This window comes from Gasterosteus aculeatus, chromosome 13, assembly GCF_964276395.1.
Source record: "Gasterosteus aculeatus chromosome 13, fGasAcu3.hap1.1, whole genome shotgun sequence".
In the NCBI taxonomy this organism is placed as follows: Eukaryota; Metazoa; Chordata; class Actinopteri; order Perciformes; family Gasterosteidae; genus Gasterosteus; species Gasterosteus aculeatus.
Genome location: NC_135701.1, coordinates 11,273,625 through 11,343,532, shown reverse-complemented (window position 1 = coordinate 11,343,532; position 69,908 = coordinate 11,273,625). Strand labels below are relative to the sequence as shown.

General features: G+C 44.9%; 5 protein-coding genes and 1 long non-coding RNA gene across 8 annotated transcripts in view; 3 read left to right on the top strand and 3 right to left on the bottom strand.

Annotated features, from left to right (window-relative positions):
- setbp1 (SET binding protein 1) overlaps positions 1–5,094 on the top strand; it is a 30,838-nt gene extending 25,744 nt beyond the window's left edge. The window contains exon 7 of the mRNA XM_040196630.2: positions 321–5,094. Within this exon, the coding sequence (XP_040052564.2) occupies positions 321–829 (509 nt within the window). The 3' untranslated portion in view covers positions 830–5,094. The remainder of the gene's footprint in view (positions 1–320) is intronic.
- Positions 5,095–18,043: 12,949 nt separating this feature from the next.
- Positions 18,044–21,976, top strand: slc14a2 (solute carrier family 14 member 2). Its single transcript, XM_040196789.2, has 10 exons — positions 18,044–18,189; positions 18,495–18,554; positions 18,673–18,841; positions 19,225–19,414; positions 19,599–19,727; positions 19,855–20,047; positions 20,214–20,361; positions 20,624–20,758; positions 20,848–20,897; positions 20,970–21,976. The coding sequence occupies exons 1-10, from the start codon at positions 18,166–18,168 to the stop codon at positions 21,357–21,359; spliced, it is 1,488 nt and encodes a 495-aa protein (XP_040052723.2). The 5' UTR covers positions 18,044–18,165; the 3' UTR covers positions 21,360–21,976.
- A 3,736-nt stretch (positions 21,977–25,712) lies between these two features.
- lnpep (leucyl/cystinyl aminopeptidase) lies at positions 25,713–38,515 on the bottom strand. 2 transcript variants are annotated; one of them, XM_040194952.2, is made up of 22 exons: positions 38,001–38,515; positions 35,439–35,533; positions 34,600–34,802; positions 34,224–34,335; positions 33,830–34,087; positions 33,532–33,722; positions 33,199–33,337; positions 32,609–32,743; positions 32,409–32,529; positions 32,175–32,326; positions 31,979–32,092; positions 31,754–31,885; positions 31,450–31,584; positions 30,236–30,396; positions 30,073–30,161; positions 29,800–29,986; positions 29,537–29,693; positions 29,125–29,309; positions 28,823–28,984; positions 28,113–28,253; positions 27,925–28,006; positions 25,713–27,838 (listed from the first exon to the last, which is right to left on the bottom strand). In XM_040194952.2, the coding sequence occupies exons 1-22, from the start codon at positions 38,026–38,028 to the stop codon at positions 27,707–27,709; spliced, it is 3,111 nt and encodes a 1,036-aa protein (XP_040050886.2). In that variant the 5' UTR covers positions 38,029–38,515; the 3' UTR covers positions 25,713–27,706. The 2 variants fall into 2 exon arrangements, with proteins under 2 accessions (XP_040050886.2, XP_077942859.1); XM_078086733.1 differs by lacking the exon at positions 38,001–38,515 and adding an exon at positions 37,271–37,972.
- A 968-nt stretch (positions 38,516–39,483) lies between these two features.
- erap2 (endoplasmic reticulum aminopeptidase 2) lies at positions 39,484–46,658 on the bottom strand. Its single transcript, XM_040194953.2, has 21 exons — positions 46,518–46,658; positions 45,720–46,049; positions 45,443–45,629; positions 45,180–45,349; positions 44,963–45,101; positions 44,745–44,879; positions 44,541–44,661; positions 44,291–44,445; positions 44,095–44,208; positions 43,859–43,990; positions 43,567–43,698; positions 43,191–43,259; positions 42,894–43,069; positions 42,658–42,737; positions 42,371–42,554; positions 42,081–42,237; positions 41,807–41,991; positions 41,535–41,696; positions 41,205–41,345; positions 40,209–40,290; positions 39,484–39,880 (listed from the first exon to the last, which is right to left on the bottom strand). The coding sequence occupies exons 2-21, from the start codon at positions 45,887–45,889 to the stop codon at positions 39,734–39,736; spliced, it is 2,838 nt and encodes a 945-aa protein (XP_040050887.2). The 5' UTR covers positions 45,890–46,049; positions 46,518–46,658; the 3' UTR covers positions 39,484–39,733.
- On the top strand, positions 46,312–48,890 carry LOC144386289 (uncharacterized). Of its 2 annotated transcripts, none has more exons than XR_013451982.1 (7): positions 46,312–46,463; positions 46,585–46,684; positions 46,910–47,000; positions 47,580–47,891; positions 47,981–48,028; positions 48,111–48,216; positions 48,325–48,890. It is a non-coding gene; the product is annotated as an uncharacterized LOC144386289 (long non-coding RNA). The 2 variants fall into 2 exon arrangements; XR_013451981.1 differs by having other exon boundaries at positions 46,313–46,447.
- A 66-nt stretch (positions 48,891–48,956) lies between these two features.
- Positions 48,957–56,928, bottom strand: rgmb (repulsive guidance molecule BMP co-receptor b). The gene is made up of 3 exons (XM_040194954.2): positions 56,377–56,928; positions 52,217–52,776; positions 48,957–50,953 (listed from the first exon to the last, which is right to left on the bottom strand). Exons 1-3 carry the CDS (start codon positions 56,492–56,494, stop codon positions 50,261–50,263), a joined length of 1,371 nt encoding a protein of 456 aa, XP_040050888.2. The 5' UTR covers positions 56,495–56,928; the 3' UTR covers positions 48,957–50,260.
- Between the last annotated feature and the right edge of the window lie 12,980 nt (positions 56,929–69,908).

Genomic DNA, 69,908 nt, shown 5'->3' with positions numbered 1-69,908 from the left:
CCCTCCTCTCCCCTCTCCTCTCTGCTCTGTAGTAGACAATTACAGGATAGGATCTGCTCTCCTGGCTCAGCTGGGCTTTCAAAGGCTTACATGAATATGTCAAAATTAGCAGGAAGCTCTTGAAGCAACAAAAAAAAAAAAGACGGATTCTCTCGATGAGCTAAATTGGCACAATGTCTTTCCTGGCCTTTCCAAGGCTGCCCATTTGTACTGAGATGTGAACATAATAACGCCTTTTCTCTTTGCAGCCTTTAGTGTCTTTTTTTTTTTACCATGTGATCACCTCACTCATTCTCTCCTCTTTCTCTCATCTCTCCCAGATGTTCCCAGTAAGCGGAGGTACAAGCGGCACGAGGTGGAACAGATCCACAAGGACGTGAGGAGGATGCATTCTTTGAACTTTGAGCATGTGCAGAAGATCCTCCGTGCCAAGCGCCTGCAGCGACAAGCCAAAACAGGAAACAATGTCGTTAAAAGACGGCCCGGGCGCCCCCGAAAAAAGCCTATCGAAGAATCCCAGCCGACTAATAGGAGTGTGGATATTCGGCCTGATTGTCGGGGTTTGGACGTGTCGGCCGGTAGGAGAGGTGATGGGAGGACTCCGGGGATGCCCGTCCTGCAGAGGTGTGATGACCCGTCAGGCAGGCAGAGCCTCAGGTCAAGCCTGACCCCCGAGCCGCTGGAGTTCTCAAATCACGATTCCATCTCGGCAACGATTGAGACTGTGGTGCACCAAGCGCGATCTGTGCCTCCACTGGCCTCCACGGGGGGCAAACGCAGAGGCAGGGGCCACACCAGGGACGAGTTATGGGCTCCCTCCGGTCAATAAACCGGGCAGGAGAGAGCCACCCTGTAACCCGTAACAGAGAGCCGTTGTTGCAGTCGGTCCCGTTTCAGATGCAGTGCTCCTTTCATTCTGGGACTCCGTGGTGCACTTTGACTTTCTCCTTCTTTGTGAGGACTGCAGAGGGTCACAGGAGGAGGAGACACTTACGGTACCATCCCTCTGCTTGCTAAGCCCAACAAGAGATGAGGCTTTCAAGGATTCATTGGACCTTCCTTTGCAATGGCACTATATGGTACTGTTTGATACTAAACCTGATGCTATAAAAGTGTGTGGTACTTATGATAGTGTAGGATATTATGTGATTCTTTATGTATCTGATACAGTGATGTTTATGGTACTTTATGATACTGTATCTGAATGTGGCTTTCGCCATATATTTACCAGCAAGGGGAGGGAGAGTGGTTAATATTAAACCGTGCAGCTCTGCTTATTTTTGCCTTTCTGTGGACGCTTTTCAAAGACGCGGGATAAGACAGCAGTAATTAACCCAGCGTACCCCATTACTTATCCCTGTTTATTGCTCACACCCTTGTCTGTACCTTCCTGGTTTGTCTCTGAGGAGTCACTGATATTCGCTGGCACGCTCCCCGCCCATCACTGTCCTCAATTCTTTTAGCTCTCCCTGGGTGCCTGCCGTTAAACTTCATCTCCCTTTATCCTCTTATCTGGTCCCAAATCATGATTTTCATTTCCCATCGCTTCTCCTCCCCCGACCCACTCCTGTGTCTCACCGATCACATTCCTGCTCCGGCCTGCCCTGAATAGTGACGTAGAGGCAATATGGTGGATGAGACTGTCCCAGACTGTACATAGAAAGAAAGAAAGTCCACTGTTGCCTGCCTTGTACAATGAGAAACCAGCGCATAGACATGTATACATGACATACAGTATATCAAATAGAATTGTTGTACCATAGACAATGAGAGTTGTGTGTATTATTTCATAACCAAAAACAGACATGGGTGAGACTCAAGACAAGTTTGTTTTCAGACAGAAGGAACCACATGTATTCATTCATTCACTCGATTATGTGTTTATATCCAGGGGGGCATCGCATACAGGAAAAATATCAGGTGTGTTGTTGGTAAACCTTAAAATTGGTTTATTGCACTATGAGAACATATACACTCGCATCAATCAAATGCAGCACTTACATGCTTGTTCTAGCCTTATGTTTTGGCCTTCAATGGTGTGGATATCCATTCCAGAGAGCACGCATTGTTTTAATCAATTTTTATATGCAGGCTGCGCAGCCAAAAGCGTCAAACCGAAGCCTGAATTGTCTGAATTGTGATCCGATAGTTCAACCCGAAGAGGGCTCATAGTCAGTGTTTCGAAAAGCGAATCCCAGTCTTTCTACCTGATTTGATTGAACGTCATTTCAATACATCTCCTTGGAAATTTTTGAAAGTAAATCCAGTGTTTAGATTTAGAAACCAAAGTTACAGTATTCATAGTGAGGATGTATTATTTAAAAGAATCTGAATTCTCTGAGTTTGACAAACTCTCCACCACGTTGGCACCAATGTAAAGTGAACTCTAGAATGTAGCCATCTTGAATCTTTGTGTCAATATGTCAAGCCTTTGCTAAACTCTATCTACAGTATCTGTGGCTTTAGGTAGTGGTTGGTATTTTCTCAAATAAGTATTTCAAAATATAAGCAATGGATCAGTGTTTCTTGATAGTTTTGTTTCAAAGAGATCTGGTTTTCTTTGGATTGGGTCGGATTCTCAGTTGCAGCAGTTCAACTTGTGCCTTATGTTTCTTTCTCTCACCAGTTACATTCGACCGTAGTAATATCAAGTGGCAACGAGTGCCCCACGAAATCGGCCCAAAACATCCACGATTGTGCATATTGACGTGTCTTAGTCATCAGAACCTTGACACTGCGTGTGTCCATTCCAGGCTTCAGCATCCTCTGTCACCAGCTTCCTCCTAGTAATGTGAGTGAATATGAGAAGGGTGGGATGGATCTATACAATATGATATTACTGTATTAAATACACACCTAGTGCTGGCCTACTTTCAGAAAGGTCCCCTATATCTATCCAGAAATATTAATTGTACTAAATCTCCCAGATACATTTTAGGATCATTTACTCTGCTCTGTATGTAACCTGTTTTTTGAAACCATAAAACTGGTTATGCACTTGGCAAAGGAGGAAGAGGGGAGGTTGTCATGGAGACCGCGTTCTCCAACATTGTTGCTCGCTATGCATCAGGCCATGCCTGGCAATGACCTTAAAAGGGATATCTGTTCTGGGCCCGCCCTTCATCAAAGAGAAATAAGTGGTCTTATTTACTGAATAAAATTAATTCATATAACAAGAATTATGAATAATACCAGTAATAATTTGTAATACGTTGTTGCAGAAAGTGACTATCATTTCATGAAAACTATAGTTACTGCAGCTCTATGCAGTACAGCCTTAACCAGATGTAAAACTATAGTATCGAAAGTATTTGTTGTAAATAGTGTTAGTAGGTCCATCCTGCATGGATACCGGTTGGGCTCAACTATGCTGGGACCGTCTCCTAAAACCACAATCGACACTCTCTCTCTGTATCAAGACTGCTCAAGACACAAGAAGAAGAAAGAAATGGTTACCTGATGTTCCTATTTGACAAATTCTGCTGTACATCGATAGTCATCGTTTCAGTCCGTTAAATTACACAGAATGCTAAAAAAGAAATAGATCACCTTATCACACCTTCAAATGTCCTAAGAGGATGAAAGCCTCACTGTGGTGCACTCTACCAAAAATAGGAACCCCCCACTGAAATGCAACTATTTTGCCTGCAGCCAGTTGGGTGAGTGGAGTAGCATGAAGAGTACAAGCATGAAGGCTGCGTGTGGGGAGAGTTGTCAGAGAAAATAGTCAAAAATACACTCGTCGTAAAGTCAGTGTGCTTAACCTCGCTCTGCTCGATGACTTCTGGTGGGTCTGCAGTCTGTTGTGGTGAAGATGAGGTGTGGATGTGTGGTCCGCGAGGTGTAGAGACTACGCGCTAGGCAGCTTACTCCTTTCTGTGGTCAGTCCGCGGTTTCTCATGTAAGAGCTAAAGACCCCAGGTGTTGTCTGTCCTGTCTGTATCTTCTACCAGCCAATGCTCCGGTGCCTTCTAACACTGACAAGTATTGTCCTAATCCAGAGCTTTCACTCTACACGGAGAGCGAGGGGGGTGCGTGGCTGTGAAAAGGGTTCAAGCTCACTGTTGTTAAGGACTCAGCAGCCAGGACCAGTCGGATCTGGACCCGTGGCGGCAGAAGGCCTCTAAGCCGTGATGTGAGGATCTTTTACCGTGTTTTGTTTTGGTCCCAGCATCAAGGGCAGCGCGGCAGCGCTTGACCTTAAATCAGTGGGTGCGGTTGTATTTACCGAAGCCCACAGTCAGCAGTTCACATCAACAACTAGAATGTGATATATTGGCACCTAAATTTTGATCACTCCCTATTCCCTTTGTAGCACGCTGTGCTGAGTGTCCTACACGTGGAGTGAGGGGTCACGTGAGGCAGAAGCTCATAAATGTACATGTAGTCATCCACACAGCATACGTTACAGTTCAAAGCTACAGTTTTGTTTAAAGCTGAAAAGAAAACCAATAAATGTACTTCTTTAGAGCACAACATGAACTCTTCTAACTGTTTGGGCATATTTTAGTTTGTAAACATAGTGTATTTGAACCTTTTTCTAGAGTGGGTTTCTTTTATTTGCATGCTCAACCTGATTGTATGCATAAATATTTTAGACAAGCCGAAAGTTGAATTTCAATTGAATTTGGAGCAAGTCTTGTACATTGTTTGATATGTTTCTTTTGTAATGGATTTTTTAATTCATGAAGCAATTTTGTACATTGTATGAATATTAAAAACTGCAAATATTTGACATATAGAGTAAATACTAGATGCGCATGTATATGCATATATCCTTCACAGTATGTATGTGTAAATGTACACATATATTTTGTATTTGCATTTGCTGGCATACAGATATATGTCTTAAGCACATATATACATGCAATATATGTGTATATCCATGTCCGCTGGCATGCTTTTGGTCATGTTTATCTTCCATGATCTTGTAGGTTCATTTTTTGTTTTGTTTTTATTTCTCTTTCCGCAGAAAGAAAAGCTCATTCTTTTGCTACCCTTCTATTGGCAGGCAGCGTTGAGCACTTATTAAGAAGAACTACAGTTGTTCATGTTATCCATTGTGTGAAATAATAAATGACTTTATTGACAGCTGATGGTGGCACATGTTTTCTTCTTTATTTCTTGGTTTGGATATAACATTCTGATCCCCGTAAAACTGCTGTGTCACACGCCAAGATAAGGCTGATAAGTTATTATGTGACAAGAGCCAGTTGAGACTTGTGTGCGTCTGGGTCTTTGTGTGTGTGTGAGTGTGTGCGTGCAACATGCATGTCGACGCGTGTGGGAGCGAGATGACAGAAGGGTTTTGCTGCATTGTTGGTGTTGACTGTCAGATGGTCTTAGTGAATGAGTACTAACATGCACTGTGTTTGCTTTTGCAGTTAGAGCGGGCACCCTCTCATTAGATTATGCTACAGTCACACACACACACGCACATACCTACACGCTCGTAACTCTCGTGCTTGTTCATTAGCCAAGCCTACATCTCTAAATCCTCCTTGCACTAGCCCATCAGTGTCTGCTCTATGTGGGCTGGGCTGCATGCAGCTCGGTTATTGGATGGAGCTGAGTGGGAAGTGCCCCACTATTGGCTGCTGCCAACTAGTAAAATTCTTCTGTTACCATGGTTGCAGGGTGAGCTGCCCAAATGTGCCTGAGTGTATCTTGTGGTGCTGATGGAACCGTTGGCACTCACGGTGCTATGCTGAAAAAAAATCCCCCTTCTGATGGAAGTCAGGGCTGCACCCAAATCACTCTCTGAGGATGCTTGTAGATGAGCCCCGCATGGCCCCACTTCACATTCAGCACAAGAGAGAGGATGAGATATATCGCCTGTGATCACGATGAAACACGTGCCGCATGAAGGGTGGACTACTCAGCCGCAGGTACACTTACAAGGGGAGAAACAGGATCATCAATTTGAGGTGAAAAATGTCGATTCACACCCGGTTTAGTGCCAAATGATCTTACTTCAGCTGCTTGTATCCGGCAAACACAAGAGGGATGTGAAAGATTGCATGGAATATAAAGCTTTATAAAAAAGAACACTCTACATTTTCATGGAGAAAAAAGGTAGAATATATTCCACGAATAGGTTGAGAATCTAAACCATTCCAGCTATTAGCCAAAAGCCTCGTTGTTTCTTGGTTTTCAGCTTCATATATCCTAACAATATGATTACAAATCAAATCTGTGATATCTTTGCAAGGCAGAACGAGTATAATCAGCATCATTAAAACATGCACAATATACGTAGGACATATTTGCAGAACTGGATCATTTCTCAGATATGATAGAAACTGTAATATAAAAGTAGTGGTGGAGGTTTATACTCGGAATGCAGCAGAAGGACAGAACTTGTAAATTAAGGTGCTCAGCTGTAGCCTCTTGCTTTACCTGCTTTTGAAGGAAAATGTTCAGAAAATGAGGGAGTATCTTCCTCCCACTGCTCTGTGGAGCAGTCGCCTCTGGAATGTAGGATTTAGGGTGTTGAGCAAGTCACAGTGTGTGCGTTTAAAAAATATGCACGGTTCAATCTGGAAACAAAAGTTAATAAATCAAGTTCTTTGCACCTCCTTTACGTTACATAGTGTGTCCATAACTCCTGAGCACACATAACTATTCACATGAAAACTTAACTAGACAACCCCAAATGTAATGCAAACACGTATACAACACGTCAACATCATCATTTTCCTGACACTGTCCCCGTGTTTCTCTCACATTAGTGCTTATGAGCTGCTTGTACAGGAGTTGTCAGCTGACAGACATTTAACAACAGCGCGTCGCCGCCGGCCTCGAGTACGGCCTCCTCCTGAGGGAGCTTTGAAGTGCATCATTGATGATGTGGGTGGCCCTTCGGTTATTATACTCTCAAATTGTGTACTCGTCCTCCAAAGTCCCGCACACTTCATCAACCGTAAATCATCGGCAAGAGGACCGCGGATCCTGTCATGCTAAGAGCCAACTGAAGTTGCTGTAAACTCCCGTAGTTGTCTTTGACTTTCGGCAATTCCTCTCCATCAAGGTGTGGAGTACACAAACACTATGAAGTCTACTAAAGTGTCTGTGCAGCACTTATGTGCCATCTGTGGCAAGTGTTCTTTTCCTTTTGTTGTTGCTTTTCAGTGTAAAAACCATCATCGAGTGCGACGGGCGTAAAATGTCATCCGTCACCTTTTATCAAAATGAATAATGTAGTTCTCTCCTCGTTGTGACTGCTTGATTCCTGAATGCTGCAAAACGCAGAATACGGGACGAGGACTCTCAGAAGGGACGCGGTGCCGCCGGAGACGATAGCCGAGTGATTGGAGCAAATACCAAAAGCTCATTTACCAAATGTCGTTCTCCTACTCCTTCTCCATCCTCCCTGTCTCTTTTTTTTGCAATCACCGTAAATCAAAAAAACTGCCAAAGACATTGAGACAGAAGTCCTACACTTTCCAGAGATAGTCCTCCAGGACGACCAGGACCTGCCACGTAACTGCCCGATCCGTCTCTGTAGCTGTTTCCAGAGCACGACTATCGCTTGTGTTTATGAAGATGGATAGCGATGGCAACTTTGATCTCCATCCTCTCTCTTTCTCCACTGCTCAGCGATGGGAGACACCATCTTGTGGTGAAACGTATCAGCGCAGCTCTGATCCCTCAAAACCCTCAAGCCACATCCACAGAACACAGAGCGCCGTCACTGACTCGAGTCGAGGCACTCAGGGCGGCAGCCTGGCTACGCGGATGCAGTTTTCCTGTCTGAGATGGTGCAGGACGGCCTTTGAAGGATTTGTATGATAACGGTCTGAACTATGACCTCGAGCAGTCGAACCAACACACTCCGCTGCTTTATTCATCGATCCACTTGAGAGATCAGCGCAGGATTTACTGTGGCTTAAAGTTGGCCACGTCTGCGCGTGCCGCATAGATGAACAGGAAAAAGAAAAACCACCAGTGATATGACAGAATGTGTTCTGCATGAGGCTGGCCACTGTTGCCACGGTGACAGCGTGACTCACGGCAGTTTGATTTGGATTTAGAGCGGTGCCCTGCTTTGTGTTTGAGGATGTGTGAAAATGTACCTTATTTCTGTGTGCTGGTGGGACGAGACAGGAACGAAACAAAAGGGAGAACCTGCACAGCGGTGGGGACTGATTGTTCTCTTCTCTCATGTCTCCTTGGTCACAGTTATAGCTTTTGTTAGTAGATTGGCTCTGCCTTAGTCTTATTAATGATGCCAACACTTAGGTAATGTGCCTTTTTGATGAGAGTAAGTCCCTTAATCTCTCTACTCGGGCTCCATCTCACACACACACCTCCCCCTCAATCCTCCTAATAAGATGTCTCTCTGTCTGCTGTAATTTGGCAGAAGGGTCTATTATATGATGCAGTCATATTTTATTAATGGGCCCCCGTAGCGAACAAGCACACCCCTTAGTGGATGAGATTATGTGACGCACGGGGAGCGCGTCTCTGTGTTGAAAAGGATTTCAACTCCTCGGTTAGTTTTCATCTGCACTGTTTGTCTGCTGTGTAGTTGGTTTCGGGCTGGATGGCAGAACCAGGTGTTCCTGCTGAAGTTGGCACTGCTCCTCCACACATCATTGCACCACCATCAGCTCAGTGATAGCATGGAACAGCGTAGCTTCGAAAGGCTGAGAAACAGCAAAAACAAAAGGCAACGTTCAATTAAACGTTTTGTGGAAATATTCTCCCCGTCTCTCTCTTCCCCACCGTTAAAATAATTCATCCCATATGTTTGAGCAGTGGCGTGCATTTCAATCTCTGCAGTGAAGAGCAAAACAAAATAGGGGGGGATGAATGTGACAACTCAAATGAATATAATTCAGTAATAATAGGTACTTGTCGATCAATTTTATTTCAAAAAAGCAAATGTGAACCTCATGTTGGAGCTAAAGGAAGTTATTGGTATTCTTCAATGAGGATTGAACCAGATCGGGAACAAAGTGGCCGCAGCTCAACATGTGGCAATCCTTAAGGCCTTTTAAATGTATGAATATACATTTTCTTTGTGCAGGACATTGTGGACATGAACTTGATTGCAACAGTGATTTACCATGTTAGCAAATAATTCATAATTATTGGTGGATTTTTCTTTAATGCCAGGGATCTTTTATATTTTATGGCCCTGAAAATCAATGCTGGTAGAACAATAATCTCTCTCTCTCTCTCTCTCTCTCTCTCTCTCTCTCTCTCTCTCTCTCTCTCTCTCTCTCTCTCTCTCTCTCTCCGACATCCTATTATGACCCTTTGTTACAGTAAACTAATAATTATTCAGTAATATTATACCATTGTAACACAGTTGAATGTCATATAACTAATGTGGTGGGGAGCTGACGGTGAATTTAAACGTCCTGCTAACGAGCCGAGGCAAACGGTGAGACAGTCAGGACCACTTCTCCTTGGGTCTGGTCTTGTTGGAACAGATGAAAGCATTTAGTTCTACATCAGACTGTTTTGTGTCGTCTTTCTTTTATGCCTGCGCCTTGGCTGAATCCGCCACAACAAGCTGATTTCATCTCATTGTTGGATTCAGCCAGGAACTGAACAGCATCAATAGGCTGTTCATGCCTGTTTATCTGATGTAATCCAAAAGAACCCTCACATTTCTGAACATACGCGCCTGCATGTACAAAGATACGCCTTAATGTGTGCGTCTGGCATGTGTGTGTGTGTCTACTCAATGAAGAAGAGTGAAGCTTTGAGCTGTCAGGTAAACACAAAGTTTTGACACAGCGTGACAGTCGGGGGAAGCATGCTGAGAACAAACGAGCGATTAGAGTCAACAGACTGACGCTGAGTGACGGCTCATTAGACGCATGTGCACCAGGTTTGGTTTTATGCCAACATATAGAAAATAACCTCAGGCACTCGTTAGATAACAACACCTGGGCTGATACTTTAGTGTGTCAACAGAAGTGTCTACGTGGGAGCTCAGAACCCCTGAGGCAGTTTGTGAAGTGAAATATATCTTGTGAAAAAAAAGTCATTGCATGACTGTAATGTCATTTGCGAGAACCATCGACTGTTTACACAACTCAGGCTCGCACCGAGAATGAATTGGGTGAAAAGGCCAGAAAAGCAAAGAAAATGATTTAAACTCTACTGCTGGCGGAGTCAAATATTTGGTCGCGCAAAGGCCGTTCTCACGTCTCTTCAAGAGGTCGGCGGCCGTGGAGAACAGTAGGTGAAGTCGGACCTCTGCTGCCCCGCCGCGTGGAGCCAATTGGTGCTTTCTTTCTCTCTTGTCATATTCCGTTCCAATACTCCACATTACGTAACCACACCATTATTTTTCCATCTCCTGACCCTCTCTCTGTCTGACTGGCAGAGCGGGGGGAAGACAGATGAAAACAAGGCGGCGGTAATGATTCCCTCCTCTCTTTTCTTCTGTTCTTGGCCTCACAAAACTCTCTCTGTCGTCTCCTGCCACACCACAAGTTGGTTCACTTTTGCCTCTCGATGTGGCGCGCTAGCTTTCCATTAGTTAATTCCCCGTTTCTTTTTTTAAGAATACGCTTGCACAGTGTGTGTGCGCGTGTGCGCGCACTGTATGTATGACTGCGTGCGTCTGCGTATGCACATGTGCGTGTGTCCCGAGTCCCAGAACAGTATTATTGTAAACATATCAGAGTGGTTCAGGTTGTTGGCCGGCTGCCCTGCTTTCATTTCGAACAGAGCTGCCAACATCTGGACTGTGTCAACACTCGCAGACAGTGTTTGCGTGTGTGTGTGTGTGTGTGTGTGCGTGTGCGTGTGTTGGGGTCCCTGCCTCGGCCACAGAGCTGTCAGCCATCGGATGGGGAACAGATTTGCTCAGATTAATCAAAGGTGCAGCGTTCATGAAAGGAGCCCTTTTCCTCCGTGCCTCCAGGCGGCCATTTTAAGAGCCGGGGAGAGCAGCCTGGCGTCCCCCAGGACGAGCTGCAGTCACACGCAGGCCGTGCACGTTTGCACATGCACCAGGTCCGGGATGGGATCGCGGTGCAAATAGTCTCGTTCTAACAAATCACTCGAAGGTGCAAACAATCTTTCACTTGTTTGTGGTTTGTTCGTTGCTTCGCACTCCGTGAGGTGGAGTAACAGCTCTGACTTCCCTTTGTGTTGCTGTGACAAAAATCTGAATATGTGGCCACCCTGAGGGAAAATCCCCCAAATCCAGTGGAGACAAATCCAGTATGTGTCATTCGTACGGTGGGAAACGTGCAGCAACCTCATCCGTTACTTTATTTAAACCCTGATTAGGATGTGGAGTCGCTACAGACGGAGGACTCACAAAACCTTCAGAGACCCACAAGCAAGACTGCAAGGGAAGCAAAAGACAGAACGTACCTCGTTAATTTATGTCAACTGACAACAGATAAACTGTGTGTGTGTGTGTGGGGGGGGGGGGGGGGGGGGGGGGCTAAAGACAATAAAATAAATCAACTTAACTAATAGTTGTTTTAACATGTGTCCAATCATACCTCTTAAAGTAGTTTCAACTGTTATTTGTGCACAGCCAAGGCTAGATTTTCCATTCTTTTGTGGTGGAGTAACTACATCTTAAAACACACACAGACACACACACACAACTTTATAGCCTTGTGTTCTTTGAAAACATGAAACTAATTTTCATCCCTGACACCGGTTTCTGTGTTTAAGCATTAATGCACGTGGACGTGTGTGTGTGTGTGTGTGTGTGCCTACATGCTCCATGCATAGGCACATGTACACTTACATGGACATGATTGTGTGTGTGGAGAGAAGTGGGTGAAAAAAAATCTCCCCTTCAGATGAAGTTAAAATCTCTGTCGAGCCTTCTGTGAGTCCAGCGGCAGTCTGGGACTGTTGGCTCTGGCAGGACATCTGATCCGTCCTCACTGGACTGAAGACATTTGGGTGTAGTGAGCGCTGATGTTATTGCTGAGCTCCGGGTACTGCCGGCCTCAGATGTGTTTGGGTTGGCTGACTAAGGGATGAGGCCTGTTTGCCTACGGAGGCCATAGACTGCAGGGGGTCCGCCTAATCTGCCGCACAACCCGACGGCTTAATTAGCGTTTCACCGCCGCTCTCACATGCATGTACACACAGTCTACACACTGTCTACACACTGGGCCAGAGCTTGTTAGTCTAATAAAGAGCCATTAGAAGGTTAAATGTATCATTAAATATTAGTAATTTGCTAGCATGCATAATAAGACTCTCGTGTGTTATTCTAATGACGGCTCATATTCAAGTCGAAAGACCGCAGTCAACTCCGGCAACGCTAATTCACCAGGCCAGCGCCTTGGATTTGTCCCCCGTCTCCCGCTGAGCGCATTAATTCAGAGAGAAACGGATACGGCCATTTCGACGTCAGTATCCGAGGGTTTATATGTCATTACACGACAGTGTCTTTGTGTTGCGGGGGGGCGTTCTGCACACTGTAAATTGTTTGAGATGATTTTGAAGAGCAGCGATCCAAAGGGGTTCAAAAAGGAAGAGCCTGGAGGAGGATAAGCCGTGTGAAGAGGGGCCTCGATAAGCTTAAATGGATTTGGAAGCTCTGGTGGCGGCTTGGACTAAAGGCTGCATTGAAATGACAGAGATAATAATTTTACTTCTCTGGTTTCTGAAGCTCCCCCCCCCCGTCCTAATGCCCCCACCATCTGCTCCAGAGCGCCGCGCTGGACGTTTATCAATGCGAGAGAGGGAGAGGGAGTGAGAAAAATTTGGCTCGCCATGAAGATCCACATTCACTGGCTCCCTCCAGCTCTCATCGAGGTCCATCTGATCTTCACTTGGACTCTAATAACGTTATTCTCTTGGTCACGGCCACATTAAAGCAGATGAGCGTGAGACGTGGCGGAGGGAAAATCACGTCTCAAAAAGGAATTAAATAGTCAAGCTGCCAATGTTTTGACTTAGTGGATGAAGCCTCCAGGCAACTCGGGTTGGGAAGAGCTGTGAGAACGTCAAACAGCAGACAGCTTTACTGAGTCAAAACCACGATTAGCCGCCTGAAAGCCTCGTTGTAGGAGTTACAGCATCGCTGAGCAGCCCGTGACTAACAGAGGGAGAAAAGAGTAAAGTCTTCAGTTTCAATTAGAGAGAAATCCTTCAGAGATTCACTTTAGAGCAGAAAATGAGTTCTTAAATAGGACGACAAATATACCCGACTGTCTCAGTCGAGACAAATATTTCAGTGAAACTCACCCACATCACAGAGTATCTTTCTAATGTGATGAATAATGAATCAACTAGGTCACTTTTGTCAAGTTAAAGAAGACGTGTAGAAATCGCTAGTCTTGAATTGGTGTTGTTCCCCCCCGTACTGGAAATGCTGGAATCATGCATATTATTGGAAGTATTCATACCAATAATATGTATTTATGTAATATTATTTTTGTTTTCACTTGATACATTTGGATGTCTGAGTCTTAATCCAATATAGTCCTAACTTCTTATTGCGTGCATGTGTTTTTCCGAGCAGACTTTCTGTGATTTAAGGAGTATTTCCACTATCATAATTCCTTTTGATTGATTATTTGTTGACAGTATTTGTACTTCCACCCAGCCTTGACTTATTTATTAACCACATTTCCACCAGTTAATGTCTGTAATAGCTTTCTGGATCGTGGTTTTGCCGTAATGTGCACTCTTTATGAGCGTGTGTCTCTGTGTGAGTGTGAGTGTGTGAGCTATTTATTTTGACTGACATTCTGTCGCTTCCCTCGAAGGGAAACTTGATCATTTATCATCTTTCAAACAGCTTCATTATGCACCCAACATTCCTACACACACACACACACACACACACACACACACATATATCACCAACAGACTGTGCAGTATATGACAAACGTTTGACATCTCCAGCTGAGCTTCAGCTCCGCTTTACATAAGAGAATCTTTGTTAATCATGAATGTAAAGTTGATTAACAGCAGTAGACTACAGCTTTCTGCTTATGCTAAACTGTTTTAATTGCAGATGTGGGATGTTAAATACATGGGTGATGTACTTGTCCTTTTTTGTTCCCCGTCTTCTGCACCGTGATAGCTGATGTAATGTCTCAAGCTGCAGAGGTTTAGCTGGAACAAAAAGCGTTTATGCTCTGATGCCCAGTAAAGTAAGTAGAGACTAACACACATTTGTATTTGCTTTACGTTTTTATTCCAATCCCAAAATGGATTTTTTACGTTTGTGCAACCGACTATGTATCACTCACTAACACATTTTGTCAGAAAATACCGAGATCTTCTGTTAATGTTGCACTAGCGACCTGATGTGTGCATGTCTGCGTGTCATGCAGAGTTGGTCCCTGGCTGGGTGCCATACAGCTGGAAGCCATCACAGAACCAATTACTTTCTGTCTCTTGCTCTCCTTTGCTCTCCCGCTTTCTTCCCTTCTCCCGCTTTTGGTCTCTTTATCTTTCTTTTCAACTTCCATTTTCTCTGACGGTTTGATTTGAATTCTGCAGGCCCGTCTCTTTCAGAACCCGAGGGTTGTCGTTACCGTTAACCTTCTTTCTCACATCTCCCTGCCACCAACTGGTGTGTAGCTCATCACCACCAAACACACTTCCACTCTGCTAATCATCTCCCATGAGGCGTCTGTGCGACTTCTCATGCCCGTTGATTCGCATGTGAAAGGTTTGTACGCCTGCGTTTCCCCCCAAAACGGCGTACGGACCACTTTACAGTAACATGTCGCGAGCGAGAGCCGCTATAAACACTGATTACAGATTGTGTGCTGAATGAACTTGTCACTGGAGAGAGGGAGAAAGAGGGAGAAAGAGGGAGAAAGAGGGAGAGGGAGTTAACAGTGTAAACAAATGAGGAGTGTAATGAGGATAAAGCACCTCTGTGAACAAGTGAGCTTTTGTCTTCACTCATACCTGCTCTCTCGCTTCCTGTCTCACACGCACACACACACACACACACACACACACACACACACACGCACACACACACGCACACACGCACACATACACACACACACACAGTCTCACACGTGCACAGATCTTTGATTATGTGTAGAGTAGATGGTAAAAGATTGAAGAGTCTCAAAGGTCTGCTGAGTGAAACCACCAACTCCAGGTATATCCAGGTAAATATTAATGTTAGCAGAAAATATCAACACATACTGAATGTCAGAATACAAGCTCATCTGCATTCATCCATGTTCAGCAGATCATTTTAAACCATCGGCAGAGGATGCAAAGCATCATCTCTGTTATCATCTCTAGCCCACCGTGCACATTGACCACACTGTGTCCTGTATAAGCGTGTTACAGATGTTCCTGGCATGCCTGCTGGATAAAAAAGATACCCAAACCTATTGCCAGTCCATTCAAATTCCCCAAAAATATTTTTGGAAATGTGCCAGATGATAATAATATTTAAAGTCTGTGTTTTTAGCCTCTTTCTCTGCATTTAGCTCGTCGCCTGGAAGCAACGCGTTTGTGATGAAAGTGGCAGCGTGGTAGCAGACAACTAAGAACAACCGCCATGCAAAGAATTTCTCAATGCGCTAAAGGAGGCCACTCATTCTGAAAAAGGGGCAAATAGCTACAACGCACTCACACAAACACACAGACGGGGATGTGGTCGGGCGTCACGCCAGATGCTCCGAGAGAAGGAAACTCACATTCTTGTGATGGAGAGTCATCGAGTATCAGGTTCCATAGACTCTGGCAGAGACCGGAGAGCCCCCTTCCCAACCCAGCACCCCATCACACACACACACACAGACGCACACACATGGAAACAAACACATAGGGGCTCACTTTGACGCCGTCTTTTTTGTGTGTGCATAAGGATCAGTTAGTTGCTTGAAAACACAGAATTGCTGCTTTTTTCTGTTCTCTACAGATCCCTCTAACTGTCTGATCCTCCATGCAGTTTGAATGAATCACTTCACAAGCGCCGGTGTACAATCACGGAGAGAACCGCGTCAGTCCGTGGTGAAGAAGTTCCTTGCAGACAAATGGATCCAGAGGAATCCTTTGGTTTGATCCAGTGCGAAGTCCACAGGTCAAGTGATCATGAGACACAGTGGATGTGCCATTTCTTATTTCTCCACCAGATGTCCCTGTCAACCTACTCGCCTACACTGATGCTCAAGTACATATTCAACAAATCAGTGCACAGATTTCCCCGAATCCTCTGTGTGTGACTTGAAGCCGACACAACTCCCATGTAAAGCTACTTGAAACATATCGCTCTGTCGCGGAAGCAACATAAGTCAAAAAAATGCAGTCCTATTTGTTAGGTTTCAAGTTTTGAGATATTTATGGTCAAACCGAATGCACAACGATTGCAGAGAAGCAGTCATCTGCAATGGAGATCTTAACTGTCCTTAACAAGGCTGATGATATGGTCTATTTATGAGGTTGTGGTCCTGGCACCAGAGGATTTGGCATGTCGGCACTACCAATGTTATGTGCTCAGATGGTCTTCCACTCATGCTTATTTCTTGTTGAGAGGCTCACACCACTCCGGTATGTCGCGTGACTCAGCAGGAGAAGGTTCAAATGTTTGTTCAATCAATAACTGCTTCAGGTAACTAGACAGACCGGTTGAATATCTGCGGATGAAGAACGTTCAGGAACATTCTGTCACGTAACAGCTGATAAAGGTACCAGAAACAAAGATTGGGATTTACAGCAACATTTTTAAAATGCCAAAATGATTCTTATGTCACCATCAAATTTTTGTGTCTCACAACCTTGGAGGACAAAAAAACAGCTTCCGCTGTCTCTCCAACCGCGGGGCCCGACCCCCTGGTAGGTCGCACTGCCGTTACAGGGGGGCACGTGGAGGAATTCAGAACTATTTTGTTTCAATACCTTTTTCAAGAACTATTGAGACGTTTCCAGTTTACGAAAGTACACAGGCTGCTGTTGCCTCAGATCCAAGCATGAATCCAAGTTGAGCGTGAATGGAGGAGCCGTGTCAAGCCTGCAAACATGTTCATGAAAATATTTGTAGTTGAAAGGCTCGCCGCAGCCACTTATACTGATGTGTGATATGTTTCATCAGTATGAGATGGTTCACACCTGCACTCATTTTTGTTTTGCACAGGTTGCACATTTGTTTTAAAAATATATGCAGTGTTAAACTCCTCATTTATTGATTTGTTTTTCACAAATAGCACTTATGAAAAGATGTTGAGCGCAAAACAGGTTAATTATAGCTGCGATAAACAATTTACTGCTAAATCTCTGTTATTTTTTGCAGATGATCTATATTTGCATTATTCTAACAAGATGGTTGTATATTTGATTTGTTTTTGTCTGATGAACCAATCTGGTTTACCTGAAAGTGATTGCTATGTTGTTTTTTTTAATTATTTCAAAAAGCGTAGATGGAGGAGTCAGAAAATGTTATTTCAATAAAAATTCAACATTATTGGGGGGTGGACATTTTTCTTCCTCCAAAGTGAGTTTGAGCTCTAAAAGTTGGTTTCTTGTTTTCTATTTCAAGATTTGACAAAAGAAGAAAAATGTAAATCTCTTTCAGGCTACTCCTCTTCCTTCTTTGGCGACGAAGAGATGTCTGCGACGGCAATCAGTGCTGCTTATCAGCTTGTTTAACTATACTGTAATTTGGCTAACGACTAAATAAATGCCCAAGGAACAAACATACAAATGAACAAACATTTTCCCTCGCATTATGCATCTATGAGTGTGTCCTCGTGCAGCAAAGCGATCATCGCGTGATGATGATCGCTTTGTACAACAGAATAAATATTTAGTAGTTAGAAGTTCTACCAAAGTTCTACCAAAGATACCATTCAAAAATATTTGTAATTTTTCAGGATTTGGGGTTTTGAGTTTTTAGTAAGGCCTTAATACACTTTTTCAGTCAAGCCCCCCCTTTGGTGATGAAGACACAGCATTGAAGCTGATATTTGCGCTTTACACCAGTAACAAATCCGCCGTGGCACATTCGTGCAATAATTTATCTCTAATCTCTCTCTCTCTGTCTCTCCCTCTCTCTCTCTCTCTCTCCTTACCCCCGGCACACCTACCTACCTAGGCGGGGCACCCTGCAGTTTGGGAGTCCGTGCTTTATGAGATGTTGATGGATGAGAGGTTGTGATATCTCTGTTGCTATAAAAGCTGTCAGCGGGAACCTCCCCGGCGCCGCTTGACAGAAGCTGGTCCGTCTCTACTCTGGGATTCATGCCTGGAACGCACAGCGCAAAGGTAGGACCACCAGCAGGGCTTTAACCTGTTACTAAATGTCTACCTATTTATTTGTATGAACTAACATTTAAAGGTAATCAAATTATGGTTGATATATTATTCCCTCTTTTAAGAGCAATAACATTTGATGTAGTGTTGATCAAAAATAAATGAACTCAAACCCTTGACTAGAGTTAGTAAATAAAGCATAATGATAACCAGAATTTATAATGGTCATTAAATATTTCTTTCTTTTTGAAATACTATGCATTTGTGATGGAGACGTAATGTGCTGCAAAGTGAGAACCTTTCTGCTCTCCTCTCAGGATATTCACGAGGATATCAACTGTCCTGCTGCCTGCTCCTCTCGCGCTGCCAAATTCACTGTAAGTCAATGCTCACAGTTCATGCACATACGTTCTGCGTGTATTTCACATGCTGCAAAGGGTTTTGGAATGAGAGATTCTCCGATGGATGTATAACCAAGAAAAATGATATCTGCAGGAGCTCCAGCCCCTGATGGCAAACATCGAGCCGCCGCGTGAGCATGACAACTCCCCGGTGGACCCCGAGCAGCCGGGGCCAAGAAACCAGCAGGGGGCCGGGGCCCGCTTCCTCAAAGGAGTCTCTTACTTCTCTGGAGACATGAAGGTGTTTGGAAAATGGATGGAAAGTAAGTTTCCTCTGGCAACACAAAGACTGAAACATTCCTACACATGACGTCTCTCAGCGGCACTTCTTCTAGCATTCTTTGATCGTCAGCAAGGATAAGCTTCTTTGTTACGTAACTGGAACTGAGACAATACTTGAAGTAAAGTTAAACGATACAATCTATGATTTATGTGTGTTGCTGTCACTTCTAATTACATCATTAACTTTAACAAGGCCGTAAAGTTTTAGATGTTCAACATGTTCCCTGGGAAGACAAGGGTGATGTGACCTTGAACAACGTACGAACGAATGTACCCGCTGTTATTATTTATCAGCTACGACTTGCACAACATTCAACGCGGAAGCCTCAACGCCGTCTATCTGCTCCTTCTTTCTGTCATCCAGAGCAGTTTTTCCTGCTGCAGCTGCTGGACTGGGTTCTGCGTGGAGCTGCTCAGGTGATGTTCGTCAACAACCCTCTAAGCGGCCTCATCATTTTTGCTGGTCTCATCCTGCAAAACTACTGGTGGGCTCTCAACGGCTTTGTGGGCACACTCTTTGCCACCATTTCTGCCCTCATTCTGCAACAGAACAGGTTTGAACAAACTGATACTGCACATGTTAATAAATTAAATCTTAGTTAGACGTTACTGTGTATGAAGAATTCAATTACATTGAATACAAACAAAAGTGGATGAAATGAGAATGTGCGACGATTTCACACAGTTCTGCGTGGCAAAATGTTTTGAATTAATCAATCCAATTCACTTTTCTATCAGGGGTGCAATAGCCTCGGGGCTGTATGGTTACAACGGCATCCTGGTGGGTCTGCTGATGGCGGTGTTCTCCAACAAAGGAGACTGGTACTGGTGGCTCCTGCTCCCAAACATCTTCTTGTCCATGATGTGGTGAGCAACTAGTGGAGTTTAAAATGATGCAGTGTAGGGATTTAATAAGAAATGTACATGGCACGTGGTAGTATGACCATTTAATAACTATACTTCAATAACGTGTTTGGTGTCCCTGTGTTTTCAGTCCGATTGTGTCCAGCGCGCTGGCATCCATCAACAGTCGATGGGATCTGCCAGTGTTCACGCTGCCCTTCAACATCCTGGTGTGTCTCCACATAGTTGCCACCGGACACTACAACCACCACTTCCCCCAAGTCCTCATTCAGCCGCGCTCAGAGCTGCCCAACATCACCTGGGCTGAGATCGACGTGTCCAAGGTCAGCGATGAGGCCACGGTGTGATCATAACAGCTCTCGCTTTAAAACACGTTGCCTGCGACGTGTCTGATCAACATTTTCCGTGGGAGCTGCTGTGGTTATTATACACAAGATGAGTGAACTGTGCTGTGGATTTACAATAAACTTCCTGTGTTCACCTCTCAAGCTGTTCATGTCGGTGCCTGTGGGAGTCGGCCAGGTCTACGGCTGTGACAACCCGTGGACCGGAGGAATCTTCATTATCTCACTGTTCATCTCCTCCCCTATCACCTGCGCTCATGCAGTGCTGGGATCTGCCGTGGGCATGGTGTCAGGTGAGAGGGCAACGCCTCAGCAGGCGAATGAAAACGTGTTTCTGTCCCTAAGCTTAGAGAGCTTGCATCTACAAGACAACTTATTTTGCTTCCTTGCGTACTTTCAGAATAAATTCAAGCCACAATCGATATGTTCCAACCACAAGATGAAATCCCCGCAAATTCCGTGCAAAATGACGAGGAGGGTCATCATTTCTTAAGACAATCCAAGCTGAAACCTAACTCGGCATTTATTTGATGGCTGTGATTCAATATTTTGCAGGTTTGGCTCTGGCGGCCCCTTTTGAAGACATTTACTTCGGCCTCTGGGGATACAACTGTGTGTTGGCCTGCATTGCCATCGGAGGAATGTTCTACGCGCTCACCTGGCAGGTGCATCTCCTTGCCATCGCGTGTGGTTAGTACACATTAAAACACTGTCCATAAAAGGACGACAACATGACAAGTGCGATATTGTCATCTGACAGCATCTCTCTCCTTCTCCAGCTTTCTTCTGCGCGTACCTCGGCTCAGCCATTGCTAATGTTATGTCAACGGTAAGCGTCTTCTCACTTAATGAGCAGTAGTTTCTCCTGCAACGGCGCGTAACGCTTGTTTGTCATCTCCAGTTTGGCCTGCCATCCTGCACTTGGCCTTTCTGTCTCTCCGCCCTCACCTTCCTCCTCTTAACCACGGGAATCAGCGCGGTCTTCAAGCTGCCGCTGGCCAAAGTCACCTACCCCGAGAAAAATCTGCGCTACTTCTGGAAGCTGAAGAAGCAGGAGAAAATACAAACGGCCGACAAGGAGAGGATAGAAAGTGAGGAGGAGCAGAAACGCATCAAAGAAGAGGTGGTGATGAACGAGAAAGAGCAACTGAGGCTAGAACTTGAGAGGTTGGAAGAGAGGAGAGGCGAAGGTGAGGCGTCGGACGATAAAGATGAAGAGGTGGAACAGCAGGGTACTGAAGATGTCAGACACGACGATCTAACCGAGGTCGCTGTTGCTGATCTTGTTTAATGCCGCATTTCTGCAGTAGGAGAGATGAAAAAAATATCACAAAATACCACACCACCAATTCATTCATTTCTAAATTGTGGTACAGGAGGCAAAATGTGTCAATAAATATTTATAGCAAATACGATAAGTATGCTTTCAAAAATGGAGACAAAACCAACCGAACACTTCACCCAGAGAAGAAGTGTTTGTCAGGACAATCTGAATCTGAGTTCATTTAATGTGCATATAAATGAACTTGCTGCTGTTTGAACAAGTCCTGCAACAACTGCTGGACACAAAGCGCAGCTTGGTGCTTGCAGTTTATATGGAAACTTGTAGGTTTCAAAGAGCCTAATTACCTCACTAAATGTAAAGACGGTCCTTGAAGGAGACAGTACCTTTATGTTGCAGCCTGATGTGTATTAACATGACACAACCTTCAGGACATTGTTAGGACATTAAATGTCCGCCACACAGATACACATGTGTGTTTTTGTTCATTTGTCATTTTCATGCTATACATAACATGTCATTAGCATATAATAATTGTAATGTTATATTAATATTATTTTAACATTATTCTGTGTTATTGTATTTTTTATCATCATGTCAATAAAGCAACTCTGAAATTAAATGGATTGGATACAGTAATAGAACTTTTATTATTTGAGAGCTGAGTAATGTCTGCGGAAATATTATTTGGTGGGCATAATATAATATAATAACGTGTGAAATTGGCCACAGACACATCAGTACATGTCTCTCACTACACTTTCACTGTGGAATTGCACAACCTACATTTTAATTAGACAATAAATGAAGTTACCAAAGGTCCAGCTGAATGAATGGTATCCTTTCGTGGAATCAAAGTAAACCTGTCCTTGGACGGCGCCACAAGAGAACACGCATCCACAGCAACATTTCATTGATGCGAGTCAGACCGTGGTGTCGCCGCATGATGTAATCCAGAATTTACCCAGGGCCCATCGTGCAGCAGATTTAATCTTTGTTAACCAACAATCGGCCAAAATATAAGGTCTACGAAGAAGAATTGATAACAACAATTAATCCGTCATCACATAAGAAATGGGCAAATGTGTTTTCAGGTATTTTTGCCCCTTTTACAATAAATAATTAGTCTTCACTTGTGGCTTCTTTTGCCTGTTTTGAAAGCTACAACTGGTCAAAAAACATGAAAGTGCATTTGAAAATGTAAATACTTTCCTGCGCACAGGCCGTTCTGTGGCTTGAAGAAATATTTTACAGCAAGAAGTCATCTTTTTGTTTCCGCTGTAACGAAACGGATGATCGGCATGGCTCTTGATGTGGTTGACGTGCACAGGTGTCACATTGACCTCGGTCTTGTGGTTATACCTTCGACAGCTACTCTTCCTGTTGTGCCTGTTTCTCTCTCTTAATTTACTCCAGTGGGTGTGATTAACTGAAAGAGGCATGGGAGATACCACATGTATGTGATCAAGAGATGATCAGATAAGCAGACACGGCACAACTGTCCAGAAGCTTCCAGGATTTTTACACAGAATTTAAACATAAAACTGCAGTCTTCGCTAATTGAGAAGCTAAATTAAGTATCAATAACTTACGAAAGGTGAGTACAGAAGTATAAAACACAAATTTTTTACTTACAAATAAAACAAAATATCTGAAGAAAATGCATTAATATGATTTACTGATAATGAATTTGTTTCAGTCTTTAAAACAAAATTATTTTAAAAGTGGGATAACAACTTCCTCACAGTTTACTTTTTTTTAAAACTAACCCCAGCAGCTTTATCATGTAACAAATCATTCAAAATGCTTCAATGACCTGAAGTGACGGCTGCGTTAGATCTACTGAAAAAGTATTTTTGCCCGTTCAATTAATATGAGTCTGTATTACACCACTGTGCGTATTGACCATTCAGATCTAATGTTAATGTGATAAGGCTCAATAGACACACGTTGAATAATGTCAAAAAATTACTATTACTGTTAAAAATATATACTCATTTTCCACTAAAGCTAAACGTCTTGGCAGTATTATAACTCAAAGGAGCAGGTTCTGGAGCTGTCGCCATCATCATGAGACACGCATTTCATCATCATACATGTGAAATAGTACCAACCTCATGAGGACTAGAAATAATACTCATCTTTTTAGAAAAAATTTAAAGGGAACTGCAACAAAGTCGTCCATAAAGTTGTCGATAAGTTTAGGAGCCACAGCGGATGTTTTGCATGGACCAGAGAGGGGCAAGTTAGAGGGACCTCTAGTGGAGCAGCCATGCTGCGTTTTGACAGAGGAGTGGTTGCGTAATGTGGACCATGTTGCTATCCTAACATCTCAGTAACATGCAAGTTATCACAACATCTGAGACTCAGCCAGCCTGTCTGTGGAAAGGCCTTGTTTTCTAAGTGGTAAGATTAGAACTGAAGGGTCAGAGAGATTAAAACGTCATATTTTAAATGCAGAATCATCTCATGATGAGAAATCATACAGTGAAAGGAGAATGGCCTGGAAGCAACTTTCAAGTAGCGCAAACAGACAAATTCACATCTTTAACAAAAGAAATGAACGTAAATCCATTATCCCAACAGACATCGTCAGCTGATCCTGATGAAAATGCAAAACTCTGCATTCATCTTAGAAATCACAGAGGTCATGTTTCAATCCACATTGCTGCTTAATACCGTTAACATGTCATAATTACCATTTGACAGCAACGGTGAAAATAAATAGAGACAGAGACTGAAGAGTGGAGGTGTGGAGCATTGTGTCGTTCTTCTCCCCCGGTCACAGTTCTTTGTCACTGGCGTACCAATAGATCACACCGATCAATGTGAGGCCCACAGAGCTGCAGCTGCGAATGCAGGCGTCTGTGACCGTGCACAGCGCCACTGATCACCCTCGATGCAGCGCTGCATCTTTACACTTGCTCTTCTAATAAGGTGTCGTGACTGAACGAGCTCAACAGTGAGTTGTCCATTGTTTGATGAACTAGGTGTGTGACACCAATTAACTTTCTAACCATTTAGTTTCACGACTTTAACCTCCTACATACCTGCCGACTGGATTCCTAGAAGAGTGCGCGCGTCGCTCAGAGATTGAGTTAGCCGCATTCTTTACAAAGTTACAAAGCATTCTTTACTGCACGTCAGCAGTGCAAAGATATAAAAATGTTGGGCGCAGTCAGGCCTGTAAAGTGACTTTGTGTAGTCATGCAAGTACCTCCCTCGACTTCAGCAGAACATTTTATGAGACGTGTCAAAAAAGAAAAGTTTGTATGCGTGAATGGAGGCTCGATTACAGGTTTGTCAACACAGAAGGATTACATGTTTACACCTCCAATGAAGAGCAGTGCACATTGTATGTTTCTTTAGTGCAAAGTAAGACTAAAAAGCTAAGACTACAAGACAGGTGGAAAGGGGACGGTATATTAAGACTATGTAGTAGTTTTACGGTTTATTGAAGCACAGAAAACACAGAAGTACCACGTTTTGTTTTTTTCCGTTTAAAACCCAAAACTAAACGCAACGATTGTACTTTTTTGCATTTTTAAAAGAGACACAAACCACAGAATCCAGACCCCTCGGTTACTGGCCACCCCGCATTGATTGAAATGAAAACTTGCTGCTGTTTCATTGACAACATCTGACACTGACACTTTTCCAGGACATTTTTCTACAAAGGGGAATTCTGTGTCGGAACAGCCCAAAAAATCATGTGGACTTGCATACTTGTCATTTTATGTGTTTGGACAAAGTGTAAATAGCATGACAGCAGGGGAATTGGAAGGCCCAGTTAATCTATTTGTGTGACTGTAGCCTCAGTGGGACATTGAGAAATGCATCTGGCTCAGAGACACGGGAGGCACTAACATGCGTCATCATTAGAGTCAATACAAGGCTTCTTAGAACGTTGAATTCATCTTAAGGTGAGAATGCAGCCACGACTGGCTACACAAAATATTACAAAGGTTGCTACAGCGGAATCTACAGACAAAAAGGGGACACTTAAAGTTTAGTGGAACATTCCATGTACAGAATTTAAATCCGTAGTTTAAATAGTAGCCTACAATATATCAAAACAAAGTAAAATATTAATCAAAGCAAAGAAAAAGTTTCCATAAGAGCTAGACAGACAAGCGAGGAGTGTGAATCACATGAAAGACATTTCAATCGCATCAACATGTTTTTCAAAAGAAAGAGTAGAAAATATATTTTTTGTGCTTAAATGTGACAGAGTTTGGAGAAATGGCTTTAAGTCATCCTCAGATATTTTTATTCGAATCTTAAAAGTTGCGTCATATTTAGTATTGTGTCGTAAATACAATGATTTCCTTCGTGGTTTATTAAAGAAAAGAAAAGAAAGTCTTCAGAAAAAAACAAATCTTTTATTTATATCTTATTCACATAAGGAGCAACAGAGTTTCAAAAGCATCTGTAGCATTTTATCCCGGTGCTAAAACAGACAATCTGATTGGTATATAATATATATTCTACTACAATCCCGTCATCAGATCGCACACATCCCTGATTCACCAACTTCTACTGAACCTGGTACCTGATTGACATCAGCAACTCTTGTCTCTTAAAAGCTATTCGACTGACTTCCCACGAAACGCAGCTTCTCTTAACAAAGTATGATGGAACATCAAAGTGCCGGAGCCTCAATGAAGATGATTAATTACTCTGAATGGCGGCAGCTGAAAAACGTGTGACGCAGCGATCGAGGAGTGTATTTAAAAGCATATTGTTAACGGCTGTTAAAAAGGACTGGATGGAACAAGCTAATACTCAAGTGAAATACGGGTAATGATCTAAACTACACCGTGACCCTTCAAAGTAAAGTGTCATCTGTCAACTGTTTCCTGTTCGGAATGCTCAATCCTCTGGACCCTTCATTCTGCTGACGCCCCCGACAGAGATGTTTCAGGAGAAGATAATATGACGACCCCAAAAAATATCTCCTAAAAAGGTGTTCAAATAAAGTAATGAAATCTAAAAGCGGGTTATTTCCTCAATTATCTGGAATACCATGTTGGGGACAGAGTGACTAAGTAAGTAGTACCATTTTAAATGAAGCGGTGACTAAGAGTACAACTGCATTTCAATAAAATCCACAAAAGTAGCTGGGCTACTCCTCGTTAACAAGAAGCAACAGGACTGGTTCACGTTGGAGTAACTTTAAACCTGCTTTATATGTATTTGGCTGATAAAGATCTTCCTGGACAGATTCGCCACGCCCAACATAAATGTTCTTCTATTTACGCTGGATCTCCAATTTGCACTTAGCCCTTAGAACACTTCCATTCATCAGCAGATTACCTCCCTGGAGGAGTCTCAATCAAAAAATACAGCGACAGTATTTGACCTATCATCTTAAACCATCTTAAACAAGTATACATTTGATCTACACACTCTATATACACACACGCACACAATACTAAGCAAATCCTAAAAAGTTCAAAGTCAAGATGTTTAAAACGTTATATCCAAAATTGCAGGAGAAAACACAGTAGGGTTGAACATATTTACATCATAATTAAAAGCTTTCAGTGAGAGCACTGCTGGCAAAAAGATATCAAGATAACAACTGAACTGATCAGAGCTAAACCGGGCTAATGAGCGGCACAGGAAGAACAAAATCAACATTTGGCTTTTGGCTCGCCTGCTCTCCCTGAAGACACATTGGTTGTTGCTTTAAAGCTGCACTGCTGTGCAGTACGCCACCTACTGTACACAGTGGGGAGGTTTCTCAGTACATTCGACTCGTACAAACACACCAAGAAAAGCATGAAAAATAAGATAAATGCATTTTGTAACATGGACATGGAGGGTGTCAGTTCAATTCAAGAATGATTCCTCTCTAAAAGTACCAGTAATTAACACCTCTCATTGCAGAAAATCCCTGACAGCTGTTTAAACATATATCACACAATGTGAGATAAAGTCCAGGACTGACACACACACACACGTTAACATTCTTTATACTTCCTCTTTTCGAAGTGGCCACTGCACAGCTCATACAGTTCAGGGCCTGAGAGCATGTAGAGGAAAAGGAGTGAGGCTGAAGCAAGATGCTCAAGCATGAGGTCTAAACGAGAGCTGCAGAGGAGCGGTTTGGTCGACAGCATAAAGAGTGAGGAGTGCGTTTGCATCCGACAACTTCCTGTCGGACACACAATCAGAGCCACCCTGAGCTGGCAAATAAAACTCACAGGAACAATAGAGGCCGCCGGGAGAAAGCGAAACCTCTGGCTTTGATTAGTACTCTGGCCTGGTTAAAGGAGTAGAGCCGCTGTGTTACAATAGTGCAAACACTGTTGTTGTCTTGACGATTGGGCACACTGGATGGAGCGGCTGCATTAGAGCCATTTTTCGAGCGTGGCCAAGTTCTTTTCCATCCAGCGCTGGTTCAGCCGGATGGTTTCCAAAGCTTCCTGCACGCTCCTCATCTGAGAGCCGCGCTCCCTTAAACTATAGAAGAAGCCCTGAACCTGCACAACACACACACACTCAGATGTTAAGTCACCTGAAATCAAATACACTGCATAAGAAACATATTTAAAAAAAGTAAACATACTTGATCAAGATGCGCCTGTGTGGAGAAGTGAGAGGTGGCCGACTTGATGATTGTCTGGATGGCAAAGGAGCCCACAGGGAACCTGTAGCCAAAAACACAGAATTTCTCATTTTGATGATGCCATTCACAAGTGAAATGATCTTAAACATTCTGTGACAACTCGCGTGGAGCCGAGAGGGACCACTTACTTCTCAATGAGGCTGTCCCAGTTCTCTTGGATAAAATCCCAGACAAACAAGTAGCCAGTGAAGCCATTACACACAGTGCTGATGACCAGAGGCAACTCCTGTGTCTGGATGACGTCCCCCCTCAGACCTGCCTTTAGGACCCTAGAATAGAGCGCAGGAAGTGTTCACATGACTCCCATAGAGCATGAAAAGTAATGCTTGTCAAACCATTTAATAACAAATGAACAAATACGTTGAGTTTAAAATACCAAATGACAAGCGATCAAAGTGATTCAGTGACTGAAACCCTCAATTGTCATCAACATTACGGAGATGAATATTGCAACTTCATTATTTTCTTTCCTTTTAATTCAGTTGAACACATCTTGATGCGGTAATGAGGACAGCACCAAAGAACATAGTTCTTCATAGAACATGTAGTCCATTATCTGGGAATGTTGTCTGTTTTATGTGTTTAATTACTTCAGGCACCATGAACTATTTTCTTTATTGCATAATCCAACATTTTGGTGTTATTTTAGTGGTCCCTAAAAAAACAGTCTGTACTGCTGCACGAAATGAACTGCCACTGGACATTCTCGATATTGCTGCTCTGTTATCCATGTGACCTGTGTGTTGGATTCCTCTTTCTTTCAGTTGATGACCAGAAGCAAAACACACACACACACACACACACACACACACACACACACACACACACAAACACTTACCATACTATGAGCCGTGCGTCCTGAGTAGACGCCAGGCCCCGGAGCATTTTCCGCTTCTCAGCATCATAAGTGGCCTGTCCGTACATGGTGAGCAAAGTCGCCCAATCTTCATTTGATTGAGCGGCCACAGTGAATACGACTTGCTGCAGATCACCTGGGATCCTGCAGGAAGTAAACAGATGCAAACCTATTTTAGGACCAAAGAGGAAAAGAAAAGTGTGGGCTCTCCCTCCCAGCCTGCAGTAGCATTCAATGTGACCCAGAAAAGCCAGTTCAATCCCTGAATTGTGTGCTGTACGTACCGCGAGGTCCCATTGGACTCGACATACTGTTTGAACAGGGCTCGGGATTGGCTAATGCACTTCTCTTCATTCAGACTACAGGCCATCCCCAGCAGGGCTGAGCGAAGCTCCTGTTTGGACACGCTGTCCTCCTCTTCCCATGTTTGTTTGTCCATCAGAGAACCAAACTGATGCAGAATGTAAGACTGTCGTATGTAACAGAAACAATGATGAATACATTAGTGCACAAAAACACTACATTTAAACAGGTAACAAGAGTGAATAACACACAATATAACACAACTTTTTTTTTTTTTTCTTTTTACAAACTTGGACCCGGACTTTCAAAATGAAAACATCAAGCCGGAGTTTGACAGCAATGTGGCTTGTTATCTGTGTACAAGTAAGCGAGTGTGTGAGCGTGTGCATGTACCTTCATGCGGGCCACAAGGCGGTGCTCTTGTCTTTTGTCAAGCAGCCGGTAGATTACACCGAGCTGTAACAAGGCCTCCGTCACAGGAGAAGTATGAGTTTCATTGGACATGTACTTCAAAAGGTGGAGGACTTGATGGAAGGACACCCGTCCAAGTCTGTTATAAACACAGGACAGTGCGGTGGAAAAAATCAAAGCTTTTTAAAAGGCAAACACTCCTCTCCTACAGTTTGTCCTGTAACTAAAGGCAACGTCGGTTTTACCTGGAAAGAGCAAACATGTTGTGTACGAGCGAGGCCCGGTCCTCGTGCGTCAGAACACTGACATTGTGGGACAGAGCGTCTATAAGAGCGGCCCAGCCCCCGTCCTCGTAGTGGGTGATGTAGAAGCCCGTGTTTCTGTAGTTCACCTTGACCCACTTCACACTTTCTGGTAGCTCCTTCAGCGTTTCTGAAAACACACACAAACATGCGGCGTCTGGCCCAAAGTTCTCGATTGTCTTAACTCGATGTTGCAGGTAATACTTTGGGTTTTACCTGACTTGGTCTTCAGATAGAACGTCCTCCGGCACTCAGGGGCCACGCTACAGTTGTCAGTGACGTACGTCACCGGAATAATCCACAAGCTAAAAGGAGCATAGGATACAGTATGGGCTGTGTTGTGTTTCTATAATCTGTTTGTGGATGGGATTTAACCCACCTGGAAGTCTGCGTGGCGTTGTCAGACGTGAGCCGGAAGTGCTCCTGTGTGAGGGTCACCTGACCTCCCTTGCGGCTTACAGTGACCAACGGGAAGCCTTTCTGGGATGTCCATGAGCTCATCATCTCGGATACATTGGGGTGTTGGGCAGAGACCTCCACCTGAGGACAGGATAAGAAATGCAGAGTCCGTTTTGAAAGAGAATTACAGGGAAAAGATTAACGCTCTTAAAGGTCAATAAAAATGAAAGCTGCGAGCAGCGATAGACGGGTTGTCGCTATTCCGCGCACGTGGGAACACTGGCTGATTGGCTACAAACCCGGCCAAGAATGGCCGCGACAGTGAGTCCGGGAATGACGCTTTGCAAACTGGACCTTTAACAATAACAAGATCTCAGGTCTTTTCTGACAACAGTTGAGAGGGATCTGATTAATCTGCATTTTGTGTAGTGTTACAAAGTAAAAAGGGTAACTTCCTGTTACCACTAGTTGGAGCTAGTAGTTTAATATTTTTATAAGCTTTCTGCAATTTTTAAAGGCAAAAGTCTCAAAATCACACTGCCTAAATTTGAAAAGAATTGGGTTGAATCTCTGGGAGGAGTTCGGGCTTTTACAACTACAAATAAATAATAATTACAAGCAGTAGCAGTAACCAAACGGAGCAACAGGGTCGATATAAAAGTAACACAACGAGCCTCTCGTCTGTCAGAAGCGGCCGCGCATGCGTGGTGACCTGACGTGACTTTTTTTCCCCCCCCAATGGCAGGTGATCTACCGGCACCGCGCTGGGACCAGGTCGCGCTCACTCAGAGTGCGACCTCCAGTGGACTCTTTAGGAATAGCAGCTACTTTTATAGAAATACAATTTATGTCTTTCTGTAATTCTCACAATAGCAAAGTCATCCGGCGTGCCGGATTCGGCCCACAAGGCTTGAGTTTGACACCTGTGTTGTAGAGCATATCCATGAGAGAATAATAATAATTCCTTGAAATACATGAGGTTCCCCTACGACTAGTAGTAGCGAGGAGCTACATGACATGTCAACTGTTAACAGAAGCCATTTTTGTTGATAATAAAGCTCCTGAGACATTTCTTCGTGACCAACCATTGAGTGAAGACAGTGACAGGAGCCAAACACAGCTGATCAGTAAATTTCAACCACAGATAACAGTTGGAAGATAAACTGTTGCAGATGTAGCCACACACACACACACCTGTGTGAGACTGTTCCAGAGGTCGTTAGTGTCCGTGTTTAATCCACTGAACTCTTTCAGGTATTGAATGATACCCTTTCTGAACTGTTGGTCCCCTGGCAGGGAGGCATTCAGCATCAGTAGAATGGATGCACCCTGGAAGACACAGGCACACCCTAAACAAAGCACTCACTAAAGTTCTGAATGCACGTGAGGTCCAGTGGAGAAATATCCCTTTCAACAGTGAGGTATGGAGGTCCAGGGAATTAAGGATAGTTGCATCCATCTTCATGTATAACAGGTATGTAGAATTAGAAAGGCGTACCTTCTCATAGGAAACAGAGTCAAACATCTCTTCCACCTGCTCTGGCTTATTAACCTCTGTTGACACGGCGTGGGAGGAGTTAAGCGCATCTTTGTCCAAAGCTCTGAAGCGTACTGCCAGGAACAAATTACCCTACAAACAAACACAGGATTTACTGCAACGGCACACGACCGAGCACACAGCTTGATCTGCTTCACATTGTACGACGCAGAAGGGTTAACTTACAATGTCCAGCTGGGGAAAAACAGTCTGCAGCGACATGTACTGCATGTATGTGGCGAAGCCTTCGTTGAGCCACAGGTCATTCCACCACCTCATCGTTACCAGGTTCCCAAACCACTGCAAGTAATCATCACAGATAGATTAGGAGCAGCTTCGCTTTATCTTCTCCTTTCACACACCAACAGGCAAACACAACTACCTGATGAGCGAGCTCATGCGCGATGACGGAGGCCACCACTTGTTTTTCCAGATTAGAGGACTGTTTGCCCACAAGCAGGCTGGTCTCTCTGAACGTGATGAGTCCCCAGTTCTCCATGGCTCCTGCCAGGAAGTCTGGGATGGCTACCAGGTCTGTCAAAAGAGAAAGGAAGGATGTTGTGATATTGCGTGTGCACCTGGTGTGAGAAACGCCAAAGAACCCCTGTGCACTCACCTAGTTTTTTGAGGGGGTAGTTAATTTCAAAGAATCCATTGTAGAACTCCAGCAATTTGCAGCCTGTGTCCAGAGCGTAGTCTGTGTGCTCCCACTTCTCTGGCACGGAGTATACAGACACCTAAAACACACATATATGTACGTTATATATACGTTTATATATTGAAACTAAAAATGATTCATAGTTTAGAAAGATTTACCTGAGTTTCTGAAACATTTCTGCTGATATGGGTGAAGTTAGCTACGATGAAGGCGACCAGGTAGGTGCTCATGTTGACGCTGGTCTTTTCAAACTCATCTTCAATGACGTCATTGGGAAGTTGTGTGGTTTTGGCCTAAGATACAAAGGACAGTATTACTAACAAATAAAAAAATACAGCGCTACAAAACCAAACCAATCCATGACCTGCTTCTTTGCCCCCAGAGGGAGAGCTTCAAGGGAAGAGGTAACATAATGTACAGTGAGCAATGATGTTGTGTCTATCTATGTGACAGGCATTACATTATTGGTCAGATGTAGATGACAATGTGTGGAGGAGAGAAGGTGAGCGTGCACACTGACAAGGGACCAAACTATTTGTAGGTCCTAAACATTGTAAAGCTGAGAATAGACACCGATGGAAGCTGCATCAAGCATGCTACATGGAAATAGTCCAATTAGCATCGGGTGTTTTGATAGGGTTTTGGTTGGCGAGTTCAGAAATAATGGTTTTCTTTTTTTTTCTTCTAGTAAACTTTGTACTATGTTTCAACACTTAAAAAAACAGGCGTTCATTAAATATTACAGTACCTTCGGCATGTTGGAAAGACTCAGGTGGTTTGGTTTCCTGCGGATTCTAATCAGGAAGGTGGCTTTGAAATCTGGTGCATCAAAGCAAGGAAAGGCCTTCCTAGCTGATAGTGGCTCGAACTGGGTTGCTGCTAAGACCCTGGTGACAAGCAGGAGATGAGCACAGTGATGCTAAAATGAGACATTTGCTGTAAAATCAACAAAGCAGCGTATTATTTCTGATTTGGAAATGTTATGACCCTCTTTTGTTTGAGTCAGTTCATAAGTTGAGCCAAAGGGGAAAAGTCTTTAATAAGTTGCTAAGTATTTTCACAGCCACATAGTCATGTGTACCTTTTGCTTCCATCTTTTTCAGTGTATGAGCTGTTGTAGAAACCGTCGTAAGTATGCGAGAGGTTGGCGGAGTATTCCAGAGTCAAAACGCAGTCCTGGCCGGTCTTCAGCACCTCCGTGAACGCAACAGCTATCTGCTCTCTGGGTTTGTACTCCAGCACAGTCACTCCTCTGGCCTGCCCGTCACCCAGCTGGAAGACAGGGATGGCCAGTTGACAAACAGCAGACAAGATAAGAAAAAGTAAAAGTTTGGAAGTGTGCGCATCATCTAAACTCTGAAGAGCCCCTTCTATCCCACCTTGAAGGTGGCTTTGGTGATGTTGAGGTAAGCGCTGTGCAGGACGATGCACTTGGTGTTGTGAAGCACAGACATGTGGATGATGGTGCGGCCGGTGAAGGTCATGCTGTCAAGGTCGGGGTTGAGGGTGAGGTCATAGCTAAGGGGACGTATGCTGCGAGGCAGCCGGAGCTGCGCCCATGGAAACACTTCGCCACTGGTGGACACAGGGTAGACTTTCTCGAAGGGAATGGTCGTGTTGGTCTTTGGACAACCACTCTGTAGTTGGATGGAGGTTTGGGGTCAGAAAAGAGAAAGGAGTGTGATTTCCACACAACGTGTAGAAAGAGTCATGTTTAGTTCTTTACACATGATCACACACGTTACGTAAACAGAAGCAATTCTTCTTTCTTACCCTGGTAAAGGTGCATCCAGGTAAGAAGTATAGCACCATAGTCATAGAGGCCACTATCACCAGAAATAACATACAGACAACCAGGGTACGAGCCGAGGGTCGTGCACATGACCTGAAACCAGAAGGAATTTCATTTACATATTCAGGATGAAAAGGAAAAGCAGTGCAAATAAAGACAAAAAAGTGACAAACAGTAGCTTCAACATTTGTAAAGTACTAGTCAAAGGTTTGTCCCCATTTTCTCATCCAATTCAATCCAAACTTTTAACTGGTACTGTATGTCACCACACTCATACAAACATGAGCTTTCCATGTGATAATGCACAATCATCAGTACTGTACAGCTTCCCAGATGATAATCACATCAGCGTATTACCTGGGTGCACCCTGCCTGGTGTACGGGGAAGAGAGGGATCTGTGGGCAGCGCTGCGGTTCATGAAGGACATGCCCAGCAGACGGGCTGAGGATTCGCAGTCCTCGTCATCCTCGTCCATGTCGTTCTCCCCCAGGCCTCGCACCAGCAACCGCGAGCTGCGAGGCTCATACACCACGTCGTCGGGGTCAAGAGCTTGACTGGTCTGCAGAGAGCGTGCACAGTACACTCGGTCATTTTCTAATGTACAGTAGCTGTGCAGTGTTTCATGCATACGGTTCAGAACTGGCTGGCCCCTCCCAGGTAAATGAATACAGGGTAACATGAGCATAATGATTGGAGAGCAATAGAGGTTTTTGTTATTAGGTCTGCGGTTGACGCAGGAATAAACATATTGAACATCAGAGATGCAAAAAGGAATACAATTTAGGAGAGGGCTTGTTACACGTTAGACAGAGAGGGAAGGCAGAGTTAGCGTATTACGTTTTTTTGATACTGTACATCGGTAATGACAAGAGCTATGTGGGGCAGAGGGGCATCATGTATTCAAACACAGTTTTATTTCAGATAGTTGCAGCTGACCAAAAATAGTTTACAGAGCAGTAGTGAACGGAAGGTGTGCAAATGAGCATCATTAGCCTCCCACAAGTGTCAGCCACCCTCGAATGAACTGATCCTTATTGCCGTGGTCTGTTCCCATCATCAGATTTAGAGATGAAAGCACAAGAAAAGAAAGGGGACAAAATGGTGCAGATACAAAAAAATTCAAAATATTCAGCCAGATTGTTCCTTAAAATGGACACATTCATAGCAGACATGGCATACGATGACATGAACCTACTGGAAATGTAGTGGACTCTTTAGCCAAATCCACAACATCAGGCTCTTCTTCAAACATGCGGTTCTCGATCATGTTCCTCGGCTGGTTGGACCGGTCTGCAACACACAAAGGGAGAGAACTCAGAGGAGATTCTTAAAAGAAGAAATGAGAGCGGTGATATTATGAAAATGAGTATACACTGACATGCACACAGAATTGTATATTAAATATGTGCTGAGATTTTTAGAGTTCCAAAGCTTTTCACAGAAGCCAACTTTTGACTCAAAGTTTTGTTATTGTGTGACTACGTGCAGGAGACTTGTTTAACAAAAGGACCGATTGAGTTACTTCAGTTTCCTGTTGGTAATCCTCCTGCAGCATTTCCTGGTACTTTGGCCAACAAACAATGGTTTCATGGCCGTTGAAGCAACTACTATTAACTATATACATTTCCTTCACAGTTCATCCATAAAAGGTGTAGAAAGAAACCGTAGAAGAAAACCCTGGCAAAGGGCCTTATAAAACAGGAACAAGTGAATATTTATCATCTGCGTTTTCAGAATCGAGATTCATAACCAAAGTTATGCCATGTTTTACAAAGGCCCATGTGATTCGTTCAGCCAGATTCCCCCAACCGCCGTTCTCAGAAATCCTTGAAACAATCAGACGTATGTTCATCTTCCTAATTTAATAATATTAAAAGTAGGGAAAAATCTAAGCAATCCGAGTCTCCCGTAATGCATTATGTTACATCCCTGCTTTTAAAAAGTGAAAACAATGCATTTTTAGTCTCAGTTGGTGATGGATTGGAAAGCACAGAGAGCCAGTAAACACTTATTGTCAGAGCCCAAAGTGTGTCTGTTTGTTAATTGGAGTTTTAGAAATGCTGATTATTTGGATATATTGAGAGGTATATATGTTGGATTGACGCTCCCTTTATTTACTTATATTGACACCATGTTTGCAGCAGATGTGACTTGGATGAGCTAATCAGGCACCAGAGCACAGTTTTTCTACCATGTGACGGAAGTTGTTTTTGTGTATTTAGTGAATGCTTTTGCTGCGTGAAATAAACACCAAATGAAAAGAACTCCTGTCATTCGCGTTAAAAAAATTAACTCAGTGTGTCTGCAGTGCAATTGCGGTTTAAAAATGTACGTTGCCGAATGAACGCCGCTACACTTCTGACTATACACAGTGATCTTTTCATACAGAAAAAATTGCAACAAACAAAGTTTACCTTTAGCTCCCTAAACGAAAGACTTAAGTCCGGCAATGCACAAGGTCAACATCCTTCCTTGTATGTCCTGTAAAGTGTTTATGGTGAGACTGTACGAGCTGTCGCCACATTCTGTCTGAACGCCATTGCTGTGGTACAATATTCTATTAATAGGCTAAGAGCCAAGTGGTGGGTGATGTGCAACGTGCAGAGGAGGATATGACAAAATCAAGATGCATCAAAGCACATCAAACTTGATTAATCATAAATTAATATGATACCTACTTCCAATTGAGGGGATAATATGCTGATAAGCAAGATAGCATGCTCGGATGAGAGGGGGAAATGTACGCGATGGTCATCATCTAGACTATAATTAGAAGACACACCAGGCAAATGTGAACCATCAACTCCGGTAATTTGCTCACAAGCTATAAGAAATACAGCAGCAAGTCGTGTTCATCGGCTGACCACTTCCTGTCACACAAAATACATTCATTGGACAAGTGTGTCCGCCGTGTAAGAAGAGACAACACGCCACATAAGATGCAAAGTGCTGAGACACAATGCTGACACGGGTTGGTTGGTCTTTAAAAAAATTAGGGGAAGGAAGCATCTGTTCCTGTTTACTCACCATTGTCTGATCACAGGGTGGTTGTGAAATGTGACTTCGGCTAAAAGCTCACTAAGTCAAAACACGCAGGAAGGACAAACAGGAAGTAGTTCTGCTGTGATTTGCTGATGACTTCTTCCAGGGTGAAAAGAAACTACTAGGACCATAATAGAGGTTACACAGCAGCTGTCTTCTGCTCGCCCGAGCTGTGCAGATCATTGTCAGCCACACGAAGACCGCACATGGCTATAATCAAATCAACAGACAGACATCGCTGCTGTGTCCAACAGTCTACTGGGTCCTCACAGAGACACAGTGTGTGTGTGTGTGTGTGTGTGTGTGTGTGTGTGTGTGTGTGTGTGTGTGTGTGTGTGTATGTGTGTGTCTGTGTGTAGGCATCGCTTGAATCTAACTTGCGACCCAACGTGAAATGTTAGTTACTACATTACTACACTACGTTGTAGTAAGCTAACGTTAGTAAACAAGAATCAGACTAACGCGTTCCGCACTAACCAACAGAGACACGCGGTATTTAACCTAACGTTATGTTCTGACATGTTACCAACTGTATAAAAAAACAATACTAACTGAGGAAAACAACCGATACCAGTCCCTGCAAAGAGAAACGAAAAGTCAAACTTGTCCCTGTCCACACGTGTCCTCGAGTGAATGTCACTCCCATTTAGCTCTGTGCTAATGCCAGCGGTAGTTATTAGCTGGCCCGGAGCTGCTAACCCGCAACGGTATTTACCTGTGTTGTTACTGTCGAACGGATCCATGGCGCGAGGACGTCTCGAGCGGCTCCTCTCGGACAGCTAACGTGAGCTCAGCTAACGTGAGCTAGCGACGCACAATCCACGGTGCGCGTTAACGGACGCGTTCAATAAGTAGCCGCCCGTCCTCGCGGTTCTGACGTTGACTTGGAAACCGCTAGCCGACGACTGATAACGTTGATTGATAATAACGGAAGCTGGTATCCATAACTTCGTAAACAACTGCTGCTTAGTGGAATACAACGGGAACGCGCCGTTGTTTGACAGTCTTACGATAACGATGTGTGCACAAATCTCAGCCTGACGTGCCTGGAGATAAACGAACAAATGTCACTTTCCTTCCTCCCCGACCGGTTGTTGACAACCTCTCATCAAATGACAAACTGGCATCCTATTGGATGTACGTGCTGTGGGGCGGGGCATACGAAACCCGAGGTCAAGACAGCCCCGCTCCCAAAAAGCCGGCCAGCCCCCATGTTAATGTGTAGTGCGCGTGTGTATCAGGCGTTACGGTACAAGCGGAAGGAACTGCTTTCAAAATAAGATATGTCACGTTCATTCAATAAGTCAGTCAAAAAATATGTATGTCATAAATGAATTCGTTTAATTTAAATAGATGAAGCTATATGGATGACAAAAACTCATGCATGAGCTTTTTTTCTAATCACATTTATTACCATTTGATTTTAAATCTAACGTGAAAATAGCAATGAATTGCAATGGTCAATTTGAAATCATACCGGTCCGTTTACATGTATTCTTTATTAATATTTTGACACAAAATGTAGTCAAAGTGTTCACACAATTTGAATTTCATCTTTCTTTGAAAAACAATTTACATGCGGTAGTTTGTTTAGCAAGCTATTGAAATGCATAAATTGTTATTGATTCAATTAGTTGCATTTTTTGATCAACATAATATAGTTATTGACGGAATTAATAAATAAATGTGACATGTCTTATCCCTTTTACTGGAACTTATTTTGAAGTCAGTTCCTAAATGTTCTTACCGTAATGCCCAACACATACGCGCACTGTCAAATAACGTGCTTGACCGCAGTATACAAAATGCGTAAGCCCGTCAATACAAAAACCGAATTTCCATCAACTGCTTAACTTCAACCCTGGCCCAACGCAAGCTTAACTCTAGATATTTACATTTACTCTAAACCTGAAACAGTCTGAACTATCAAATATGGTTTCAACATCAAAAAGGGAACACTGTATTTACTGGAACTAGATCTTTTTATATCCAATATATTAATGCCCGGAGCTCAACCCTAAATATTAACCCACATGTCTAACCTCAACAATAACCTATGTATAGCTCTCACTAGAATCCCAAATTGTAGCCCCGAAATGAACAGTTAATATGATGAATACCAAGTGTATACACAAACAAACAAACCCAGTCTGGTTGTATTTAACAAAATAATATGTTTCAGCAATGCACACAAAGGGGCCAGCAGGAACACTTTTATTGTCCATTTGGTAAATTAACTACCCAGCATGTAAACTCTCTCTCTATCTATCTATCTGAGTCAAACCAATACATCTCTGCTAATTTAGAAAACAGTAATTACATTAGAAATTGTCAGCTTTTCTGTGATATTGTACACACAAAAAAAGTTTTTAAAAAGTGCAATATCCCAAATAACTTTCAAATATCCTTGCTTTGGTGTCTAACCATCACCTCTCTTTCTGCAGTATTTCACTGTAATGTTTTGTTCAACCAGTTTCTCATAGTCTCTAGGTTCCTCTGAAACCAGCGAACATTTTTCTGCACGTTGTCCAGGGCCACCTGAGAGGCTCTCAGCTGAGACGCCTGCTCTTTGATGGACTCAAAGAACGACTGCACCTGGGGATCAAACACATAGCCTTTAACATTTACAGCACACCCAAAACCGCTAGCACACATGTATTAATGCTTAAACTTTCATGGATATCTATTTTTAGGTCAGTATAACAGTATTTCACAACATATGGAAATTGGAAATAGTTTTTCAGAGTGCATCAGAGCCGAGTTCCTGTGCGTTACCCATAACCACACTGTCCGCTGACCATTACCAATTACATTGCCAATGCCAACCAATAATTATAATAATAATGTTGAAATATTGGTCAATATTTATCTCTAAATTTTCTTTTTGAATAAAGATACATTCAAGGTATAAGGGGGAATTTACTTCAGCGAGTTCGTCTGGAGAGGAAAACTGGCCTGTGGTGCCTATGATGATGTTTCTAATACAAAATGAGCCCAACTCGAACCTGCGGAGCAGAAAGACAACAGAGAGGACACTCACGGGTTATAACCTTTTCCTCCATTTGCACACCCTGTTATTTAGCGGTTTTCATAGCTACCCCTAGTCATTAAAAGTCATTAAACATAAAGCCAGGTATTACCGTTTTTGTACTCGGGCAAAAGAAAAAGAAAAAAAAAACGGTTAAAAATTCAAAATTTTGACTTAAGAATGTCGAAATTCTGAGATAAAAAAATCAAAATTACACTGAACTCCACACCTCAATGAGTTTCGGAGTGTAAATTATCTTTGGTATTTCTGAGTCAGAGATAAATCAGACTTATTGGGAGATAAAATACATTCCGGGTGGTATTTATTCCATAGCTCTCGTGATTAGTAACGTTTTAAAAGACAGTTCTCTTATTATTGAACCATTGTTGCCAACTCATCACCGAGGAAAGCCGCTGCAGAATCAGCAGCGGCTTTGCACACGCACACGTGACTTTCAGTCTGGAAGTGACGTGCGTCTCCTCTGTACTCTGACTGCAGCTGGACGGCTGCAAGCCGGCAGGTTTCTGTGAGACTCGCCGAGGACAGTAACTGCAAAACAATACGTACTTTCACGTCAGACACCACGAAAGTCTCCAATAAAACATGATACGGTCGCTTTTGACAAAAAGTCGCCAAGAGGGTTTGGATAGTCAATTTACCAAACAACAAAGGAGGTTTGGCATGCGCATCTCTTAAGTCGCAATTTTGACTTTTTATCTCATAATTTCGACTTTCTTGAGTCATAATTTTGCCATTTTACATGTCAAGCTGGTAAAAAACACCAGATTGACATAGAAATGTTAAAAAAAAAAAATTTAAGTGCATTTTCATAGCACCCCGTGTTTTGACGTATACTTTCGTTCACGATGGTCCCCATTATGTTGCACTAACTTTTGAACCAGCGTGTCCCAGTTCTTTTTGACAAAGTTCCAGGCGAGGTGATGTCCCCGCGGGTTCCTGGCTACCATCAGGATGAGAGATGACAGGTCCTGGGATCGAATCACCTTCCCCTCAAGACCCAACTCCAGCAGTCTGGAACACAAGAGCACACTTTATAACCTGCTGTAGTGACACCTGCCAACACCCTACGATGTTTGGCACATGTCGAACTAGACACAGAATAAATATCAGATTTCTGTTGGCTGTAGTACCGAATGTTAGCCACACGACAACAGCATAAGCTGCGTGAAAAATGTCTCGGGGGGAGGGGGGTAGATGTACCTGTGTAGTTTTTTTGTGTCTCTGCTGCAGGTCAAGGCAAACAGGATTTGGCTTTTTTGCGCTGCGGAGAGTGCGATGCTGTATGTGTGTAGCAGTGACGCCCAGCCACGGTCATCTTGAGCTCCAACTGAAAACACCGTCTCTGCCACATCGGTTGGCAAGCTAAGGTAAACAAGCGGAGATGCAAATCAGAGGTGCAATGAAACATGAAATAATACGTTCTAACGCAGCTGCTGTTTGTGTGCATGATGTCATCATTTAGAAGGACATACTTGAGTGTGCCATTGGACTGAAGCCAGTCTGCGAAGATCGCCCGTGCCCGCTCCAGACAGCGAGGGTCCTCCAGGTGGCAAGCCAGTGACAGGACCTTTGACCTCAGCCGTCGCTCGGACACGGAGCCACCGTCACTCCACGTCTGCCGGTCGATGACCGCACGGAAAAATCGCAGAATGTGCCTCTTCGCACAGAAGAAAAAAGAAATAAAACCGCAGCGCATACTGACATTTTCTGAAATATTACACTCAAATTGTACTTGTATCTTCTTACCCGCAGGTTGCTTATTACTTCCAATTCATTCCTTTTCTCGATCATCCTGTAGAAGGCCTCCAGGTAGCCAAGTCCTTGGAGAAGAGGCACAGTGTGTGTCTCCAACTGCAGGTAACCAATTAGGTCCAAGCCTTTATTGAGCGGCAGATGACCTGCCCTTTAGAGACATACAACAATATTTATAGTTGTTATTTGAGGTGGGATCATTTTAGTTGTTTTGTTTATGTCACTGTTTGTCTTGTTGTCTCATAGAAACAGACACACACACACACACGCACACAGAGGCTTACGTGACCAATTGAAAGCCGTTGTGTATCAATTGAGTTCTGTCTTTGTAGCTGAGAGCAGTGTGGTTTTCCCTCAGTAGCTTTGTCATCTCGTCCCAACCACCATCCTCATAATGAACCACATAATAGCCGGTCATGTCAGTGTTTACTTTCACCCAGCTGACTTCCTCTCCTATATGTATACTATCTAAAAGAGACAAACATAGCAAAAGAGAGGAAACAATACAATTTAAAATCAAAAATGTAGATGTGCATCAAATATGTTTAACGTATTCTTCCTTCACCGTTACCTGTGTGTGTTGTCATCAGGTGTCTGTGGATGGTGCCTGAAGCATCGGTCTTGTAAGTCAGGGGGATGTGCCAAAGGAAACTAGGAATGAAAACAGTGTGTTATTCAAACAGAAAACAGATCAAACCCAACACCTACTCTATATTAAAGTTAATAATGGGCATGAAGCTTCAAAATCAAAAACAAAAGAGTAGAAATGTGTAGTTTTTCTGCTTCCGAGTAGTAACAAAAACTCACCCATGTTGCAAAGCTGCCCAGAGAGGGTCAGAAGGCAGCACTGTCCTTAAGAACCTGTCCTGCCTCAGCAGCAGATTGGGCCCTTTCCTAGTTACTGTTACCAGGGGGACACCTTTCTGCAGGATCCAGGTGTTCATCATGGCTGTCAGGTCCATGTGCTCACCTGCAAACAGGTACTGCAGGAGACAATGAATGCAACCGCACCATCACAAGATAAGAAAATAATGATGTACAATATTTAAAAAGAAAACCGCAATGAATAGATGTCAGTGAGTGGATGTTTATGCGTTTACTCACTGCATTCTTGGATGCCTGGCTGCTGCTGTAACAGTGTTTTCCTGAGATGAAGTCCTCCTCGGAGCATGTCTGGAAAACAACAAAAGATATTTGTAAATCGCATTTACCTCACGGCCTCCCATAGTCATTTGTTATGTTTTTAAAATTTGAACCCTGTACTTTCATTTTTGTAAATGTTATGTTATCAATGCTATGCATTGAAAAAACATTGTGTTCATTTTGATCAATTAACTACCGTATGCAACTTTTTAGTCTCAGCTAATTGAAGTAAACAAATACAAAAAACTTTTAGTTAAGAAGCTTAAAACTTCTTAAAAGAAGATATGAATTGACTGGTTAACAATCATGAATGTCACAGTTAATGTAAGGTTCGTACATTGGCTAAGCTGTCCCACAGATCCTGGTTGTGTGCATTCCTGTAGCTGTATTTGCGGAGGTATCGTACGATCCCCCGCTGGAACACATCATCCGTCAGAAAGTGTCGCAGCATGTGAAGGACACATGCTCCCTGGAGACAGAGAAAGGCTTTATTCAGCTCGGAAATGGAATGCCGGCATTCCTGGATTTTGTATACCTATATTTCAATTCCGATATTATATGTTTAGAAACGATTGAGTAACCTTATTTGAGACTGCAGGCACAACGCATGTAAGAGACAGAAAGCATACTTTGTCATAGGAGACTGTGTCAAACATCTGCTTGATCTGAGTCGGGTTCTCTGCTGGGCTGGATATTGGCCGAGAAGAATTCAACGAATCGTGACCAACTGCTGAAAAACACGTGTCCAGCAGATATTCCTCCTGCGAGATCGTACACAGAACAAGGGTTGTGGCCTACTGCTCTTGCTATTAATCAACCGCCGTTAATCATTTAAGCGGATTCTCCCATTAAACCAAGCACATACCACTTTGAGGTCAGGATAGGTGGCCTCCACTGAGATGTACTCCATGTATCTGGCAAATCCTTCATTCAGCCAGATATCGTTCCACCACTCCATGGTCACCAGGTTACCAAACCACTGCAGGCAAGATCATTCCGATTATGAGCATCTAAAGCGCGGCAGTGTGCCATTAAGAGAGCAGACAGTGTCACACTCCCACCTGATGGGCAAGCTCGTGTCCAATCACCATGGTAACCCAGAGTTCATCGGAAATGGTGGACGTGAGAGGATCGAAGAGTAGGCTGGTCTCCCTGTAGGTGGTCAGGCCCCAGTTCTCCATGGCACCAGATTGGAAATCTGGTATGGCAATCAGATCTGAGAGATGGGAAACACAGGTAAGTGGACTGAAAGGAAGAGGGCAGAGAAGAGGGGGGTCTGACAAAGAAGTCCAAAAACCAAACAGAGGGCACCTTGCTTGGGTAGAGGATAATGGATGTTGAAATATTCCTCGTAGAAGTCTAGCATTTTGACAGCAACCTCCAGGGCATAGCGGGTTTGTGGCCACTTTTCAGGGGAGGCATAGACGGACACCTACAGACACAAAAGCACATACAGAGTAAAGAAAGTGTCCCTGGGACGGAAGCATCGTTGGCAAGAAAGAAGTGAGACCACACCTGCACCCCAGAAGATGTCCTTGCAGTGACAGATTTGAAGTCGCAGACGACAAAAGCTACGAGGTAAGTGCTCATCTTTACACTTGCATCAAACTGGTCCTCGAGCACGCCGCTGTTTACTTCAAAAGTCTTGACCTGAAATACACAAACGAACCGCTGTAGCCGTGTCTTGCACACTTTTGACCACGTGTGATGGTAAGAATCTATGCAGCACTCACTACAGGCATGTTGGACAGAGAAATGTACTCTGGACTCCTCCTGATCCGTATTGAGAAGTTAGCTTTGAAGCTCGGCTCATCGAAACAAGGGAACGCCATCCGAGCACTGGTGGGCTCAAAGTGAGTTGAAGCCAAAGTTCTGAAAAGGCACAAGATGTGTTTACAAAATAGACGAGCGAACTGGAGTTGGAGCCTCTCTGTATTCGTAAGACCTTACCTGGTCTCTCCCGTGCTGGTTCTGTAGGTGCTCTTATAGAAGCCATAGAAGCCTTCTGACAATTCTGCCCCAAACTCAATATTCAGAAAGTACTTCTGCCCACTGCTGAGCACCCTGGAAGAGAAAATGCCAATCTGCTCATGGGAAGGGTTATGAAGAACCGGCAGAACCTAGAACCACAGGAGATGGAGAGGGGTTAGGTTGACTGTAGGTAACAGATAACAAACAAAGGTTAACAACTGCTGCGCCGCATTCACAACCACCTTATCAGACGGAGGAGCGAGGTTCTGGTCCACTATGGTCGCCTTTGAGATCTGCAGGCCCTTGCTGTGTAATACAACCCAGTTTGTGTTGTTCTGGACATCAATCTGAATCTGCACTGAGCCGGTGAAGCGGAGACTGGTGAGGTTGGGGTGCAGGAGGAGGTGGTAGTGAAGTGGAATGATGTACCTGAGACAAAGACAGATTTTGCTTTCGCAGTCAATGAATCCAAAGGAAAAAGGCAATTTTTCTGGAAAAATTCCCTCGGAGCAAGCGTACCTTGGCAGGCGAAGACGGCTCCAAGGGAAGGACAGATTGTCAGTGCCCAAAGGAGACTGTTCTCCCGCGGGGTGAGGAGGGCTGGACGCCTGATGGGAACTCTGGGTGGGCTGCGACTCAACCAGAGACATGAGAAATAGAGACGGCACTAACAGTCTAACCAAGACCATCGTGGAGGAAATGTCCTTTAACCTGAGGAGCGGACTTGGTCAACTCCCGAACGCGAGGAGCAATGATGGACCTCCTGATGAGAGGGTTGAATCGCTGCCGGGATGACGTGTCCAGATGTCACACTAGCAGAACACTGACCAATCGAAACGTCTTTTAAACCTGAAAGAAATTAGAGGATTGGAACACATCACACACATCTCTCAACGACATTTTTATACCACTGTACTTCCTGTTCTCTACAGTCTAATCAAAAATGTTACCATTAGCAGCCCCATTGCTACCTACTAAATGAAATCCTTGATTTGAACACATGGATTCTGTCGAGTAGACAGTTCGTTGGCGCAGTACGTGAGTTTTGGTCCCCTGGTCACAACACAACTCAAACCTGTGACAAACGCGCCACATGACTTTCCGTGCGGACAAAACAAGATGAGGACACAGCTATAACAGTGAGGCGACGACAGCTGCAGCAGCAACAACAGATCACATCGGGCTCCAGCAGTCGTGCGGCGTCATTATGACAACAGAGATTAAGTAGCAGAAAGTCGCTGTGGAAGGTCATGACGTTACAATGTACATAATATGCATTTACTAGTTTTAACGGAAGTGAATGGGCGACAGCTTTACCTCGATCATATTGGCTTTGTCATCTTTCCCTCATGTTCCCGCTGTTGGGTTTCACTTTCTTTTACAGGCTGAAGCTGCAGAAAAAATCTCCCTCTGCGTCAGATGGTGCGCGCGCGGAAGCGCGCACAACTGTGCGCGACGCGAGTGTCGTCTGACTACTGTTGAAGGTGCTCTTGATATGAGGGGATATGAGGGGTGTGTGTGTGTGTGTGTGTGTGTGGGTGTGTGTGTGTGTGTGTGTGTGTGTGTGTGTGTGTGTGTGTGTGTGTGTGTGTGTGAAGGGGAGGGGGGGTGTTAGTATTTAAGGTCACAACAATGTGACATATCAATCCCCCATAATGCAATGCTCTTGGCAAAGTAAAACGACATGGCCTCATTTCACACACGCACAGGTGCGTGCAGACGAACCAGTAATATAACTAGCAGACATGGCTGAGCCACACAGGGGACTGTTTTACCTTCCCATCATCTATTTATGGACAGGTAGGTGCATTCTATTAAGGATACATTATCATGAGGAATATTAGCGTGGTTGAGAAAATTACTCATTACTGTTTGGTGAAAATTATAAATACCAACTTCTGAGGGGACTTTTTATTTTTGATAAAGCATGACCACCGTGTATGCGTTTTATCACTGGCAATTGGAAGTCAAGTCAATTTTATTTACACAGTTTAATATTCAGAAATGATCTCAAAGAGCGTTGAAATAAACAACCTCGATCATTCATTGCAGCTGAGATTAGTATAGGACTCAATGGAGTATTACGATCAAATCCCAATCAGAAGGACTGTTTTTAAGATTGTGTTGCAAAATCATTGATTATTGTATTTCTAGTTGTTTCAGGCATTATGTTAATGCATGAATAATTTGTTTAGAAACTATTAAACACCAGTAACATAGTTTTGATGATCGTGTTTGAAGTTTTCCTTATAAACTAACAAACATTTTTTATTTCATTTTTAAACAACATGCTTTATATAGAAACCCCTGCATCGCATTCTGTTGCTGTTGTAGCTGAAGACCAAGTTTGCACCCAAATATCCTCCCATCATCTTTTAGGAGTGGTTGAGGGTGATGTGTTGGCATCTTTGGCCCCACCTGTCCACCTGTCAGGGGAGAGACTTGGATGGACCCTGCTAGTCTGTATGGTGGGTGACTTCAGGAGCGGGCACCTCGAGGTCAGCTGGAGGTCACCATCAGAAGGCCACGTGTCCAGCTCGCCATACAGCGTTGCTTTAGGCGGGAAGCATCGTGGCAACAGCGCTGTGGCTATCATCACCGTGGCAACAAGGGACTGGCCATCCTACAGTTGCTCCGTGAGTCACAGGCGACGCCCTAAAGTCGCCAGGAGACGTCAAATCACCTCATCAGGTAGAACGAAAGCTGATCCTGAATTCGGTTCCTTATTCCTCTCCTCAAAAACAAACATTCATCATTTCCCAATTTAATACATTTTTCAGATCATGAAGATCAGATGTGCTATGAATATGAACACGACGAGACAGAAGGTACATTTTCACTGTATGCAAACTATTTGGAAATTCCCATTTGATAAAGAGGTTGTTGATGTTTGTGTGGTTTGATCTCCAGATGTTGTTGTGTGGACAAACACCGTGGTGGTCCTGATTATGAGGCTGCTTCTCATGAAGGTCTTGGTATTCAACACTTTGATGACCACTTGCGCTGTCATTAAGTGGTAAGCACATGGGTCTGCGTGTCTCCACTCACCTTCATTGTGTTGTCTTACAGTGTGTGAAATGTGGTAAGAATGTTGTTGATCTTAACGATGGTTATGACTTTTCAGATGTTTGGACGACGAAGGCTTCTGATGCACCGGGTGACCTTGAAAAGAAAAGTTACTCAGAGAGGGAAACTCTTTCTTGTTTTTGAGTGAGGATTTCACCATCGACAGAAGTGGAGCATGGTCCTCCCACATGGTGGGAGTTATGATTCATGGTTTTTATTGCAATCACAAGGATTAAATGGGAGAAGATCCATTGTCAGGATTAAAGGAGTAGCAGTTCTCCCGGGCTTCGTATTATGTGCTGCGGTCTTCTCAGCCTGTGACATCCCAGGTGTTGTTGACTGTGACAGTTGAAAAAAACGATTGTCTGTGAGGCGCGAGTCTGGTATCTGATCTAAGCCTAACCTCAGACAGATGGGTTAGCACACGTGTGCTCAACATGTGGTTGTGGGATCAGTTTACTTGTAATCATCTTTCATCCTAAATTCCCTCCCAAGACAAATTGAGGGCCATTTGGTTTGTTAGAAACCCATTTTTTATATTCCTGTTAAATGGGGCATTAGCAAACATGAAGTGAGGTCTGTTTTGACTTTATGGTTGTTTTTTAAATAAAACGCTCACACACCACTTTTTCCCCCATTTCTTTTAGCGCCTTGAGCAACACACCGACATAGCAAGAGAGCACCACTAGGTGGCAGTAAAATCACAGGTGACATTTTTATTATTATTATCCAACAGCAAGAATATGGAGCTTAACTTCCTCTACAGGAAACTACGTTCATAAATAAGTTAAGTATTTCAACATTGACCAATCACTCGTCACCAAACTGACACTCCCACATGATGCAAGAGAACACAGAAACTGAGATGAAGCTGATCACAGTCAACCAAACAGGGCATAATTATACACAATGTATATCTATGTTACATGTATGTTGTAAAGGCCCATAGTGCCACAACACACTGCTAACGCTCACATCTCAGCAGATGGCGTGTTAAGTTCTCAAATGATTTGCACTATTTCGTCTTCACTCCAGTATCTTACAAGTACACCAGTAAGGAGCAGCTCATCGAATCCGGTCGAAAGAGTAAAACAGTCTACAGTAGCAACTTCACAAACAAAAAGAGCAGATAGTGTGAGGAGATGGAGGGTGCTGGTTTGGTGGGGAGTTTTGATCTCCCTTATAGGTACAAAACCATACATTATCGGTCTTTGGCTCAAATGAACACGTCAAAGAAAGAGGAGAACGACATACATGAGTGAAACTATCTGAAAATCATGATGTAGAAAAAGAACAAATTCCTACGGCAACAAAATGGTACTGATGGCATTTGCTGTGACAATATTCATAAAACATTCAAAAGTGAACACTTGACATTGATTGACGTAAAACGGAGACGGAGTTCAATCAGCCCCTGGAAGATTTAAACAAAAATGGCTCCTTGTGTTCCACAAACTCTTACATTGAAAGGTTTAAAAATCAAATTATTGATGGCCTCTAAAACTTGAGCCATTGGCGAGTTTGGTAGAGGAAAGAAAAGTGAGAAGAAACGCTGATGTGGATTTGTTAAAAAAATAATAATTAAAAAAAATATATAAAGTGCTTCTGTTAAAACATACATCCTCTGTCTGAGGTATTAAAGATAAATCACATTTAATGGCACAAAAAAAAACTACGTCATTACACTGAAGACAAGCTATTTACAGTTTGTGTGTATTTCCAAACACAGGTACAGTTGTGTCCTTGTCGTGTGTATGGTCTAAAAAGCTGAGACAGTTATGATAACTCGTTTTTTTTATTCCCCAGAGGTCTGATTCTGCCCGGTAAGATGCACTTAACATTGCCAGTATCTCCTGTGCCAAAAACACTAGTTCCCACTAGCTGTCCAGCCTGCGCTTTCCTCTCCACCCGCGAGAAGAAGCAGCGCTGCGAAGTATCAGTGCTCAACAAAGCTCCCCAAATGATCTCTCTTTACACACACAAACACAGGCCTCCTACATCAACGCCACGCTCGCAGCACACAGCAGGAGCACAGCCAGCCGCCCAACAGGTGGAGAGTCCGGGCGCAACGCGGAGGTGGCAGCGCCGCGGGGGTAGATCCTCCATCGGTCCCTGTGAGGGTGGAGACTCTCCATGTCCTTTTGGGCGCTGTACGCCGCCGCCGTGAAGTTAGCATCCCCGGTGGTGAGGAGATCAAACACACAGGAGTGGAAGTAAATGTCCTCCACGTCCAGCTGCTCCCTGCAGCGGTCCTTCGCCCTCTCCACACTGAAGGCCCGCGTGGCCCCGGGGGAGAAGCCGGGCCGCAGGGGGAGGTCGCCCGCCCGGTCGATGCGCTCTCCTCCGGGGCAGCCGTTCAGACAGAGCTGCAGGTCCTGGGTGGCGTCGTAGGCCTGCGCCAGCTCCTCCGGGATCCGCACCGCCAGGGTCAGATAGCGGCCCAGCTGGCGAACGATGACGGTCACGCCGATGTAGCCGGCGTGCAGCTCCACGTGGCGCCCCGGGCTGCGCTCGGAGATCCACAGAGCCCGCACCTTCCCCGTCGCCCCTTCCGCGCCAGCGGAGAGGTGGATGGGGTCTCCGCTGCTCACCGTTCCATCGTCGAAGGCGGCGGGGAGGCTGTCTGTGACGGCCTGGTAGACCCTCTGGTCCGTACAACCCTCGTAGGGCTTGAAAATGACGGTGATCTGTAAGAGGAGCATCAGCAGAGTTGGTTTTAAAGTTGGTGCGATGAATGGAGCATCGTTCACAGTAACAAATTCAAAAGATGTCAAACAAAACTTTCTTTAAGAAGACGAGTACGGACGACTCATTGTATAGTAGAGACGTTAGTTTGGAAATATTTTCTCAGATTAATTGATTAATCAACTCATCTACTACTACGAAAACCAGTTTATTGTATGTACATATCAACATTTTTTGAAAACATTTAATTGATCGAAAAAGAAGGTAAAGGGTCTTTATCACACACACACACACACACACTTGCAGAAATGGACATTCACCCATTACACAGGTTATTGACTCTCTTCGCACTACATTTAAGAAATGACTAAATTAGTTTTTAACAAGTAGTAATTTGACACGGCTATGCAAACACGCACACGTGGTGGTGCACACAGGGTGTGGTGTGAGCATTACGGTTGGCACCAACATCATAGTTCCGGTGAATGGCTGCTTTGTTCAAATGACAGCCGTGAGGAATGAGGCCTGGCAGGCCATTAAGCCTGGGCCGTTAATATATGTGTGTGTGTGTGTGTGTGTGTCTAATAATTGTGACTAATAACTTGCCCCACCTCTGACACATGGTCAAACCTTCACCCACACAGTGTAGCAAACCAACTATTGGCTTATTGTGTGTTTCTTCAACGCACACACGACTAAGTGTGTAAGGGTTTTAATAATTGAAACTAATCGACTAAGCTGCAGAGGGCAGATGATAACATGATGAAATCAACATGGCTTCTTTAACGCCACAATCATCAGCTTGTTTGGCTCGTCATCCATTTAGCAGTGCGTGTGTGTCTTATTGTCATAAAGGGATAAAGACACGGAGTACACAATGTCCCTTAAGCGGAGTGCATTAACTGCAACTAATGAAACACACACACACACGAGTAAACAGTGGTTCCTTTCACACATCTCATTCCATGTTATGGAGGTCAAGCTATATGTAGACATTAACCAAGTTATGCTTCCCACACTGCTTCAGTCACAAGATCGAGCTGCTCGCCTCGCAACCGTGAGCGGGAGACACAGAAAAGAGAGAGCGAGCGTGTTTTCTAGCCACGGATTAATAAAATTAAATAAAAACTTAGAAGTCATTACAGAAAAATGTCTCCCTCTAAACACAGACTAACTGGATTACACCAGCTGCTCTTACTTAAGAAACTCATCCAGCCTTAATAAGAGCTGATTAAAGCCCAGAAACCCATTTGCTCTCTTCTCACCTTATTGGTTGCTGTGGCGCTGGATCCAGTTACCACGGGAACATTCGTGACCTGAACCGATAGATAGTCATTATCGATGAGAGGCCACGCCCCCTCCACCTTGCAGGTCTGGAAGCTGTCCTTAAACGTCCTCAGGTGCGGGTCACCGAACAGCCCGCAGAACAGGTAGACTGGCAGAGAGTGCCCGTGCCCGTGGCCGTGGGAGTGCGAGTGTGAGTGCGCATGCACGTGGGCGTGTGCGTGCGCGTGGGCGTGCTGGGTGCGACTGTGGTAGTTGCAGGGCTCGTGTGGCACCTCGGGGTGCGTGGAGGACGTAGGCCCGTCTCTGGAGCAGTTCCTCTGGCTCATGAGGTCCGAGATGCCCAGCACGGCCGAGTGGAAGACCAGGTTCCCCCGGCAGGACTTGGCGGTCCTCTGGGTGCAGGCCGAGTACGAACGCAGAGCCTTGCAGAACTCCACGTGGAAGCCATCCACGGCCGGCGTCAGGTGGGAGGTCAGAGAGACGAAGTCGGACGTGCACTTCTGGATTCGGCACTGGGGGGCCGCTACCTGGCACTGACCTGGAGAGGAGGGACGGCGGAGGTGTTGTCAGCAGAGGGAGATCACCGCAGGAACTGTGATAGCGATAATGGACCATCAAACCTCCGACAGTGTGGGCGTTTACGATGAGAGCCGGATTTAACTAGAAATACAAAACTCATTCGCACTCAAGTGACAACTGAGGTTACTTTGAACTTCAAAGACAAGATGACACCCGCTGCAATCCAACCCAATAAAATGGGACACAGAGCCGTGTACTGGTTTAAAGTCTCGATGAATCAGTTGCGCCGCTCCGCGAGTGCAATAAACCTGAGGCGTAATAAACCAAAGAGCAGCCAGAGAGGAGATAAAGGATGTTTTTTCCCATAAGAAGTGCGATAATACTTATTATATAGCCTGGGAGGACAAAACACAGACAGTGCAAAGAGAGAGGAAGACATTACAAGGTGTGCACATACACATTACCATGACTGGAAATTGTAAAATAATGTTCCATTTTGTTGTTATTTTTGAGCGTATTGAATTTGTGTTTTTTTGTTTTTTAGCAGAGAAGAAAACTCGATCAGAATTATACCTTCATTTGATATTACTATTGGTTTACTGCGACTTCAATGCTTGCTTACAGCACTGAGGGAGTGCATCCAAAGGATTGATTATTCTGTCCCTGCACACACATCAGGAACAGGGGTCTTTGTCCGAAATGCTCCCCGACGTTTTACCTATTGTTGTATTCCTGAATGTAAGAAGGGTCAAACCATCTTTTCATATCACAGATCATCAGAGAGAGAGAGATTGGAGACCAGAGCCAATGCATCAGTCACAGCGTGCTCCTATTAGATTAGTCCAGAGAGAGGCTCTGCAGCGCATGGGCAGCTATGTACGCACACACAGACACACAAACAGCTGCCTCAGAGAGAAGGCTGCTTGTGCTTCTGTTAACGTGCACAGCCGGTGATCTCGAGATGGTGGCATGATCTCCTAATGGCCGAGCAAAAGCAGAGAGCGCATGGTTGTTGTTTTTAACAGAAATCGATGGATTTCACTATTGTCACACCACAAAAATCACTTGACAACCACCAACACATAAACACACACGAGCAAACGCACTTTGCAGCTTCTTTGTAGACCCGTTTTGGGGCACGACGGAGTCGGGTGCCACCATTTGGGGGCAGTAGCGCTCCGAGTTGTGAGGAATTCGGGGGCGCAGGTACGGACCCCTGACTCGCACCGGGCTTTGGAATCTCTCTCCTGCCTGTCACACTGACACCAACCCGCGGACGCACACAAGCAAAGGCTGCCGTCCATGGCGAGCAGCGCTGTGCCGACGGTCTGAGCACTGAGGACACATTGTGTCTTTGACTGGCGGACCAACAGCCTCCTTCTTTCCTTCCTATCTGCCCCGCGTGTACCTAAATACCACTCCCAATCGATTCAGAGCGGGTTCATTCTCTGTCGGAGGGGCATCGAATCATGAGCTGCTCTAAAAACCGGACAAAAGCTCTCATTGACAGACATTTCCCCAGCAGGGCGAACTAGCAGAGAAGAACGGAAGAACTCAAGGTTCGAACTCCCGACTTGTATAAAAAGGTTAAAACTTTTGCTGATCATGAGCATCTGCGGGGGTTTCACACCGGATGAACCTGCACCTTTTCCTTCCTGTGAATGAGTCCCGCCGATTAGGACAGAGAAGATCAATAATTGGAAAGCATTATTTTCATATTTTTGCTCTTCAAAGCTTACATTTGTCGCTCTTCTGCAAAGCTCTCCTCCTCAGCATCCTTTTTCAAGCAAGCGTAGCTGTACTTTTAAAAAAAGAAAAGTCTTACCCAGGCAGATAAATAAACAATGAAGTCAAATTACGTCGATAAATGCTGAATTGACTTGAAAATAAGAAGAGAATAAAGACCTCCTCGTGGGCAGAGCGGAGGCACGAGAGCCTGGTTTGTTTCATCCCCTGGGCTGAGTATCTTATATAGACACAATAAAACAGGCAGCAATGCCCCACAGCACTCCTTCTATGTGCTACCACAATATTCACCTATTCTCCACTCCCCTCTCACGGGTCTCCTCTCTTCTTTCCTCATCTTTATTCCCCTACGCGAGCACTATTCGGGCATATTGAGCGCTAATTCTATTCCGTTTCAGCCCTAAGCCCTCCGTCTCGGTCTCCGTCTCTTGAGACACGCTCTCCACCACCAGACAGAGGTCAAAAGATCCCCCGGCCGAATCTCTCAGGCTCAGCTTAGCGATTCTTTGTCTCCCGATCCGTCAGCCTCTCTGATCTCCGGGGATCAGGAAAGGATCCGCTGGGATCATCTCGAAAACAGAGGGAATGGGTTGCGAAGTGCTTATTGATCACCTTGTTGTGTGTTTGCTCTTGCACACTCACAAACAGCCCTCCTCGCTTTGAGGTACAAAGCTTTACAGGAGCTCACTTTCTCTCCCTCGACCAGACACCCGGGAGGAGGGGAGGAGGGGGAGGCGAACAACCGTCAACGACTCAGCCATTCCTGCCTCGCCGTCCCAACAGACGCGCAGAGCTACAACTAAGTAAACGCCTTGAAATGTAAAAGTGAAAGCAAACAAAACAAGGGATTTAAATGATACAAATTCTTTCCAGGTGACGCACGTGTAGCAGTAGGTGCCAGGAGGGCCTTTAATGTGATTGTCTGTGCTCCCACCAGGCAGCGTGCAGAGGCGGTTTTTGTCCCGCTGCCTGAGCCGTGTTAAACTAATTACTGGAGGTGTGACTGCTCCACAGACAGCCGACCCCGTGCACACACGGGCCCCCCTCCCCCCCCAAAAAAGAGCCTGTTTGACAGAAAGCGTGCTGCTTTTTGCACCATATGGAAAACACATCTGTGATGATGACTTTAAGAGCAACAAACGTGGTGAATCAGTGGTGCAGAGAAGGAATCGTTCGTGTCAGTGACCCTGCCGGGCATCTTATTTACTTCAGGCTTTCAGGGAACACACTTTTCTTGTGTGTTTTCTTCTTCTTTACAGCATGTGGCTTAAATTGTGCGTGTAAGTTTTGTTAGAGAAACAACCACAAATCAATACATTGTTGCTCACAGAAAACAACAACAACTTAAAATCCCCTCATCACTGTGCATTTTATTAATGTGCATCATGCAACTGAACCTAAACTGAAATCCACAATAATAAAAAGCACAGACCGTAACTTTGCACTGGCTGATTAACACCAGGACGTAAAGCTGCACTCTGGTATCTGTGGACATTAGGAGAGATTCAACCCTCTCTCTCCCCCTCCTCCATGAGCCATTAGGGGCAGACGGGAGAATGACGGCCCAGGAGAGAGGAGGAGAAACTCGATCCGTGCTCAGACTGCAGCACTACGGCTGGAGAGAGAGCCTTTGTCAGGCAGCACGGGGGCCCGAGGCGACGATCGCCCACGACCGCGCGTTGAAAACGGACACGCAGCCCGCGGAGAGACGCTCTGTGGTCGCTCCGTGCGGTGCAACGCGCGGCTGCAAGTCAATGGTTTTTTTCCGCGGTTATGGTCGTTCACAACTAAAAAGTGACAGACAAAAACTGCCGCGGACACACACACACAGACACACACACGCACGCACGGTGTTGAAGTGAGTCAAAGTTACCTATGCGAGCACCGCCGCAGAGAGCGATGATCAGCAGCAGCAGCGGCCGGAAGCGGCGCCCCGGAGACGGAGAGGCGAGGCGCTCAGCCTCGCGGCAACAGCATCCGGCTCTCCCCATCCCCGTCCATGCAGGGCCAGGGGGGGAGAGGGGACAGAGCGCCAAAGGGCGAGGACGGGGGGCGTCCAGGCCTCCGTACTACTGCTACTACTACTTCTTCTGCTTCTCCTTCCTCACTTTTCTCTCCTTCCTCTCCCGCTCGGGTGCGTTGGGGCATTAACGCACAGCCGCTGCTCGGAATGCGGGGCGGGCGGGGGTCGAAAGGCAACGAGAGGACGGGACACAAAGTGCAAAGTAGAAGTCGCTCCCAAGGACACTTTTACTTCGTCTCCCCCCCCGTGTTAATTCCACTTCCCACGTGATCCGGGAGTGCGCTCGCTCGCCGGTGTGACTTTCGGCTCGTTCGGGATCAGTCCGCGCGCTCCTCTCGATCACATCTCCCTGTTCCTCCCGCACTCCTCCCCTCTCACTTTCTCCTCCTCCTGGAAATCAATGGAGAATCAACCAAACCCCGCTGGCGGAAAAACACGCCCACCGGAGAGAGGGAGAGAGAGGGAGAGAGGGAGGGGAGAAAGGGAGAGAGAAGGAGAGAGAGAGAGGGAAAGAGGGAGGGAAGTCTGGAAAATAATGAAGAGGCTGGAAATAAAAGTTGTAAAAGGTTGGTACGGTGCCATTAAATCACTGTGTGTGCCGAAGGAAATAATGGTTAATGTAGTGCTGCCAAGCTATTTTATCTGCCAGTGAAAGCTGATCAACACGAAGCCTCTCAGATATCACTATACTGTGTGTGCTCGTTTTTTTTACCCTGCTATTCTATTGCTATTCTTAAAATAATGATAATAACAATAAAAAAATAATTGTCCCTACATCTGAACGACAAAAGGAAATGCAAATAGTTACGCTACAAAAGAGAGAAAAAGAGTGCGCATCTATAATTTTCCTCACTGCTGTGATTTTAATTTGCTTTGTGATATATTTATTTATTTACCGACTGCACAAATGAGTTGCAATTACTTTGGGGGGGAAATGTCATTACTTAGTGGGATAAGACTAAAGTGGCAAACTCATGTTTGATTGTTCACTGATTTGGTATAAAAGCCTCTCAGAGCTTTATTAAACATGTTCAACAACAACAGTTGTTCTGTGTAAAGATACAGCTGAGTGATGTCTACGAAAGATGCTCTCCCTCTGTGTGTGTTGTCATCCGCGTCCTCCTTTATTTTGTTGAAATAAACGGGCCACACGTGCTTTTGGTGCATAACAGCGCAGGTCAGCGTCCCCACACTACCAGTGCGGCCCTGCGTCGCTGTCTTATAGCGGTTACGGACGATAACGCCGCTCTGCAGAGGTGTGATACCCGACCTTGGGTTCCCCTTCAGGTACGCGCTGTTAGCCCGGTCAGCACCTCCACGGTCATCTGCGCTGTTAGGTGATACCCGCCTGCTGCCCGTCACCATGTTGAGAGCAGTAAAGACTCAATCGATAAGCTCCTTTTCAACTTTAATCCAAATTATTGTGTTGCTGCTGGAAGGACCAACCTTCTTTCAACTCTGTATACATTGTTGGCAAAGAACGCACACGAATGAGAAGAGGAACACGACTGTGAAGGAAGCACCTTTTGTGACACAGAGCAGTCCAGTCGGACAGAACAACACCGGCACATCGAACCGTAACAGTGGTAAATCTGTACAGCCAGAAGAACCAAACTAGTGAGCAGACAATGTAAACACACCCAGCAGATTATGACAAGACATTCACCGAACGCACAACCGCCAAAACCGTTGCGATTTCTATGGTTCCCTTTGCTCATGTAACCCGTAAATGAATCACTGCACACCCATTTTCTGGAGGCTGTTGAAATCGGTTAAAGTATATTTCTGTTGCAAAGCAGTTGATTGTGATTTAAACCTCCTTTTCACAGGGCTTCAAAGGATTTAGAATAAATCATTTAGAGTACACACATCTACGGTGTGTTTGTTCTTTCAGCAACTAGTTAGTATTCTGTCAAGAGAGTAAGTGTGTTTAAGGTGTGTGCAGACCTGTAATTCTATGCCAACCTGGCCTAACTTGTTTGCATGTGTACAGTATGTTCAAATGGGAGAATTAAAGTGATGTGCGTATGTGTGTGTGTGTCCATAATGATGGCAGCTACGTAGCAAACTGCTCCGTGGCTGATGTTTCATGGGCGGATAGTTTCTCTCCAACATGACTCAACTACAGTATGTTGACTAAACTCACTGCCCATAATTTTGGTCACAGCCGCTCGTTTCCCTGATTAACTGATTGTGTCAGTGAAGATAAACACGCACGGTCCCCATTATGCTCATGAGGATGTGACAGTGAGTGTGGCCAGAGAAGATGTGTGTAACTAATACAGGCGCTGATATTAGATTATGCTGATTTCCTGTTTGTGCCAGATGCCTCTGATCTCACCAACGAGGAACGTTGTGAGTGGACAGATGTTGTATTGAGTTTGGTGTATGCATGCATTTATGCAGTGTGCACCATCAGTTGCTTTTAACCAAGCCCGGAAGAAATAATCGGATATACAGCTGACAAATTAATTTCTCCAACAGTCAACAAATCTAAACCCAATAAAACAGCTATTGGACCAACGTGTTAGAGAGCATCTCCACAACCATCCACATCAAACAAGGAAATATCTTTCAGAACAATAGAGTTAATCCGTGCAGAAACAGAAAGAGTGTAAGGAGCATTAAGGGTTTTCTAGTGGCTTGTTGTGGCACAACATTTTTCTAAGACATTTCATGCTTCATGCATCTCATTTTTCACCGCTGGAAATATTGCAGCAGAAAGTAAGCAAGCAGCGTTTTGAAGGTTAAAACTACATTTCTGACCGATCTGTCACCCCACTGAAGCATGGAGGAAGGATCATTTATGCAAACACAGATTGATTAATTCAATTACACGAGTGAATATGGTGCTGGCCATCATGACTAATTTCATATTTCATTCCAATCACACATCCGCCCACGGAGACGCACATAAACCTTGATAACACATGACTCAATTCATGGGAGTTTAATTCTATATTTCATACTAATTAATTTAATCAATTACACCACAGCTGAGACCTGGGAGCAGTGGACGCTGAAGCTCACTCACCAGGCTCGACACACACACACACACACAGACGGCTCTACGGAGCGGCCTATCACACATGCATTCACATTCTGCGCCTCAGGCACAAAGACTGTCTGTCTCTGAACGTCCAGCTTGTCTTCACCTCCACACCTCAGCCTCCCTTCTCCACTTCTACCTCTCACCACCTCCCCCCAACTCCAAACAGCCTGTCATTCAACAAATGGCTCTCGCAACTCCATGCGCACCTGTGTATGCATGTACGACGGTGTGTGAGCCAGAGCGCGTTGTCGCAAACATGTCAAGGTTGGGCTTTTAGAAAATGTAAGATGTTTTAAAACCTGTCAGTCACACACACTAGTGGTGGAAGAAGTACAAAATCTGTGCTAAAACAGTGATAAAATAATGTAAGTAAATACGTATTCATATGATAATAGTAGATAGTAGAAGCACATTATGTCTTATTTATGGATTATCAATATTGATGTATTCATTGGTGAGACATCACATTTTAACGCAGTATTTTCAGCCTGCCTTTGATCCAAATGATCTTGACAAACTAATTGCATGTATTAGTACAATTAAAGTGCAGCACTGGAATTATGAGAACAAAAATGAGTTTAGGTATAATAATTTGCATTGAATACAGGCTACAAATCTCTCACGGCACTGGAGAAAAAAGTGACATTGGACATGGATTTAATTTTGAGTAAAAAAAAATGAACTACTAACTATATAGTAACATGAAGTTGTTTGAGTAGCTGTAGTTCCCCGGCTGAGTGCTGCTACATTGGAGTTTACCCCAGTGGACAAAAGGGTCGCCTCCCTACGCCTTCGGGTGGTGGGGGGGAAAACTCTGACTGTTGTCTGTGCATATGCACCAAACAGCAGCTCAGAGTATTCGGCCTTTTTGGAGACCCTGAATGGAGTCCTGCATGGGGCTCCTGTAGTGGACTCCATAGTCCTACTGGGAGACTTCAATGCGCACGTGGGCGACGATGGAGATAACTGGAGAGGCGTGATTGGGAGGAATGGCCTCCCTGATCTGAACCCGAGCGGGTGTTTGTTACTGGACTTCTGTGCTAGTCACGGATTGTCCATAACAAACACCATGTTCGAACATAAGGATGTTCATAAGTGTACGTGGTACCAGAGCACCCTAGGCCAAAGATCAATGATCGATTTTGTAATCGTATCGTCTGATCTGAGGCCGCATGTTCTGGACACTCGGGTAAAGAGAGGGGCAGAGCTGTCAACTGATCACCATCTGGTTGTGAGCTGGGTCAGAGGATGGGGGAAGACTCGGGACAGACCCGGTAAACCCAAGCGTGTAGTGAGGGTGAACTGGGAACGTCTGGAGGAGGCCCCGGTCCAAAAGATTTTCAACTCACACCTCCGGCGGAGCTTCTCTCACATTCCTGTGGAGGTAGGGGACATTGAACCAGAGTGGTCTATGTTCAAAACCTCCATTGCTGAAGCCGCGGCGGTGAGTTGTGGCCTCAAGGTCTTAGGTGCATCAAGGGGCGGTAACCCTCGAACTCCGTGGTGGACACCGGTGGTCAGGGAAGCCGTCCGACTGAAGAAGGAGGCCTTCCGGGTTATGATATCCGGTGGGACTCCAGAGGCAGTTGCAGTGTACCGACAGGCTCGAAGGGCAGCAGCCTCTGCCGTGATGGAGGCAAAGCAGCGAGTATGGGAGGAGTTCGGGGTAACTATGGAGAAGGACTTTCGGTCGGCACCAAAGTGTTTTTGGAAGACCATCCGGCACCTCAGGAGGGGGAAACGGGGAACCATCCAAGCTGTGTACAGTAAGGATGGGACCCTGTTGACCGCGACTGAGGAGGTTATCGGGCGGTGGAAGGAACACTTTGAGGAACTCCTGAATCCAACTACTACGCCCTCTTTGGTGGAGGCGGAGCTGGAGGCGGAGGAGGGATCATCGTCAATTAGCCTGGTGGAAGTCACTGAGGTAGTCAAACAACTCCACAGTGGCAAAGCCCCGGGGATTGATGAGATCCGTCCAGAGATGCTAAAAGCAATGGGTGTTGGGGGGTTGTCTTGGATGACACGCCTCTTCAACATTGCGTGGAAGTCTGGGACAGTGCCAAAAGAGTGGCAGATCGGGGTGGTGGTACCCCTCTTTAAAAAGGGGGACCAGAGAGTGTGTGCCAATTACAGGGGTATCACACTACTCAGCCTCCCGGGTAAAGTCTACTCTAAGGTGCTGGAAAGGAGGGTTCGGCCGATAGTCGAACCAAGGATTGAAGAGGAACAATGCGGTTTTCGTCCTGGTCGTGGAACAACGGACCAGCTCTTCACTCTTTCCAGGATCATAGAGGGGGCTTGGGAGTATGCTCAACCAGTCTACATGTGTTTTGTGGACTTGGAGAAGGCGTATGACCGGGTCCCCCGAGAGATACTGTGGGAGGTGCTGCGGGAGTACGGGGTGAGGGGGTCCTTGCTTGGGGCCATCCAATCCTTGTACGCCCAAAGCGAGAGCTGTGTTCGGGTGCTCGGCAGTAAGTCGAAGGCGTTTCCGGTGGGGGTTGGCCTTCGCCAGGGCTGCGCCTTGTCACCAATCTTGTTTGTGGTCTTCATGGACAGGATATCGAGGCGTAGTCGGGGGGAGGAGGGTCTACAGTTCGGGGGGCTGCGGATCTCATCGCTGCTTTTTGCAGATGATGTGGTCCTGATGGCATCTTCCGTCTGTGACCTCCAACTTTCACTGGAGCGTTTCGCAGTCGAGTGTGAAGCGGTCGGGATGAGGATTAGCACCTCTAAATCTGAGGCCATGGTTCTCAGCAGGAAACCGATGGATTGCCTACTCCAGGTAGGGAATGTGTCCTTACCCCAAGTGAAGGAGTTCAAGTACCTCGGGGTCTTGTTCACGAGTGAGGGGAAGATGGAGTGTGAGTTTGGCCGGAGAATCGGAGCAGCGGGGGCGGTATTGCACTCGCTTTACCGCACCGTTGTGACGAAAAGAGAGCTGAGCCGGAAGGCAAAGCTCTCGATCTACCGGTCAATCTTCGTTCCTACCCTCACCTATGGTCATGAAGGATGGGTCATGACCGAAAGAACTAGGTCACGGGTACAAGCGGCCGAAATGGGTTTCCTCAGGAGAGTGGCTGGCGTCTCCCTTAGGGATAGGGTGAGAAGCTCAGCCATTCGCGAGGAGCTCGGAGTAGAGCCGCTGCTCCTTTGCGTCGAAAGGAGCCAGTTGAGGTGGTTTGGGCATCTGGTGAGGATGCCCCCTGGGCGCCTCCCTAGGGAGGTGTTTCAGGCACGGCCAGCTGGGAAGAGGCCCCGGGGAAGACCCAGGACTAGGTGGAGAGATTATATCTCTGCACTGGCCTGGGAACGCCTTGGGATCCCCCAGTCAGAGCTGGTAGATGTGGCCCGGGAAAGGGAAGTTTGGGGTCCCCTGCTGGAGCTGTTGCCCCCGCGACCCGACCCCGGATAAGCGGTTGAAGATGGATGGATGGATAGTTCCCAGGACCTGCCACCGCCCTACAGACACACACACACGCACACCAAAAACATCACACAAATGGGTGGTAAAGGTAAGCAGACCTGCAGGTGTGTGTGTGTGTGTTTATATTCCTGATGGAAGTCGATAACATAAAAGATAAAATCCAGGTATCAAAGCCTATTGTAATGTGAGTGGAAACCCAATCCCATAATAGCTGTTTCACTCCCTGGACAAACTCATGTTGTGTTTTCTCTTGAGTCGGCCTTATCAGACCTCCCGCGTTTGCACTTTCACTTCACTGTAACAAAGACCGGAGGCTAAGCCTGGTTTCAGGTGCGTCGATGCAAAGGCGTGTCAGAGTGGGACATCTCAGGGTCAGTTCATCTTTTGACATGCTGAGGAGAAACGTGGTGTCATCAGAGCGCTCAGACCAGTGCAGTGAGGGGATTCCAGGGAGGGAGATTATCACATTGATCCTTCTCTCCTTACACTCTTGGCCCCGGTCTCTTTACACCGGACCAGCCCGCTCGTGAGCATTGATTGATTTGTGCTGACGTGCAGCCAAAATGCTATCGTGACACTACAATTAAAAATAGAAACCGAGGAGGAGAAACAGAACTCGTGATCATCATGCTGATAATCACTGATCGATTCCAAGATGGATTAGAAGTCCACAGTTCATTAAGTGCCCCTGGCAAGGCAACTTAACTCACTTGAATTAGAGGAGTGTTTTTTAGATGTTGTGGTATTAGTCATTTTCTTCACATTAATGTCTTTTTCTGTTTTAGTTGGCCATGGAAGCAGTACTTGCAGTAAAAACACTTGCAATGGTATTGAAAAGTTAATTATTTGTTATGAAGGATTTAACAAATCGAGTGCAAAGAAGCCTGAGTAAAAGGAACATGAACCATTTCACATATGAGCACATTCTTCTTCCACCATCTCTTCATCATCATTATTGCCCCCGCTCCCCTCTTTCTCTCTCTCTTCATTTCCTTTATCTATCATTTCATCCTTTTTGTAAAAACAGCCCACACAGCTGCATCAAACAGTGAGATATGATGACAACGAAGCCTCTGTTTTCTCTGGACACACACACACACACACACACACACACACACACACACACACACAGAGCATCAAGAGGGGAGCAGCTGAAGGATGTAATGGGGCAGATGAGGATCATGGGGCTGCAGTGTGGTTTGGGTCAGGGTGAATGTTTGGCAGCTGTGAGACAAAAACACACTATTAAAAGGCTCAGCAGTGAAACTCATTCAATCAGTCACTTTACCAGCTAACATTGAGTTAAATAAAGAGGCTTTGTGACTCTATCAGACAGGCGTCTTTTGTTGTCGACATGAGCGCATGACTTCCAAAAAGTGGGACTTTTTTCAGCTTGTACATCTGATCACGTGATAATTCTTCATCTAGTTTGAAGCTGCTTGTGCAACTACTTTGATAATATTACACACACACACACACACACACACACCGCCCTTTCTGTTTTCTGTGTCACAAACTCACACAGACACATACACACCCGCACACACACCCAAAAGCAGGTTACTTTGTGAACGTGCCTTCAAAGCATGCAAACACATGTACACACACACACACACGCTGAAACTTCACAGATATTTTGGGTTTTGCGGCTACAGATGGTCAGCAGCATCTCCTGCTGGGCGATCCCCATCCTTCAGTTGCGAATCCAACCCAAACGAACAAGCACACACACACACACACACAGACACACAAAGAAAAAAGTTATGGACATCTATAAATCACTCACACACCGGAGCCATATGCTGGTACCCGTCTGTGAGGAGGAAGCCCAAACACTGGTGAGCCACATTCCAGCAGCCCTGACAGGAGGGAGAAAAGAGGGAGCGAGGCGGTGGGACAGAAAGTGAGAGTGAAGCCAGGTGTCCATTCAAAACGCAATTTTGAACCCGGATCTACAAAAGAAAATGTTGTTCAGGAATGTTCTAATCCACTACCCTATATGAAGAGATAAATGTTAGGTAGCGCTAATTCTGCAGTGAAGTGACATCGCAAAAGAAAAGAATGCTACTAAATCTTGGATAGTGGGATGGGAGGAAAAAAGAAAGAATACGTATGGTTTTGTAATCGCTCCACACAGATCTGGTGTTTTTTATTGCTTTACATTTACATCGTGATGAATCGGCTGTTTCCATTCCATCGACATTTTGCTTTTTATTGCCGCACCAACTCATTGAAATGTTTGAGTTTGGCTTTTTTTACGCGCAAATTGAGAATGTGTCAAAAACAGGTGGATTGAAACACACCCAGAGAGTGAGAGAGTGAGAGTGAGAGTGAGAGAGTGAGAGTGAGAGAGTGTGGGTTCACCACCTCTGCCTCTCCTGCATCCAGCTGTGAGTGCCTCCCTCTCTTCTCCTCCCCCTCTCCTCCCCTCTCTCCCCCTTGGGATAGAGTGCTCACAGAGTGGCAGATGGGTGGAATGCATAATACATAGACTATTTGGGGGGCTGGGTGTGTGCGTGTGTGTGTGTGTGTGTGTGTAGCCAGTCCACGGGGAGTAGGCTGTGGAGTCATTATAGATCTAATGGTTGTGTTTTAGACGCTGCGCCGTGCCAATCTCATTTAAAGTGCAAAAGCCAAATGAGTGTGAAGCGTTTCATTACTCATGCTCTGTGTGTGCACGCTCCACCTCGGCGCGGGCGAGGCAACAGATCACTGATGCAGTCACAACTTTCTAACTGACATGTAAGACATACAGTGTGTGCGCATGTGTGTGTGTGTGTGTGTGTGTGCAAGCACAATTACATGCGCGTTTGTATTTTGAAGGACGTTTAAGGTGGAGGCGAGACAGAGTGAATTTCAATTTTCTGTTCTCCACTTTCTTGGTTCTTCTGCCTCCCTGCTTTATTCCCCTAATTACTGTGATTACAGCCAGATGAGGGTTATGTATCATAATGTTGTGTAATTAGCACTCAATTGTGCACTAACAAGGTCTCCTCAGGCATAGGTAATGGATTTTGGATAGACAAGCTGAGACGAGGCATGACTAATACAGCATAGGTGAGTATGATTAAAGTCTCCTCACTGGAAGGAGGTTTCTTCTCACACAATAGCAACTGAACTGAGGGAGGCAGCATGTGTAAAGGCAGACAAACAGCGAGGAGGGGGGGGAGAAAACAAGAAGGAGTAAACAGAGTGCGAGAACAATGAAGACAAGACAGAACAAGAGAGCGCTGGCAGGTAGTGGTTCTCTGGAGATTCATTAGGCCTGTCAGAAACGCTGTCTGTGAATATGCTTGCACAGCAAGCTCCTTGGCGGGTACACACAAACATACACGCACCGACGCAGGCTGCCGCAAGTGTACAGAGCTCTCATCTGCTGACAGGTAGGGATAAAAGCGCGATGGGGACGGCGGGATTTGGAGTCACACTGTGAAGACAGGAGGCTCCGTGTCTCCAAATGGCTGCTGTGGGAATTAATATCTACTGACTGGCATTAAGTCCAGAGCTGCTGGGAACAGAGAATCTCCACTGATCATTTTATTCTGAGCTAATGTGACTGAAAGAACAGTTTGATTCCGTTTTATATTTCAGTGAGTGTTGGAAGAGTGTAAGCCTGCTTTGCTTGCTTTATGGAGTTGGGCTCGCTGTGTGGTCTTTTTAGCGCATGTGAATCCTTCTGTTGTGCCTTATTGGCTAATGGAGACGGCTCTGCACTGCAATCATGCTGCAAGGGAAGCACTCCCCCCTCGGGTTCCCCGCCAGGTGAACGCTGCCACAACTGTTGCGTTGTGTTCTCACAGTCAGCGCTAGCATTAACTGCAATGATAATCGGCCCTGTGACAGCGTGTGCATTGACAGGCCTCTCCACGTGCACACTGGTTCGACTGCACACAATGTACGATTGCCCCTCACTTCTGGAAGAAAGAATCGCTGACTTGTTGGTTTGAATGGGGCTTAGAGTGCTGCTGAGCGAGTGTGCAATGAACTGAAACAATATATTCTATCAAAAGTAAACTGCCTGAACAACAGTTTGTTCCTGTCTCATTCTCTCTGAATAAATCAATGGGTTTGGGATCACTGTTTGTTTAGGTTGAAGCGCTTTGGATGAAAGATGCCTAACAAGTGATGAAATGACCTGAGGTGTATGATGCAATCTGTGCACGTGGCGGAGTCCTTTGTGTGTATGCATGATCGCATGCATATGCATGTTCATCTTGGCACCGGAGAGCTGCGTGTAAACCCCAGCGCTTAGATGGTGATGAGAATCCCCGTCTGATTCTCCATCTGTTCCCACAGCCGTTCCTCTGACTTGACGGCCTGATTGCTTACAAGTAAACGCCCACTGCACTGTACACAAACATGAAAGACGCAGACACACGCTCAGGCATGCAAACAAACAAAAACAAGTGCGCATGGAGAGCTGGCTGAGAACGAACAGAGGTTTTTGTGAGTGAAGGGCCGGCCCCCGGATGCAGCCTCTCATCACACAGAGGACCTCAGTGGGAGATGGAGAGAAACTCCACACCAGCATCTGGAAGCTAGATGACTGTTCCATGTGTTCATGTCTCACTGGAGATCCATTAAGCCTGACCGACGCAGCCTGGGACCCATCCTTTGTGTGGGTGTGTTCTTCAAATAGAGAGACATATGAGAGAGAAAGACAGAGCCAGAGAACCGCCTGCATGTATTTCCAGGAAAGTATTAGATTTCGCCTACACACCCTAATGGCATACACTACATAACATTTTTTATTTCCACGGCCCCTCTGTGATGTCTCTATGCTAGTGGGCACATAGCAATCTTCTCTCTCTCTCTCTCTAGAAAGACATTTGACTTAATGTGACAGTATTTATTTTCACCTCATTTTCGCTGGAAATGATCCGGCTGATAGACTCCATTTCCCTCTCCCTCGTCTCCCGTGGACTCAGCTGTGAGCTCGGGATCATGGTACTATGTTTCTGTGACAACCAGACAATATCCCTGAATGCTGACACTGAAATAACACACTGAATAATTTAGACGGATCCATTTTCAAACAGCATGTCAATTCACTGGCCACAGACACCCTGCTTGGCACCCTGCAGACAGGCCCACCCAGGCCGGGTGAAGGGTGGGGGGCAGCGTCCAAAACTCATATAACAACCCTTTGGCTGCTAGAGCGTGTACGGCGCGGTGCCCGGAAAAATCCACGGAAAAGCAATTTAATCTACATCAATGTTTGTCTGGAGATGAGAAACACACCCCCAAAACGTTTGAAACGTATATTCTCATTGTAAAAATGTATTGTGCATATTTTATACATATAGATAATAATTTGTAATATAAATATGTATAATAACTAGCTAGCAAAAACAGTGTGGAAATCTATCACAGGAACTGTAAAATGCTTATTGGTGATTAATGTCTTGAGAAATGAATGCAATCAGGTTTATTGAAAGTAGCACATGGCTCCATGATCAAAGCTCAAACGACATCATCAATCAGGATAACGTTTTTACGTCTGATTCTCTCTTTTAACTCCATTTAAAAAGAAGATCACAGAAATTACCATTGATGACTGACCATTCATCAGCATGAAGCATCGGTGTAATATGATAATAGGAATGTCTAATTAATTGAGACAGATTTGTAATGCGTGTTTCATCAAGAAGTAAAATCTGGGCCAAATGAGAGTTTAACAGCTGGGGTCACAAGCGCATTTAGTTGTAATTCATGTAATTTTATGAAACATGCTTACTTCATCATCATTTAGTCCAGCTGAAAGTAGCACTAACTGCACAGGCCCCCACCTTTCATCTCACTCAGGTTTCTTAGTAGCTTCAACATTTTAACAGAATCTGTTCTTTTTTTTGAGAGGCTAACAAAAAAATGAGGGTTGCAATTCATATATCTGCACGAATACAAAAAACAAGACAAAGCGAAATCTGACACATACGTGTCACATGGTTCCTGCCGGCGACTTATTCAGATGGATTTGGGCTGACAATCAAATATTTGCACACATGAATTATGCTGCTCCCCTCAAGGCCTGTGTGTTGAGAAATATCCAGACACCATTGTGTCTGCATGTGTGCGTGTCTGTGTGTGTGTGTGTGTGTGTGTGTAACTGCTATCGCATTATTTTACAAGCTCCTATTCACCCGCACACACCCAATCACCAGAGGGCTGCACGGAATAATGGAGCAAAAGAGTTCCAGGACCTGGCAGGTGTCTTCCTACCCGGAGTCTCTTTGTCTCTACCTCACTCAATTTGTCTCATTTGAATATTGTGCCATTGTCCTCTAAACCCGTCTTTACTTCTGTCTTAATATATTTGTTGAGCAAATATGTATGTGTACAGCAATCAGCATCAGCAGAGCCAAGTCTGAGACGCAAGTCGTTACACATTTTTAGTTTAGTCAGAGTCACACACAGGTATTTAATTCACAAACATGTGTTAAATACAAAATAAAGATTAAATCTGGACAGAGCCTCCTTTTACACAAAAGTAAAGAGACTTTAAGAAGTGTAACTCTCATCATATGTCCATCACATTAACACAACCTAGAGCGAGCACAGTTGGGAGAACTTTAACTGATACTTGATACTTGAAAAGTTTCCATTCTACATTTCCAAATTTTTTACAGAAAAATACCTCCCAGCTCTTCTACCTTTTTTCTGTCTGACAATATATTTGAATATGACCTTATTTTTTGTTCTGGGAATTTGGGAGCAGAATCCTCTCGACGCATCCTGTCATCCCTTCACACACACACACACACACACACACACACACACACACACACACGCACACACACACACACACGCCCTCCTCCCGCCCCACCAACCTTCAGGCTGTGCACCTGGGTACATCTCTTACACGTGCAATCACAGACACAGATAAGCACACACATGCACACA

Excerpts from the sequence above, each read along its gene's own strand:
- slc14a2 (XM_040196789.2), top strand. The coding sequence starts at position 18,166 with ATGCCTGGAACGCACAGCGCAAAG. Across the intron at positions 18,842-19,224 it reads GTTTGGAAAATGGATGGAAA|AGCAGTTTTTCCTGCTGCAG; the intron begins GTAAGTTTCCTC and ends TCTGTCATCCAG. Across the intron at positions 20,048-20,213 it reads CTGAGATCGACGTGTCCAAG|CTGTTCATGTCGGTGCCTGT; the intron begins GTCAGCGATGAG and ends TCACCTCTCAAG.
- lnpep (XM_040194952.2), bottom strand. The coding sequence starts at position 38,028 with ATGGATCCGTTCGACAGTAACAACACAG. Across the intron at positions 35,534-38,000 it reads GTTCGACAGTAACAACACAG|ACCGGTCCAACCAGCCGAGG; the intron begins GTAAATACCGTT and ends TGTGTGTTGCAG. Across the intron at positions 29,987-30,072 it reads CTATCTGAAGACCAAGTCAG|AAACGCTGAAGGAGCTACCA; the intron begins GTAAAACCCAAA and ends GTGTGTTTTCAG.
- erap2 (XM_040194953.2), bottom strand. The coding sequence starts at position 45,889 with ATGGTCTTGGTTAGACTGTTAGTGCCGTCTCTATTTCTCATGTCTCTG. Across the intron at positions 44,209-44,290 it reads GACACGAGCTTGCCCATCAG|TGGTTTGGTAACCTGGTGAC; the intron begins GTGGGAGTGTGA and ends TCTTGCCTGCAG. Across the intron at positions 39,881-40,208 it reads CTCCAGACGAACTCGCTGAA|GTGCAGTCGTTCTTTGAGTC; the intron begins GTAAATTCCCCC and ends TTTGATCCCCAG.
- rgmb (XM_040194954.2), bottom strand. The coding sequence starts at position 56,494 with ATGGGGAGAGCCGGATGCTGTTGCCGCGAGGCTGAGCGCCTCGCCTCT. Across the intron at positions 52,777-56,376 it reads CTGCGGCGGTGCTCGCATAG|GTCAGTGCCAGGTAGCGGCC; the intron begins GTAACTTTGACT and ends CCTCCTCTCCAG. Across the intron at positions 50,954-52,216 it reads GCGCCACAGCAACCAATAAG|ATCACCGTCATTTTCAAGCC; the intron begins GTGAGAAGAGAG and ends CTCCTCTTACAG.